The sequence below is a fragment of the Rattus norvegicus genome, chromosome 2 (genome assembly GCF_036323735.1).
Source record: "Rattus norvegicus strain BN/NHsdMcwi chromosome 2, GRCr8, whole genome shotgun sequence".
NCBI classification, from domain to species: domain Eukaryota; kingdom Metazoa; phylum Chordata; class Mammalia; order Rodentia; family Muridae; genus Rattus; species Rattus norvegicus.
Genome location: NC_086020.1, coordinates 135,671,772 through 135,743,860, shown reverse-complemented (window position 1 = coordinate 135,743,860; position 72,089 = coordinate 135,671,772). Strand labels below are relative to the sequence as shown.

Here is a 72,089-nt window from a genome sequence, read left to right as displayed (position 1 = left end):
AGAGCATTCAGACAAGTAAAGGAGGTCAAATGGACACAAATTGGAAAGAAGTCAAAATATCACTATTTGCAGATGATATGCTAGTATACTTAAGTGACACCCAAAAGTTCCCTGAGAGTTATGATAAATAACTTTAGGAAAGTGGCTGGGTATAAAATTAACTCAAATCAGAAGCCTTCTTCTACTCCAAAAATAAACAGGTTGAGAAAGAAATCAGGGAAATGACACCCTTCAAAATAGTCACAAATAACGTCATATACCTCAGAGTGAGTCTAAACTATCAAGTGTAAGATCTGTATGACAATATACTCAAGGCTCTGAAGAAAGAAAATGAAGTAGATCTATGAAGATGGAAAGATCTTCCATACCCTTGAATGGCCAGACTAATATAGTAAAAATGACCATTTTGTCAAAAGCAATCTATAGGTTCAATGCAATTCCCATCAAAATTCCTACTCATTTCTTCACAGAGTTAGAAAGAACAATTTGCAAATTCATTTGGAATAATGATAAACTCAGGTTAATGAAAACTATCCTCAACAATAAAGAACTCTGGGGGAATCACCATCGCAAACCTCAAACTATTTTACAAAGCAATAGTGATAAAAATGCAGGGTATTGGTAAAAAGACAGGCAGGTAGATCAATGGAAAAGAATTTAAGACCCAGAAATAAACCCATACAACCTATGGTCACCTGATATTTGCAAAGGAGCCAAAACCACCCTCTGGAAAAAAATAGATACCATTTTCAGCAAATGGTGCTGGTTCAATTGGAGGTCAGTGTGTAGATGAATGCAGATCGATCCATTCTTATCACCCTGTACAAAGCTTAAGTCCAAGTGGATCAAGGACATCCACATCAAAAAAGATACACTCAAACTAATAGATGAAACAGTGGGTAAGAGTCTCGAACACATGGACACTGAACAGAACACCAATGGCTTAGGTTCTAAGATCAAGAATGGACAAATGGGATCTCATCAAACTGCATAATTTTCATTAAGGTAAAGGACACTGAAATTAGGACAAAATGGCAAGCAACAGGTTGAGAAAAGTTGTTTATCAATCCTACATCTGATAGAGGGCTAATATCCAATATATACAAGAACTAAGGAAGTAAGACTCCAGAGTAAAATAACTCTACTAAAAAATGGGTACAGAGCTAGAGAAAGAATTCTCAGCTAAAGAATATCGAATGGCAGAGAAGTACCTAAAGAAATGCGCAACATCCATAGTCATCAGGGAAAACAAATCAAAACAACCCCAGTTGTTTGTGATTCCACCTCACCCCAGTCAGAATGGCTAAGATAAAAAACTCAGGCGACAACAGATTCTGCCAAGGATGTGGGGCAAGAGGAATACTCTTCCATTGCTGGTACAGCAATTCTGAAATCAGTCTCGAGGTTCTTCTGATAATTGGATATTCCACTACCTGAGCACCCAGGTATACCTCTCTTGGGCATATACCCAAAAGATGCCCCAACATATAACAAAGACACGTGCTACACTATGTTCATAGTAGCCTTATTTATAATTTATAATTTATAATAGCCAGAAGCTGGAAAGGACCAGATGCCTTCAACAGAGGAATGGATACAGAAAATGTGGTACATCTACACAATGGAGTAGTAAACAGCTATCAAAAAAATGACTTCATGAAATTCATAGGCAAATGGATGGAACTAAAAAATGTCATCCTGAGTGAGGGAACCCAATCACAAAACACACACACATAGTATCCATTCACAGATAAGTGGATATTATCCCAAAACTTGAATTTCCCAACATAAAATTCATAGACCACATGAAACTCAAGGAGGATGACGAACGTGCAAATGTTTCAGATATTCCTAAAAGGGGGAATAAAAATATTGATAGGAGCATATATAGAGGCAAAGTTTGGAGCAGAGACTGGAGGAATGACCATTCAGAGCCTGCCCCTCCTATCAGCCCATATACATGTATATATATATATATATATATATATATATATATATATATATATGTATATATATATATATATATATGAACAAGAATACAAACCAACCAGAGCTCCCAGAGACTAAACCACTACTCAAAGTGTACACATGGACAGCCACATGACTCCAGCTGCATATGTAGCAGAGGGTGGCCTTGTTGGCCACAAAAGAGAAGAAGCCCTTAGTTCTGCCAAGGCTGGACCCCTCCAACATAGGCAATTGTCAGGGCTGGGAGGTGAGTAGGGCATGGTTTGGGAGGAGGGGATACCTTACAGTAGGGGGAGGGTGATGGGATATGGAGCTTAAGGACAGCAAACCTTGAAAGGGAATAACATTTGAAATGTAAATAAGAAATATTCAATAAACATTATTATTAAAAGAAAAAAATTCTGAAAGATCATCATTGGTTATACAATTAAGAGGAAAATTTTTGTTAGATTTTGAGTTCAGATGATCAAGTGTTATCATCACAGTGCAATACTATATGAGAGGATGATTTTCAGTTTTCAAATTGTGATGACCAGCATGTGTTATATACTGTCCACTTCATTAATTTTGGTTGCCTTGACACAATCATGGTTGTACATATTTATAAGGATGCTTATGGAAAGGTACAACTAAAGAGAGAATATGACCGCTGAATGTGGTCACCATTCTACTGCACGTTCCCATGGGCTGACTAAAAAGTACCAGACAGGCAAAGCCATCTGAGCAGTAACATTCACATGTCTCTGATGGCTCAGAGAAGATGCAAGGGTAACAGCTTAATACTCAGGGTGATTGTGTTGGGAGGTATTAGAACTGATGCCTATTTTGCGGAAACTGGATAATTATGGATCTCCAATGGCAGGTTCTTTGGAACCCTCTTTTTCCCTTCTGATATTTGATCCTACACAATATATGGAATACTTTTTTCTCAGTTAGGTTTTACTACAATATACTCCTTACAGGTTTAAGAAAGTCGATTAATTTATAATGACACAGAAACTCAAATATTAACAGTCAAAATAACCATTTGTTCCCAATAGTGTTAAGTTTTGGTATTGTAGTATTTGAAATGCAGTGACCATGGAAAAGTGTACTCGATAATTTCTCTAAATCATCACCAGCATCAAGAAGCCAAAGGTCTATTTAAGAATATTAATCAGGAGTAATAATAACCATATCTGATAAAACAATCCAAATTATACAGTCTTTATTTGGTTGAGGACACCCCCTTCTACACTGATTACATCAGAATTCAGTCCTCATTGCTAAACCCAGTAACCAGAATTTATTTCTTTTATCATTTCACAGAATTTTCTTCTTGACACTTTAGTCTAAGAATATTCTAAATCACAATTGACAAAACACTGAGTCACGAGCTCAAATAACAATTTACATTTTGCTAATTTAAAATGCACCAATGATTCTTCCTCTCCAGAAAAACAGCAAAGGTGTATGTATTTTACAAAATGAACCAAAACCAAAACCAAAACCAAACAATCAACAATAATAAAATAGCCCAGACTCTCAGGACAACCCTGTTTTCCTGTCTCATTATCAAGGCTTATCAAACTAGTCATGGAGGTCTTATCTAGTTACCTTTTTGGCGATATCATTTGTCAATATGTTATTTCTGTAGCTAGGAAGCCATAAAATACATGGGGCTGTCTCAAGAGACAGACGGAATGATGACATATTATTGACAGAAGACTTTGTTTTTATTTGATGTAGTATTCTAAACAGTTGTCTGAGAAGATCAGCATTAGGTTTTGGAAGTTTTTCTAGAAGACTGAACAAAAAAACCCAGTTATTATAAACAAGTTTACTCTATTTGTAAATATGAAGAAAGGGGACAGAGTACTTGTATCTTATGAATGGGCATGTGTGAATAAAATGAAAATGTATATTCAAAATATTGCTTGAAATGTTTCCGCAGATTCGGGGTAAAGTGACAAATTTAACTGGAATACAAAGCTGAGATCAGAAGCATAGTCCACTGTGCCTCCCCTGTCACACTTCTGTTTGAAAATGTCTTCCAAGTGTGTAAACAATTGCAATCATTTCCTGTCACTCAGTATTTTTAATGAATATTTCTGTGATGTATAATCTCTAGTGTGTGCAAGCAAATATTACTTCTATTTTGTTGATGTTATTCATGTAAGTTGCCAACCATTACCTCTTCACTGCTGCTAATTTCTCTTTGTCATTCACCTTCTCGGGTACAATAAGCCACTGGTCGTATAATTTGGAAGTCAGTAAACTTCCTTTGATAGATTGAAGAAACTCCTTAGGAGAGAGAGAAAAGATATTTTGTAGAAAATTAAATTATGGAGATTATTCACAACGTATTCAACTCTAATGTTTAGGTTAGTTCTAACTTTCTTTACAACTCCCAAACTTCGCCCTAGTTAGAATATTGAGTGATATGTAGGTCCAGTAAGTTTTGTCCATCAACACTAGAAAACTGGGAGCAGATTTTCAGATGGGCTTGGAGTACAGAAAAATCTCTTCTTAGCTCAGCGTGCTTTTAGTGGATAACTGAGCACACAGAAGAGATCAGTACGTCAGATCATGAAGTATATTTTTATTAATAATACCATTTATTTTCATCTCAAATGGTGACACAATTCCAGGTTACCCCTCCACAAATCCCCTATCCAACATCTGCTCTCCCCAAATGACAGAAATATAAAATTCTGGTAACTAAACAAAAACAACAATAGTAAGTTACTACCTGATTTCTGAGGTGCAGAAATCATGTTTATTACTGGACACATGGGATCCCATGAGGTCATAGCTCTTACAAAAGGTTCTATCATGATTTCACCAAACACGCATGATTCCCAAATCTGTTCTGAGTATTTAAGCTAATATTTATAGATAATGTAGCCCTTACTCATATATCAAAGAATGCTATGGATGAAGAGTATTACAGAAAACCACAGCTATTCAAAGTACAGGGAAGAAAATATCTTTTGGCGCCAAGCCCCACTATGTACATACTACATACTAACTCCTGAACCTTGGACTCCAAACATGGTTCAAAGAGTCAAAATCTATAAATAAGAAAATCAAGAAATGTTTGGGAGACTTCACTTTTGATAGTCAAACAGTACAATACATTTGTCAAAACAATTTCTGAATAAAACATCATACATATTAATAACACTAACTGGGAATGAGTAAATATTGTGAAGATAAATTACTAGATGAAGAATTCCATGCACATAAATACTATAAAATGTGAGAAAATTAGTGTCTCCTAAAGGGAACGCCCTAATTTGTAAGCAAATCACAGTTGGTTTGCTCAGAAATAGTCCATGTACTTCCAAGTCCATAGACTTATCAGGTGGTTTTCACATATTTATGTACTCCTTTTTAACCGTATAATAATAAAGGCAATGGAAAATGGGCCATGTATTTTAGCAGAAGTCAGAGATCGACATGGAAAATAACTTAGAGCAAGGGAAAGGAAGGAGTGAAATGATGTAATTGAATGCTAATTTTAAATAAAGAGAAAATATCATCTTCTGGTGCTGAAGGAATAGCAGAGTGATTACGTATACCTGTTTCACAGCCATGAGGATCTGCATTCGATACCATTATTTCTTGAGATAAGGTCAAGCAGGGCATGAGAGCCTACTTGGTATGTGTAGCAAAGAGACACATGAGGGAATCCCATACTCTACATTGAGGAATGACAAAGCATGAAGAACACTGGTAGTCAAATGCATCTGACTACGCATGCATACCAGGTGACACTTGTATTCATGTATAAAGTCAGCCTCCATGTCCCCCATGAAAAAATTCAAATGAAAGAAATTAGTTACATTACTGCTCATTCTGATCAGATTTTGGGTTGAATCCCTATTCCTTATGTTTTGAAGAGCAGAAGAACTTTGAGCTTACCAGATTTTTCTCATATGTATCTAAGGTCACTGGAGGGAATGCGTGATGAAGGAAACCACTCATGTACACTCAGAGAAATCATGAGCTTGGGTGACAAAGGACTTTCCATACCTTTAAGATCCAGGCTACCACATGCACTGGTTGCTGATATATATCCACATTTTCCCCATTGTCCAATTTCTCCTTTATAGTTTTGCATAATGATCCATTGGGAGTTATTAAAAATATATCATCTGTTGTAGGTCCTTTATCTTTTATTCTGGACAGCATGTCCTGAGAGGAAGAAAGGGGAATGAATACCTGTCAGACATCATGCAGCACAAAGCACTACTGGCTCCTTGAGAACCAGAGCAATGGTGTGCACAGATACAGTGCAAATGCTAGCATGGACACGTAGGATCTCGAACAGGTTTTTATTTGTTTATTTGTTTGTTTTTGGTTTTTTTTGCCTCAATCTCTTGTTGTACACATCCCACCTTAATATTAAACTTGAAAGATCGGCAACACTTCCTTTTTAATTAGATTTTCCTTAGGAAATTCCCAAAAGGAATCATGTGAGACCTACCAGAATTATGGTGGGCAGTTTGCCATCCTGACAAATGGAGCTCAAATCTTGCCCAAAAAGTTTTCCTCTCTTATCATCTCTTGGGTCACTGCATTCTTGGTCATGGTGGGGCACACAGCCCCCATGGAAACATGATGTCATGCAAGATTTTCTACGTCTTTCCTTTGCATCTAAGGAGGAGATGACATCATCATTACCTGGAATAGTGTAGTTTATACTGCCCCTTTAGAAAACCAGATTTCAATTGCATAATGTCCCAGTTGGAATGGGGTAGTCATTCTTTAGTTTCTATATGTTTTTCTTCCCTATACTCTATACTGTTATTCATCTTAGAGATGTCTCTAAGACATGATCCAGTGAGAATTCTCACAAGATGCTGTCTAAGTTGTACTGCATCATAAGATACTTGGTATCTAATTGCACAAGTTCCCTGAACTATGTTCAGGTAGTGTCTTTAGTAGACATATTCGTTTTCATAGTCACCCTCAATTTTATTCACATCAATCTGTTTTCTATTCTCTTCAAATGTCATAGTGAAGATCTCCCCGTTTGTAGTTTTCTTGTTACACTCTGAGAAGAACCACTGTTAAATTTTTCTCCAAAGACCATACATGGACTGACCCTGGGATCCAACCTCACAGGTAGCAATGAATAGCCTAGTAAGAGCACCAGTGGAGGGGGAAGCCCTTGGTCCTGCCAAGACTGAACCCCTGGTGAACGTGATTGTTGGGGGAAGGGCGGTAATGGGGGAGGGTTTGGAGGGGAACACCCATATAGAAGGGGAGCAGTTAGGGGGATGTTGGCCCAGAAACCGGGAAAGGGAATAACAATTGAAATGTAAATAATAATACAAAAGTTAATAAAGATGGAGAAAAAAATTAATTTATCTCATTAGCACTTTGTCCCTTTAATGAGACCATATCCATGACTATCTTGTCAAACTCTGTACCCTGGTTCCAGTTGTGTAAGTTAAAATATGAGATCAAAGTTTCTTTTTCTCTTCCCAGACTTCTTTAGGAAAATCAGACCATTATGAAATCTTACATATGTTACTTAAAAAAAAGCATTAAAAGTAAAGAAAGGACTCTTGTAAGAAAGTATAAAATATTTTTTCTCCATGTAACATAGTGGCTATTTGTCTAAAACAAAAAAATTCAGGCCTGAAAACACAAGTAACACCATACAGACTGAACGAGTTGAATGAGTTGGTGTGTATATGCATGTTTTCATGTCCACATGTATTCTAGCATGTGTGTGCGACTGCACATATATACAGACAAACAATGTTTTTAGAAAAAAATGAACTTAAAAACAATAGAGGCATATGCAAGAGTAAAGGGAAAATAATGAAATTTTTTCATTATTTGAAAAAGATCCCAGAACTTAAGTATTAGTTCTGTTTGAAATCCAGATGCAGGTGTAAAAGACATAAAAATATGTCTGCTTTCATGGAACTGAAATGAGATTAGAGTCTCAACTCGGAGACTACGGTCACTTATACTCTAGTTGGAAACAGATTATTTTCAATTCTGTACATATGACTTTTCTGTGTCTTTTGTAATTTAATAGCTTAAATGCACTCTTTAGGTACTTTTCTGCTTTGGTCATGAAACACATGTAATCATATTCTAGTGGAACAAAAGATGTGTGCACACATATATGTCCATATTGTGCCTTAGCATACCAGCTTATTTTGACTATCTCTTTGGAACAAATGAAATGTTTTCCCTATAACCTTGATATCAGAATATAGAAATGTCAAACTGGACCTAGGACATATTGTTTTGTTTATGGTATGTTTTCTACGGTGCCCCTCCCATGAAAGAAATGACAACATGCATTGATATTTCATGTGCAATTGAAGTGGGAACCGCGATGGTAATGAAGGAAGGTGGAGGACTCACCTTGCTGCTGGCTTCCAGCTGAGTCTCTGGGCTTTAATATGAACTGCCCTCCTGTATCCCAGCTTTGGTTTTCCATAAACAGCCCAGGCAAGGGGGGGAAAGCCGTGAAAATTTTTGAGTTCGATTTACTGAGGTTATTTTGAACGTTGTTCATTATAATGTCATATGGATACTCGTGGCCTATGAGAAGAAAATAAGATGAGTGGAAACTGATAATAACGAGTGTAAGCAACCTTTCCAATGGGATTGGCAATCAATGCTCTATTTCAGGACTCATCCTCTTCTGGACACTAGAGACTGTGCATCCTAAGCATAGGGAGACTGACAGGGATATTGTGACAAAGTAAGTTTGTGTACGCTGACAACTCTGAAATTGAGGAGAAAAATGTCAATTTATCATTTCATTTAGATAATAGAGCGCTTTGTATGGTAGAGTTATGCTGTTTTCTACTCTGACTATACTAAGATCTACCAGTTGGAGTCTTGATATCTTTAAGATCTTTACATTGTAAGAAACTTACTTTACTTGACTAGATGTATATCAATCAATTTTACTATTTCTCACAACAATATACATATACATACACACATAATATATATTGCTATTTCTCACAATATACATATACATACACACACACATATATATTATATATATATATATATATATATATATATATATGTTCATATGGTTTGAGGACTAGTACTATATAAGTAATTCTATTAGCTATGTTAAGCACTTTTCTGTCCAAAATTTTAACTCTCTTGATGATGGCCACAATGATAAAGAGTCTGTTTCCATTCGTAATATGAGGCAAGGTATGTTGATATCAGTGAAATGAAATGGCCTCAGCTCACTTCAGTCACTGTTCTCCTTGACAACGGTCAGGTTGATGCTGTAGGCTATAAAAAACACATGAGGCCTTTTGGACCCTCAATAGTTCCTTCTGAGTACTGTATTTGGGGGCATGGACCTGAGAGAATGTGACCTGGTGATGAGGCAGGATGAAGTTGTATGCAATAGACAACTTTCCCAAGATATTTTATAATCTGTGGGTTAAGAAGAGTCACCAGAGGAAAGTATCCAATCACAAAACTGGATGAAACCAAACATATTTCTCCATAAAGGCATATGAACAACCATTGAAGTAAACTCTCCCCTATCTGCTGGACCTAGAAAGGCACCAAAACACATTCAAAGAACAATTCAGTGTCTTTAAGGAAACTGAGATCACAAAACGTGTGTGTGTGTGTGTGTGTGTGTGTGTGTGTGTGTGTGTGTGTGTGTATGCGTGTTTTTCACAAGCAGTAAGACTAATTCCTTTCTCGCAACACCATTTTTAGATTGTTTGGACAATACAAAATAGGAATTTAATCCAGGTGCTTAAGGTGCTCTCCCTGTTTTACGTTATTGACTCTCTACCGAAATATTAGAGCATATGTGCTGTGTTGTGGATATGGTTTCCTAGGATGTCTGAAAGCTTGGATTTGTCCATTTCTGATGTATCACCAATATGATTAAAGGCTTGGTTTCTCTTTTCTTTTGCCTCAGACACAATGTCAGTGCTAAAATCAGAGAAAGATTCACAGCAGCATTGAAATGAAAGGCCTCCAGATCCCTCCAAAGGATCAATATGGGAAAATCTAGACATGACTGATACATACTTGTGGATGGACTGTGGGTTGAAATACACATTCAAAATGATGTTCAGAAATGAAACAGGAAAGTTAAGTTCCTGAGATTTTCTGAAGCCTCATGATGTACAAAGCTCTTCCAAGTGTCAGAATTAAAATGTTATCAAGGTGATACTCAGTGAATTTACTGTACAATGTGCCACTCAGCATTTGTCTTTTCACTGACTTGAGTAGTGCTCTCGGGTCCACCTTATACAAAGTGAAAAGCTCGGATGATGCTGGCACACGTCTGTGTTTTCCATGTTCATTTACTTAGGACAGTGAGGGTGGAGCGTTGCTTACCAGCCTGGACTAAGAAGCAATACATTGTTGCATAAAGGGAAATAAAGTCCAGTGTGTGGGCTGCGTTTTCACTGCTTATTATCTAGTGTATTAAAACACTGAAAATAAATATTGAAGAAAAATAACAGGAGTCCAGTTTCAGTTTCCTTCAAATAAACAGAAATATCTCCACAGATTCTTTCATGATACATGAGAGCATTTTGAATAACAATGTTCTCTGGTCTCCAAAGATATTGTTACTGTCACTTCTCCGAATGTCATTTTATGCATTAGAACTTCACCTTTTCTTTAGCTTTTAAAAGATCACATCTGGAAATATACTTGATGATCTCAGAATTTTAAATCTTATCCAAATGGTTCTGTTCATATTATTAGTATTATTTATTTAGCAATAACTTAGTGAGAAGTAAAAAAAAAAGGCAGCATAAAAAGGAGCAGGTCAGCCAGGATATCTCCAACATTCTGAATACGATCTCTCATTCAGTGGGGATGGCTGGTCATAGGGAGATGGGAAATGCAGATTTCACATGGATTCAGGGATTTGTCTACATTCACCGTTTTCATTATGAAACAGAATCACAGTTTGGAATAAGCAGAATACTTTTAAAGTTGCCAAATTTCTTTTGCTTATGAGAAATCTTCACACACACAGACACACACACACACACACACACACACACACACACACGTTGTGAACGCAGTTTCCTTAGAAACACTGAATTGTTCTTTGAATGTGTTTGTTTTAATTTTAGACTCGTTCTTGTTTGTAGCTGTTTTGCACCAATGTATATCATGTACAATATTGAACCTGATTCTTGTGCAGGTCAGATTAGGTATGTGATCCCTGGACACTGGAGTGCTGGAGTGCAATGAGCTACCACATGGATACTGGGAATTAAGGAGATATTTCTTAGACTAGTAGCATTTTCTGTAATGATTACCAACCTTTTTTTTTCAGTTATTTTTTTCAGAAAAAATATATCAAAAAATTGTTTTTCTTTTTTCAAAACTTATGTTTCTCAAGTGAAAAGCACAGATGTTTCAGTTATTTTTTGTCAGATCTCTGTATCTTTCATCATGAGATGTTATAATGTGAGTGCTTGAAGGCTATGTTAAAGTTATTAATTAGGAATTTAATGAAAGAAATATTTAGTTATTTTGTTTTAATGTGTATTCAAATTTAAGGATAAATGATGAAAATATTGAGCTTTCAGGGTTAGACCACTGAACTCAGTTAGTCCTTCCTTAGATTTCCCTGTTACTTACCTTGGAGTGCTCTTGGAGCTTCCTTGTGGCCAGGACTGAACCAAAGTTGGTAATCTTCAATTTTCTGGGAGCGAAAAAGAACCAAATGTCACAAATAACCTGACAAAAGAGTCTTAAAGATTCTAGTGATTTTATTTACTTACAATTTCTAGCTGTCTAGCAAGGAAATCATTAGGACAAGTATTAATGATTTGTTTTCTGACCACCGGTTTGAGCCATCAGGACTGATTCAGGAAAAAAACCTTGGGTACTTACTTTTCCTACCTGAAGGACTACCCATGCTCTATTGATCCACAGTAGAATAAGAAATTGCATTCAGCCATCAACACTAACCAAGACCAATATTATTACCAAATTACTCACAATTCCACTCACAAAGAAATAAAAGATGCAATGGGAGTTGAGAGGAATTATATATCAAAAAAGAAATGCTATGAAATTTTAACAAAGAGAAAGAAGTAAAGAACAAAAGAAAGAAGAAAAGAAACAAAAATCTTATTACCTCTAAGATTGGCATCCTTTATATCAGATGTGTACATACGACCAATTAATCCCACTTTATTACATGTGTTTCTATGTCTTAATTGTCTAGTGATAGTAAAGTATAGCTCAATAGCATTGAAAAACACTTAGAAAAATTCAAGAAAAAAGACCCTCTCAAGTCTAATATTACATCTTAGATGCCTTTAGCTCCAAAACCATATTGTAAAATATGATATATAAATGTATCATGATTAAGTTTCCTTGGTATTATTCATATGCGTACACATTTGCACATATGTGGATCTCAAAAACAAAATTCAATTTTAACTCTAAATAACTTGAAAATAACTTACATGCACTCTTATCATTGGTAGTAACTTCTCCATTATATCATTCACAGTATCCATGTTTGTTGCTGTTACACATAAAGACTATGAAAAGTACAGAGAAGTATGGTGTCAAATAAAATGGAAATTCATGATTACAAATTTAGTTACTGTCTAAACAGTCCTTATAATCTACAGTCTGTAATAAATGCTCTAATATAGACTACACATCTTGATTTCTTCCCTTAAGATAACTCTAGAAGATTTTGTAACATATTTATCACAAAATTAACTCTGTGGGCAGTTGGTATTAAAACATAGCTGTGCCAGGTTGTATATGATAAAGGAAGACTGAGTAACCATGACTGCAGGAGCTCCACACCCTAATACTCTTATACTATGGCAGCGGACAAGGCAGAGGGCATTTAAGATAGAACACAACTCTTTTCTTCCACCAACATTTGTTAGACTTCCAACATTTTACAGCCTTACTTTCATGCACAGCATGTGTGCAGTTTTAGGAAAATCAGGACAAATAGAAGCAGCAAATAAAAAAATCAAAAGACAAAAACAAAAAATAAAAGAAAATGAAAACAAAACAAACAAAAGTTGATTTAGAACTCTCTTCATTTCATGCTTTGAATTTTGCTGGATGATATACAGATATATGGTACTGAAATATGTAATGGTGATAGAAGTAGAAACCAAAATGAATATTTGAGATATTCTCCATGACTTAATACTTCCAAGAACAAGCAAGGTGCTTATATTTTTAGCTCTCTACTGCCTCTCACATTTAGAATCATCTCCAGAGACCTAGGAAGACAGCAAGAAGAACCAAGCATGAAATCAAATCATAGCAATCTGATAGCACTGATATCCTAGAGTTCTGATACATTATCATAGTGTATGACAGTGAGTAGGTAGGTATATCTTTATGAAGACAGTGTTTATAGTATCAGCTATCTGCAATACATGTTGTGTCCAGGAAACAATCTCTTATATATAAAACAGACAAGTGCTCCCTCGCTATCCATAACAACCTTGAACCAAGACCAGATAAACACTTCATAAGCCATGTCTTTCACAGAGTTTTAATCTATTGTGTTCAATCCACTGGTCATAATATATTACCCTAAATATGTGTGTGTGTGTGTGTTCAAATATATGTCAGTAATGCTGATAATTTGCCATTCCTGAAATTAAGCAGCAGAGGCAAGAGAACATTTCCCTACAAGACTTTCGGCTTTTCAGCTCCTCCGTGTCCTGAGAACACATAAGGTTCAGCCAAGCTACTGAGTGTTCTTCTGACTTAGGTCACTGGCTAGAAATTGCTATATTTAATTACTGCTTTATTTAACCTAGAAAGTATGAAGATCTAATTGTGTGGAGATTATTTTATACAACTTGGTAAGTTTAACGCAATTTCAACAGTGAAATGTTAGAATATTGAACTCTAGGTACATTGTATACCCATTAGCATTTATGAAAGACAGAGACATGCTGATCCTCTGAGCCACAGTCTATTCTGCTTTACACTAGAAAATGTCTTCAATGCTCTCCATGCTACGTAACAGGTAGATTTGTAATCTGCACTAAACCCAATAATGAAAGTAGAACAATTATAAAAATAGGTCAAAATTGGACAATTATTTAATCGCTATGTGTGTAATGCAACAATAAAACTACTATTTAGTCTGTGTGAGGTCATGAGTTTTATCCTAAGCAGTGTACACACACACACACACACACACACACACACACACACACACACACACACAAATGGTAAGTAAATAAAAATTATTTCTAAACAGAAGTTATATGAAAAAATATGCCTATGCCTTGAACATTCAAATAAATATGAGATAAAGAGCCCTGATTATGTAGCGGGCCTTCCAAAGCAGGTATGAGGAGCAGAGAGAACAACAGAAAGGGCAGAGGACAGTGGTACAGAGATCAAATGTTACGACAATGTGCATGTGCAGAGCAAAATACTTCTTGATAATATTTGGCATTGTTTAAAATGTGTTTATGATTATCTTATATAATATGAACTATTTTGATTAGAAGAGTATTTTAAAATACATAATAATTGAGCAACAATATATGTTTAAATATAAGCAGTAAGAACTCAGGGGAAAAGCGATTTAATTCCAATATTATTACTTGCCCAGGAAATGTATGCTGTTGCAACTACCTCACTTAATTTTCAGGCATTTAAGAAAAATTATTTCCTATTTTTTCTTGCATTAGCACGTGGAACAATCTTCCTTCTTATTGCTTTTCATATACGTAAATGCTTACTATCTCTAACCTCCACCCACTTCTTACGTCTCCGTCTTCTATTACTCTACAAACTGCCTGCCTCACCGCTAGTCATGAACTTGAACTATCAGTTTTTGGTTCTGTATTCACGTACACTGTCACAGGTTTGGATATCCTCAGGGAATATGTGCAGTGGGAAAGTTTTCTTGATCCCCTTCTTGGCTTCACTGATGGATCTGCTCAAATGCAATAAAAACAAGCAACAAAGTAAAATTAAAAAGATTGTAGCTTATTTTAAGAAAATGACTGTTAATATTTTAACTGTTAAATACATTCTTAGTGTTAAATACAAGACAATGAGTTCAGCAATATGCATTATTGGATTAGGGAATATTTAAAAATGTTTCAGGAACAAAGACATGGTCAGCTTCATCTAGGAAGCACATTGATCTAGGAAGCAAAGCCACTCCTCAGGACATTTTGTTTGCAAAGTAGTTTTCAACTTGAGTACATGTGGAATGAACTACAATCCAGAAACAGAGGGCAAACCTGTGACCAAGATCTTGAGGCAAGACCACACAGGCTGCTAACTTGATCTTGACATGGAGATCTTGAGACACAGTGGCCATAAAGGACAACGCAAGGTAAAACACAGCCATGATTAATACCTAGAAATTAAGGCAAGTGGATCTGTATGTTCAAGGTCAGCCTGCCACAAAGCAAGGTTCTGTTCTAAGGGTGGTCGTACACACCTTTAATCTGAGTAAATCCTTCTGTTGGAGGCCTAAATAAGGACATTGAGAGAAGACTCGCTCTTCTTTGCCTGTTTATAATTAGTTGCCAACATATCTGTTGACATCTACTGCTTCAGGATTCCAGTTCATACAGAAGACCAGGTGAAATAAACTATCCTCACGGACTGAACAACTACTAGATTTCAATTCACAGCTGCTCACTGTTGGGTTAGTGGGACTATAGAAGAAGGTCATCACATGAGTCCTTTAATATGCACAGTCCTTAAATTCTGTGACTCTAGAGAATGTTCTGTGACAAATACACAAGGAAAAGCCTAAAATCTACTTTACCTAAAAGAGGGAATTAGCAGATGGTTTGAATGTACATGGTAGAGTAAGTTCTGTGGGGTTGAAATTAAAATAAGACTGAAGAGTACTGTTTACTCCAATATAAAGAGACAACATTGAAGCCAGAACATCCTCAAAATTAAATAAATGTGTGATAGATAGGAGAATCTAAAGCAATATTGAGTGACCACAATATTGAGTGACCATCTGGTCAACAAAGTAGTTGGAGACAACCTATCAAAAATATTTTTAAAAATGAAATGAAGCACAAACTCTAATTCCCTTGTCAGTATGGAATTAAAGTATAATCACACGTAAATTACCTGGTGAGGAAAGTATACCATTGCACTTTCTGTTCTTCTGAACTGTAATGTTAAAATGAAAAACAAGATTAGAGTCTTGACAATCTTAAGACTTTTAAGATTATTACACAGAAAAGTACTAAAAGACAATGGCTATCATGAGAGTGCAAGTGTAGATTGTATTCTTCATGCAACTGCCCTTCTGAATGACATGCTTAACTGGAACACTTGTATGACAGGAAGTAGAATCTAAGTGTGGAAACTAGTTGGGAGTATCAAGACATGACTCTGTTCCAAGAGCAGTGTGACCATGACTGGGCCAACAATTATTCCTAGTTTAGTTTCATCTGTATAAAAGGATAGTTAAGACAATGCCCTCTTAGTGTGAGGTCAGGTTCGCATAGGAAGGTTACATTATTCACATTATATGACAGATCAGGTCCAGAGAGAATGCCTATTAAGAAAAAAATATTATTAATTTCCTTGTGTGAATTACAGAATTGGTGACACAAGACAGGTGGTCCTTCATTTGTGTGAGTCATCACATTAACTCTCCTGGTACAAATTAATAATAAGCCCACAACTACGAAACTGTAGCATGTAATCCTCTAATTGAAGTTGGATTAAAAATGAACTCACAAGGCTAAAAGTTTAAAACTGCAAAGGACATGCTGAATGTGTTAGACCTCATTGATATTCAGTGTCTTACAGTCATCAACATTGTCCTGATGATCAAAGTTTTGCTTATCCAAACAGCAACCCCTTCCCTGTGCACTATTCCTCTTCCCCATGCTCACAACCCACTGTCAGGTATTGTTTTTCCTTCTGTATACATTGTTCCATTTTCTGAAAATGATTATCCATCCTGCAAAGATCTTTCATTCCCAGAATTTTCTTCTCCCTTTTAACATGGTTCTAACATTCATAACTCAAGCTAAATATTCATTTTGATAACCTTGGTAACTTCCTGTGGAACTATGGACTGATACTTGCAAAAAGATGGACACATTCATGTTTTTACTATTAACATTTCATCCAATGATAATGGCCAGTGTGCTTAGTGGAAGAGGCAGGTCTTCCAGTTTTACCACAGGAAGGCTACCAGATGTAGGGGAGGAGAAAAAAATTCACCATGCTACAGAGGGAGTCACCAGCCTTGTGAGATCTCAGATGGATTGGCCATTGGCTGTTTCCCCAATTGGCCTTGGAGAGCAGGCAGGACATCAGAAATATAATTAAGCTGAGGATAGATTTAGGGTGCTGAACTAGGACTATGGTAACTAAGCAAACAAAGTTGAGGGCATATTCTGAGGTGTTGGGCTGGGAGTGTGAAAAAGGGAATGGTAGTTGAGGAAGGCTTAGAAGAGCCTGGCCATAAAGTTAAAACATAGCAATATAAGGTAGTGTGTCTGTGTGCATGTGCGCATGCATGTACGTGTGCCTGCATGCCTGTGTGTGCCTGCATGTGTGTGTGTGTGTGTGTGTGTGTGTGTGTGTGTGTGTGATCTACCTGACCGATAGAACCATATTCCTTGACCTTTATACTTGTCTGTTGACCATTAGACATCAGTGATATTCTGCTACACAGACATTCAAATACTTGAGCGTTCAATAAAGAACTATTTTTATTTATTCAATTAAATATTATTTTAATGGAAATTAACTGGGAAGTATTGGAGATATTGGTCAAAATAATTATATTTTGCATTATTATTGGAGATAAATCAATTTATGCACTTTCAAATCCTAGATAATACCATGGGAAAAAGAATGTGGAGGCCATAGTAAGTGCTTGTTTTGTCCACATCCTTCTTCGAAGACAATGTACCTCCATTCTGCCCCAAGAATCTTGTGGATTCCTAGTGAAAAACCCAGATCAAAAGCTAAGGAATATGCTTACACATGAAATGTATGTTGTAGAAAATATAGACAAACTAGGATCATCATAGAAGAGGTTGAGTTAGCAACCTGTATACAATCAGACTTAAATGAATTCTTATTTTGCACAAATTCTGGTTAATTGGTTTAACCTATAAATTACAAAGCAATGCGCTGCCCACAGTTTCTATAGCTATCCTCTTGTGAATACAGGTCCTAACTGTAGGACTTACCGAAAGGTGGCCAAAGCATTCCCAGTGGCCCAGTAGAAGAAGATGGTCTTGCAAGTACAGGTTTTATTTGCCCTGACAAGTTCCTCATCATCCACCACCCACAGATAATTCAGTGGGATGATACATTTTATCTTAAACTTTTTCTTAGTCCTAGAAAGAGAATCAGGTATCTCTGTTAGTTTGATTTGTACTGTAGTTGGAATTGCTTGTAGAAATACCTAGTTCTTCCTGCTCCAGAGCAGAGGAGGACTCCTCCATTTTATCACTCAGGAACAGTTCAAGCCATGGTAGCCATGGTAGATGAAATTCAGTTAAGCATGTACTGAAAGAAGTCAGTGGACACAAGCTTCTCATTGGTCACAAATAGTCCTAGCTTGATTGTTTTCTGAATGGAGAGTGTTAGAATGAATATACTAGGTATATTATATATTGGACACTTTTAGAAAGCCATGTGTTTGAAGATTTTTCCCTTAATTTTGTTAATTTGGAAACATTTTGATTCATTTCCATAATATCAAAAAAAGTGATTAAAATTTTGTTTTCTAATTACATTTAATAATGTATGTGTGTGTGAATTTGGGTTTGTAATTCTGCGTTTGACACTTTTAACCAATTATGTTGGTCCAAAATTGAGGAAATTAACTCTGCCTCTCTCAGATTCAGGAGATAATATAACACAATTATAAACCCTGATTCAAAAATCCTATATAAACATATTGTAAACATCAAAATGTGTAAAATTTTGGAAACAGGATATTACAGGAATGATTTCCCACACTATCTAATGTATCAGGTAACAATCAAAATAGAAGCATATCATGTAAACATAAAAATAATAAATTACTTGCACACTCTCACACAAACATTAACACATGTCTCAATCATAACACATTTGTACTTATATTTTCTTTCAAACTCAAGACATCTAATTGTATATGTACATTTACATATATATGAGCATATATGTGAACCTAAAATCATTGATTCGAGTGTCTGATAAGAGATAATCTACCTTGAAAATGGAACTGACAATCATTTCCTATGAAATTAATAATGCTCGTTCGAAAATTTGAATGGCAATCTCACATTAGTTTTAATTATTATAATAATTCAGGTGAAATAGAACAAATATATGGTTTTTCAAGAACATTTTGTTTTCTTTACTCTCAAAAATCACACAAACTACAATTAAAAGGCACAGTATCGGTATATACATATTTTTAATTCAAATGAGTCAATTGCGGTCTTTTAAAAAGATGTATTTCCAACTGTGGACCAAAGGTGAGTTGATCAGAAATAACAAGAAGGATAGACATATTGATAGACAGCCAGGTCATTCATTTATTTTGATTCTGCATCAATCAGATACGAACTACCATTTTCTATGCAAGGAACTTACAATTACTAATGAGGGTTGAAAGCCAAATTTACCCAATTGGTTGAATCATTCAGAGTAATTCTCTTCTGAACAATTTATTTTCTCACATTTTGAAGTAGATCTTCAGGAATATTGTTTAAGGATGACCAAAAATTTTATACCCTAAACTGAATAAACTATACTATTGATGTCTGTGTTCCAAACCATATAGGAACTAAGGCGAACAAAAATTAAATTTTTTACTTGATAACGTCAATACCAGCTTCATAGATTCTAGAATAATATGAAGGCTATAATCATGGCCAGCAAAGATATGTGATGTGGTTCCAGAAAACACCACCATGATTATAAGTTACAATGCAACCATGTATACGGCCTCATTTAATCACAGCAGTTTTCGTTAGCATGTGAAGAATCACCAACCAGGAACTACTCGGTGCCTGCCGTTTCCCCTCATTAATAGCTGCTGTCAGTAGGGATAGGAGCTGCTTTTTGCCTCTTCATACTTATTTGGAATCTATGAGGTCAAGAGGCTTACATGTGTGGCCCCTTGTGTGCAACACTCATAATCTGGGACTTTCTCTTCTTGCTTCTATGTAAATCTGGAAACAACAAGCAAGAGGACACCTGCTTCTTGTATTTTGAATACTTTATTTTGGGAACATGTCTCCCTGTATAGTCCACATGTCCCGAAAAGCTTCAATACTCCTAAGTCAGTGTTAACAATGCTAGAATTACTACCATGTGCTTGTACATCTCTTCTTACTGTGATTCAAAGAGCAGGATAAATAATTCATTTTTTAAAAATGCCTAAAACTTTTTGCCAAACAATTTGTGAAATGAGTAGCCAAGTGTCCACCAAATTTCAACCATAGTAGAGGAAAAAGAAGTTGTGATAATGAAGTAATGAAGTAAGTATAATGTTTTATTTCAAACAAAATTTTAAAAATAATATTTTACTTTTGTACAAAAAAGGCTGATTAAAGTGTAGTCTCTCATAGTAAGGAACGCTTGTTGTATATACTCACAGGTTAGTAGACACAACCAAAACATCATCAAATAAGGAGAGATATCTTTTATTCCTTTTCCTGCCACTTGTGAGTTCCACAGGGCCTTGACAGAGCAAGGTTCGATGTATTTCCCCCATGTCTTCCTTCACAAGGGTTTCCACATAGAATAAAAACTAACAGTACTCCTGATACAGGTCTCCAACTAAAAGAACAAAAACACAGTGGGTAAGTTATTAGACCAATGTTCATACTAAATTTTAAAGTATTCATGATGTTAAAACACAGTAAATAATTCTGAAAGAGGAGCTCTGAGGAATAGCATAAAACATTTGTAATGCTAACAGTTAATATATGGTATATATGTATAAAATTAAAAAATAAATACAAATGTGACATTACAAGATAATTGTAACTCTTAACATAAATTATATGCTAATGAAAAAGATAGTAAGAAATTAAAAAAACAGACTTAATTTTATACTGCTTTTTATATGTGAACAGCCTGTATTGGCTTATATGTCTGCTTCCTTCAGAAATTTCTTTTTAATGTGATTGTCTCATCCCCACACTGTCTTGAATGGTGAAAACTTAGACATGAGCAGCTGGCATTTATTGTCTTCTGAAGATACAATTGTATTAATCTAAACAACTCAAGCCAAAGGCCTCTGCTTTCATGATCCTGAGGTTCAGCTAAGCTTTCAAAACTGTTATAATACATTAGATCACTGTCAAATCAGAAATATAATCAAATACTCCAGCATCCAAAAAATATTTCTCAATTGGTCTTTCCAGATAAAGTGTCATTTCCCTTCCCTCCTGCCTGTGTGTCCTACAAGGATAACAACATAGATTCTGTGAAGTGAAAATACTTGTACATTTTAAAGTCTCCACCTAGATTCCTGTATCTCTCCAAACATCTCTATCATGTGTGCTATGTGAACTATAGAACTCCTTTCCACCTTTAGGAATTTAAATTTTCTCCTACTCAAGTTATCCTCATGTTTAACTCATGATATTCTTCCTTCTCCGTTACCAAGCATTGTCCATACCAAATCTTTTACCTTTTTCTCACTACTCAGAACCTTCCAACCTCTCTGGCCATGTTTCCTCTTATCCATATTGAAATTCTTCCCTGTAATAATAGAGTGACTAACCTTCTGTGAAATGCTCATTCATTGGAATTTTTATGATATAAATTTACTTTAAGGGACTATAATTCTGCCCAAAAACTGTTCCAACTTTCTCCACCCCCCCTTTTTATTAAATTGTGTTTTTCTTATTTACATTTCAAATGATATTCCCTTTCCCAGATTCCAGGCTGACATTGCCCTAACCACTTCCCTTCACCTTCTATGTGGGTGTTCTCTCCATTCACCCCCATTACCTCCCTCCCCCCAACAATCCCATTCACTGGGGGTCCAACCTTGGCAGGAAAAGGGCTTCCCCTTCCATTGGTGCCCCCAGAGGCACCAAAAATTACATAGTAAGTATTTAGTATCTCTGAGAATCAAAGCATCAAAGGGATACAGAAGCCAATCTTTGTCTTCACACACTTCAAATAATAAAATAAAAATATGTTAAAAAATTATACAAACTCAAATTCCTGATAAGAGAAATATTTTCTGGGGACTAGTTTCTATTAAATCTGATTTAATGTTCGAATACCCAGAGACAGATGACAAAGAACACAATATGTGTTGGAAACTATAAAAATTTGAGGAAATCAGAGAGTCCTTGATCACTTTTTTAAATTTTGAAACATAATAATCACTCATCACTTGGGCATACTTTTTAAAAAAGATTTCTAGAAACCATTCTCCTACCTGATCAAAGCATATCACTCCTCACATAATAACATTGTTTCTAAAGAAGACTGGTACTGACATTGTTACAGTGAGTAACTTTTCAAAAGACCCCTGCTGAGTTGAGAGTTAGTTCATATTAAAGGGAGGACTGAGAAAACACCTCCTGATTCTACTAGTCTATCATGAGAATCAAATTAGTTATAAAAATACCTTTTCAGTGGAGCCTGGAAGGGAGAACCTTTGAATAGACTTGAAATTTTATTTCGCCTTCCTACTCTTGAACACCAAACTGGTGACTGCAGTTAGCAGGAAAACCACTGAAGTCTGAGACCCGGTGTTGTCAAGGTGAAGGTGTACTGTGATGTCATCACTCTAAGGTTCCTGACAACTCCCACAGTTCCACATGCTTTGCCTTTCCTTATAACTAGTGCCTTTCAAAGATTACATTTTTAATAATTATTGAACAGTAAGAGTTTGTAGGGAATAACATAGTTTCACAACTAAGCATAGGTATATGAGAATTACATTATATAGTTGAAAGATAGAATATAGAGACAGATGCATGCTCTGTCTCTAAAGCTAAAATTGATAGCTATTGTTTGGCTTGTTTCATTACTCTGCTCATACAATTTGGATATTAAAACATATTAAGTGAATATCATTCTGTCAGAAACATGATATAACTTTCTATGAGTATGTAGAGAATAGCTTTTACTCATAAAGCATTTAACACCCAAGAGATACAGAGTCACGAGGAACAGCCGCCATTGGTTGTCATCAAATTCTTCAAAGAAAAATATCAAGATAGGTTCACAATACCAATTCAATTTTGTGATAAATAATGAAAATAAATGCATATGTCAGGGAAGTAGTTCATGTATAATCTGAATTAATATTCAAATACTCAAAAATAGATTTCAAAGTACACAGCATGTGTTAGAAACTAGAAAAAATGAACCAAAAGAGAGTTAAAATTTTGTCACTTAAAAATGTCTGACAAGTTACCCGGAACTGAACTGAACTGAACTGACCCACAAGTTCCCTGCACCCAAATACCATGGTGGAGAGAACTAAACACACAGAATTTCAGACAGTTCTGAGACCGCCACTTCTGCCCAACTCTCCCACATCCCTGGCCCAGGAGGAAACTGCATGTTGCCTCTGGATACAGGAATATAGAAGCAGTCAATTGCAGGAAACTGCTGGTCAGGCCTGTGCCTGGTTACACAGCTACCTGCATCCAAATCCCATGGTGGAGAGAGCTAGACCCTCACAAGTTCAGACACTCCTGAGAACTCAGAGGAGACTACTCTCTGCCCACATTCCCAACCCAAGAAGAAATTACCTGGTGTCATCTGTGCCCCCCCGGGCACAGGGATCTAGGAGCAGTCAGGGGCAGGACCCTTCAGGTTTCTGCCTGTGTTGAGAGCTGAAATCCAGTCACCAGGAGCACCTACACACCTGAGAGTAGAACTCTCTGTTCTGAGATCCAGCTTAATGAAAATAGGTCTAATGAGTGCTGATACACAGGCCTACAGGAGGGTCAAGCTACTGTCAGAGATAGCAAGTCTAGCTAACAGCAGAGACAACCTCCTGGGTAGAGGCAAGCACAGTAAATGGAGTAACAAAATCCAAGACCACTTGGCATCATCAGAGCACAGTTCTCACACCAAAGCAAATGCTGGATATTCAAACACCGGAAAAGCAAGATATGGGTTTAAAATTCACACTTTATGATGATGATGAAGGACTTTATCTATTCGTGTTCATGGCCATCTAGCCATCTCTCCTGAACTTGCCTCCCCTGGCCCTAAACCCCATTTTCTCCCTCCCTATGTCCTTCCCTCCCACTTCCCCCTCCATCTGCCTCTCATGACCACTTTATTCCCCTTCTAAGTGAGGTAAAAGCTTGGGCTTTCTGCTTGTTTAGCTTCTTTGGGTCTTGGGAGAGTACAATGGTATGCACATTTTATAGCTAATGTCCACTTGTATGTGAGTCCCTACCATGCATATCATTTTGAAATTTGGTTACCTCCCTCAGGATGATATTCTCAAGTTTGATCCATCTCCCTGCAAAATTCATGATATCTTTGTCTTTAATATCTGAATAGTATTCTTTAGATGTACACTTTTTGTTTGTTTGTATTATTTTTTGTTTGTTTCCTTTATCCATTCTTCAGTTGAGGGACATATATTTTTTTGGTTTTCAGTTTCTGGTTATTGAAAATAAAGCTGCTGTGAACATAGCTGAACAAGTATCTTTCTGGAATGTTGGATCACCTTTTGGGTCTATACAAATATATAGAACTGTCCAGTGGTTTCTAAGAAAACTACAATTTACACTCCCAACAACAACGAAGAAGTGTTCCCCTCTCCACATTCCCATCTGCATGCACTGTTCCTTGAGTTTTTAATCTAAGCCTTTCTGATAGGTGTAGCATTGAACCTCATAGTTTTGATTTGCTTTTCCCTGATATCTAAGGACTTTGAACATTTCTTTCAGTGCTTCTCTGTCACTCAAGACTCCTTTGTTGAGAATACTCTGCTTAGTTCTGCAACTCATTTGTAAATTGGGTTATTTGCATTGTTGTTGCTTAACATCTTGAGTTGTGTTGGAAATTTTGGAAATTAGTACTCTGTCAGAAACAGGGCTCCTAAGGATATTTTCCATATCGGTAGGCTGCTGATATGTCCTACTGACCATGTACTTTGCCTTAAGAAAGATTTGCAATTTCATGAGGTCAAATTTATCAAGTATTGGTCTTAGACCCAGAGCCATTGGTCTTCTGTTCTGAAAATTATCTTCTGTACCAATTCTTTTAAAGAGACTTTCTTAATTACTCTTCTATAAGGATGAGTGGATCTCATTAAGTCCTTGAGCCATTTGGACTTGAGTTTTATGCACAGTGATAAGTATGGCTCAATTTTCATTCTTCTACATGGAGACATCTATTTAGTCAGGCACCATTTGTTGATGTTTTTATTTTTCCATTGTATGGTTTTGTCTTCTTCATCAAAACTCAAGTTTCCATAAGTGTATGGATTTATTTTTTTGCCATGATTCAAATCTACTGATCACCTTGTTTATTTCTGGACCAATACCATTCATTTTTAAATCATTATTGCTCTGTGATGTCAGGGATGATGATGCCTTCTAAAGTTTATTTATTTATTTATTGGTTTGTTTATTTTTTCAGAGAGCAATCCTTTTTATAAAAAATATTTATTTAATTTCAAATATTATCCCCCTTCTAGGTTTCCCTCCAAAAATTCCCTATCCTACTCTCTTTCTCCTGCTTCTAGGAAGGTACTCCCCTTCCCACCCACTCACTCTTGCCTCACTGTCATAGCATTCCCCTATGACAAAGCATCCAGCCTTCACAGTACCAGGGGCTTTACCTCCCATTTATGCCAGTTAAGGCCATTCTTTGCTACATATACGGCTGGAACCATGGGACCCTCCATGTATACTTTTTGATTAGTGGTTTAGTCCCTGGGAGCTCTGAGAGGTCCTGTTGGTTGGAATTGTTTTTCTTACTATGTGGTGGCAAACCCTTTCAGCCCTTTATTCTTTCCTCTTACTCCTTCATTGTTTCCTCAGGCTCAGTCTGATGGTTGATTGTGAGCATTCACATCTGTATTGGTGTTGGAGACTCCCATATTAATGTGTGGTGTTCAATGTACAATTTGAGCTTTAGCAATGTTTCTTTTGCAGATGTTGGTGACCATTTGTTTGGGGTACAGGTATTCAGAATTAAGATCATATCTTGCTAGATGTTTTTCCCTTGATGAATATGAGATGTCCTTCCTTGTCCCTTTTGATTAATTTTGGCTGAAAGTCTACTGCATTATGTAACGAAATGGCTACACAAGCTTGTTTCTTGTGTCTATTTGCTTGAAAAAGGTTTCAAAACTTTATTCTGAGCTAAATTGTATCTTTATTGCTGAGGTATATTTCTTGTATGCAGCAGAATGTTGGATTATGCTGTTGACTCCATTCTGTTAGCATGTGTCTTATTATTTGGGAATTCAGTCCATTGATATTCAGAGATATTAATGACCATTGATTATGTCCTGTTATTTTGATATTTTTGTTGTTAGTGTGTGTGTGTGTGTATGTGTGTGTGTGAGAGAGAGAGAGAGAGAGAGAGAGAGAGAGAGAGAGAGAGAGAGAGAGAGAGACTGTGTGTGCTTTTCTTGTTTTTTTTTTCTAGTATGGTGTTACTTATTTTTTTGTGTTTTTTGGATGGAGTTATCATCTTTGGGTTGAAATTTCCTTCTGTTATTTTATTAAAGTGTTGGATTTGTTGGTAGATAGTGTTTGAATTATGATTTGTCTTGAAATAGTTTGTTTTCTCCATCTGTACTGATTGGGAGGTTTGCCTAGTGTAGTAAACTAGGACCCACATGTGGGTTTTTTAGAGATTTCAAGATAACTGACAAGGTTCTTGTAGCTTTGAGAGTCTCTGTTGACAAGTCTGGTGCAATTCTGATGGGTCTGCCCTGTATATTATCTGCTCTTTTCTCTTTGCTTCTTTTAATATGATTTCTTTTTCCTATAACTTTTGTGATTTGATTATTATATGGTGAGAGAATTTCCTTCTCTTGTTCAGTATAATTGGATTTCTATAAGCTTTTTATATGTTTATAGTTATTCCTTTCTTTAGGTTGGATTTTTTATGATTTTGTTGAGAATTTCTTTCTGACCCTAGGAGATTGGACTCTTCACTTTCTTCTATACCTATTATTCTTAGGTTAGGTCTTGCATAGTATTCCAGTTTTCCTGGATGTTTTGTGTAGAATGTCTTAGATTTAACATGTCTTTGACTGCTATATCAATTTCTTCTATTGTGTCTTCTATGCCTGAGAATCTCCTGCATTCTGTGTGTGATGCTTATATCTGTGATTTCTGTTCTTCCCTAAGTTTTCCATATCCAGGATTCCCTCAGTTTGTGTTTTCTTTATCACTTCTATTTGTACATTCATGTCTTGTATAATTTTATTTCCTTCATCAGTGTAATTGTATTTTCCTGTGTATCTTTAAAGGATTTATTTGTTTCTTCTTTAAAGATTTCCAGAACTTTGATTGTATTTTCCTCTATTCCTTTAATGGATGTATCCATTTGCTATTTAAAGGCCTCTATTATCTCTATAAAATTGGATTTTAGTTCTCTCTCTCTCTCTCTCTCTCTCTCTCTCTCTCTCTCTCTCTCTCTGTGTGTGTGTGTGTGTGTGTGTGTGTGTGTGTGTGTGTGTGTGTGTGTGTGTGTGTTGGTTATGGTAGGATGTCCAGGGCTAGCTGTAGTGGGGTAACTGTGTCTTGGAGGTGTCATATTACCCTGGATTTAGTTGATGGGTTCATTTGAGATCCTTTAGTCATCTGGATAGTCTTGGTCCCTCAATGTTACTGTTGTCTTATAAGTATCTGAATGGGGGTTAACTTCAAAGGTCCTGGTGAGGCAGGCTTCTCACAGGTATTCTAGTGCTGCATGGTACAGGATCAGCAGCTCTGTATCATTCAAAATCCACAGGTGTTTATGGGTCAAGAGCTGTAGGCCTGATGATGGATGATAGAGAGGTGATGGAGAGTGGAAGTCCAGGGGATATAATATGCTGTTTAGGGCAGTTTGTTGCGCCATGGAGAACTCAGTGAGCAGGGAAGATGGATAAGGAAAGTGAAGCTAACCTGTATGGTTGAGGATCTTTAGGTCTGATGAAGGAAGTAGGAGGGGCATAGGGAGGTGCTAAGGGGATAGCAGGTTGATTAAGGCAGCTTGGATTGTGCCTGAGGCCTCACTGAAGAGGGAAGATGGGTGTGGGAAGGGAAACCTACCTGTGTGGTTCAAAATCATCAGGTCTGATGAAGGTGGGCAGAAGTGTCAGGAGAATGCTATTGAAATTTCTGAAGTTTAAATGTCTTGCTTACACACTTGGCAAGTAGTCTAACAATAGTCTCCATCTAGTCATATTATGTTGTGGTTTGCCCTGGACTTGTCTGTATTTTGATGCTAATTCCAGTGCCCTAAGTACAGCTGCCTAATCACATGCTCAGGACTCAGGTCACTTCACCAGGACCTTCACTCCATTTAAAGTGTAAAACACAGGTAAGGACAGGAACAGGAGAGAAGGTGGATTGTCATTTGATGAAAAGAAAGGATGGGTGGGAGAAGAGTTTGAGGGAAGAGGAGGAGACAGAAATGGAAAGGAGGAAAACAGGAGAGATAGGGAGAGAAGACATGACAGGTGATGTTAAGATTCAGCTCTGTGTATTTGCAGGTTGTTATTCATGTTTTTAAGGTATGGATGATACTGGGCTTTGTATGTTTAGGTGGGCAATTATATTTTACTAATTGGGTCAAAGATCATTGTGTTGCGTGATCTTTCATGTGTAGATTTAAGTGTAATGGAGTGTGGGGTCTGGGCTGCCATGAAGTTGGCACGTGTTTCCACCAAGATATCTAGCAGATATCTTGGGGCACCTTAGTGTCAGACCTAGCGAGGTAGAAGACAACAATACTTTATTTTTTTATATTTTTACAACAACATTATCAATATCAGCATGTGCTAGTGCTGTTTCTTGATTTTTTGCTCTTGTAATTTTATCAGCTTTTCTGTTTATTTGTACTTATTGTCATCGAATATTGCTTATTTTCTTCTTAGTTTTATATTTATTTACAATCCTCTCATTGGCCCTACTCCTTATCCTCCCTCCCACATTTTATTCCATTCCTCCTTCACCTGTCTCTGAGAGGATGCTCCATGACACCAGACCTCTCACTTCCCTGAAGCCTTAAGTTTCTTGAGGATTGGGTGTGTCTTTTCCCACTGAGGCCAGACAAGGCAATGCTTGGTTATGTATGTGCCCAGAACCTCAGACCAGCTACTGTATGCTGCCTGGTTGGTGCTCAGCGGCTGGGAGCTCCTAGGGTTCCAGGTTAGCTGAGACTGCTGGTCATCCTTTGGGGTTGCCCTTCTCTTCAGCTTTTTCCATCCTGCCCATTCACCTGTAAGAGCTCCTGACTTCAGTTCAATAGTTCTGTGTAATTATCTGTTCCTGTCTCAGTCAGCTGCTGGTTGGGTCTTTCAGAACACAGCCCTAGTAGGCAACTGTAGGCTAGTATAGCATAGCATCAGTAATAGTATCAAGCCTTGGTGCCAGCCATGAAATGGATCCCAAGTTGGGCTAGTCACTGAACCACCTTTTCCTTAGCCTCTTCTCCATTTTTGTGCCCGTAGTTATTTTAGAAAAGAACAATTTGGGTCAGAAATTTTGGCTGTGGTTTGTTAACCCCATCCCTCTACTTTAGGTCCTGTCTATCTACTGGAGGTAGACTCTTCAACTTTCCTCTCTCCACTGTTGGACATTATATCTAAGATCACTCCCATTGAGTCCTGAGAGGGTCTCACCTACGAGGTCTCTGGTACTTTCTAGACAGCCCTCCGACCTCGCACCCTCCCAGGGTAGATATTTCTATCCATTCTATTGTCCCTCTGGGCTTTTCTCCTGCCACCCTCCCTGTTCTGTTCCCCCTTTCCCCTTTCCATTCCCTTTCCCATCCAGTTTCCTCACTTCCTCTGTCTCCCATGATTATTTTCTTCCACAATCTAAGTGGGATTGAAACATCCTTTCTTGGACATTCCTGCTTGTTAAACTTCCTAATCTCTGAGGGATATAGCCTAAGTATTCTCTACTTTTTGACTAATATCCACTTTTTAGTGAGTAGATACAATGCATGTTCTGTTGGGTCTGGGTTAATTCACTCCAGATGATAATATTTAGTTTCATTCAATTGCCTGCAAAACTGATGTTGTCCTCATTCGTAATAGCTGAATAGTATTTCATAGTACATATGAACCACATTGTCTATATGCAGTCTTTGTTTGAGAAACCTTTGAATTGTTCCTATCTTCTGCCCATTACAAATAAGGCCACTATGAATATTGTGGAGCATGTGTCCTTGTTAAGTTTTGTAGCAACTTTTGGTTATTCGCCCAGAAGTGGTATAGCTGGGTCCTCATGTAGTACTATGTCCAATTATCTGAAGAACCTCCAGACTGATTTCCAGATTGGTTGTACCAGCTTGCAATCCCACCAACAATGCAGGAGCATGTGCTGTCATCTGAGTTTTTGGTCTTAGCAATTCTGATAAATGTATAATGGAAACTCTGGGACATTCTGATTTGCATTTTCCTGATAACTAAAATCTTTGAACATTTCTCTAAATGCTTTTGCGTCATTCAAGTTTTCTCTGTTGTGAATTCTTTGTTCAGCTGTGTACCTCCTTTTTAAATTGGGTATTTGGTTTTTTTGGAGGTTTGCTTCTTGAGCTCATTATGTATTTGGGATATCAGCCCTCTATCCGATGTAGGGTTACTGAAGGTTTTTTCCCAGTCTTTAGGTGATAGCTATGAATTAGTTAAACTACTTTGCTCCCAATGTTCACATATTGCATCTGTCCAAGAGCTCTCTGGGTTCTTGAATGAAAGACATGCAAGCCAACTAATTTTGATATGACTTGACTAGGTTAACCTCCCTGCAGTTTGCAAACACTTCTTTCTGGTGTTCCTGAGTTAACATCCTTTAAAACCTACATTTCATCTCTAAGACCCCATTCACAAACAACATCTACTTCCCTGTCATGGCGATTCTTTTTTCTCTCCCCTCTCAGTATCTTGCCTAATATAAAAACACTGCCCCATATCTCTGCCCAGCCATTGATTGTGTGACAATTTTTTACCACCACCCAAAGCCAGCTGGATACAGGTTTTCTCAGGTCTGAACACGTGCTTTTAGCAGCTGAAATAAGCCAAAGCCTTAGAACCAATTCCCAAGACTAGGTTGACTATTTTCCTATTGAGGAAGTCTTTTGCCTTACAGAAGCTTTTCAGTTTCATGATGTCCCATTTATGAATTGGTACTAAGCCTGAGCTCTTGGAGTCCACTGGGCCCATTGGGGGTCTCAGCTGCTGCTGTTATTTAGATGGGTGTCTTACATATTGCCCTGGCTGTAGTAGAACTCTTGGGAGACTTGCCACCTGTGGAGTGTTGAGAGGGGCAAACATTAAGTTCTGCCCAAGGAAGAGGAGCAGACAGAAAGGGAGTTCAAATTACTCATTTTAATTTCTTAAAATGTAATCAATCTTTCAGAATTTGGTCATTGCAATGTAAGAATTTTTGATTTCTTTTTGAATGCTACTAATACTTTAGAGACATGAATCATTTCAAATGTGCTCTTTAATTTCTGGATGTTTGAGTTTGTTTTTCAAAAGGCCTTTTTATACATCTTATATTGTTTTTGCTCTCATCAGAGATCATCCATAAATAATGCTTGATGTTCAGATAAAGTTCTTAGTTATGAAGAGAGATGCTACAACAAGCATCCTCTATCTCGATATGTTTGAGTGTATGCAGTGCATGTGCAAATGTGCATGATCTTTGTGTGTGTGTGTGTGTGTGTGTGTGTGTGTATGTGTGTATAAAGATATGCATATCACTGGCAATATAGTGCTTTGAGCCTATTTGTAAGAGCACAGATTCAAGTCCTGGTCTTTTCCAGTCTCTTTTTGACACAGGATCTATTTGCTCACTACTGAACAATATGCCAGGAATATCTGAACAAATTGCTCCTTTTAATTCTGTTCTCCAAATCCTATCTCTACGCAGAAGCTTGTAAAGATGCTTGTGCTATAGTACCCAGTTTTGTTTGTTTTTTAATGTACACTTTGGTGACCCAAATTCATGTCATAAAACCTGTATCTCAATTGCTTTACACTGAACCATCATATCAGGTCATTTTTTATATTATTAAAACTGTGATCCTCTTCTAATATCATCATGAGTGATGATTAATTTTAATCATTAATGGAATTTTATTTAGATCTATGACAAAAAAATTTGGTCACAACTCTGAAGGAATATTCAATGTCATTAGTTTCTGTTTTTGTTTACATAAATGATGTACTATAACTGGGCTGTACTATTTTTTAGGCATAGTTCATAGAATGAATAAAAAGAAGAAACTCACTGAATATGAACATTCGTCATACTCTGCTTCTCAGCAAGGTGAACAACTTCACTAGCTGCAGCATCCTGCCATCAGACATGAAGAATGATGATTCCCTGAGCCAAGTAATGATCTATTTTTCCTAATGCCCTTCCTGTCTAGAGTACCTTTTCATAGAAATGGGAATATAATTTCTTTTAAAAAAGAGTGTTACTCAGTGAACTAGTCTATGGGGGGAGGGCGGCAATGGGGGGAGGGTTGGGAGGGGAACACCCATAAGGAAGGGGAGGGGGGAGGGGGATGTTTGCCCGGAAACCGGGAAAGGGAATAACACTCGAAATGTATATAAGAAATACTCAAGTTAATAAAAAAAAAAAAAAAAAAGAGTGTTACTAAAACTCACAGGAGAGTCCAATGTTATTGTACTACTAAGTAGTTGATTCTTAGCCATGGGGACTGTTGTTTTGTGAGAATCTGGAAGAATTCGGCCAGATAAAGCCCCACCTTTCATTTGTTGAGCAGTACTCAGAATGTCATCTTCATTGTAGTTTTGAAGAAAGTATGAATAAAGTGATTCTAGTGGGTCTGTCACATGAGTACAGATTTGAGTAACAGAAGTAGAGGAGAGTACTGAACATGCCATTTTCCTAAGACTGTGGAGAATCATAAATCAGCCACATTGGAGTCTAACAAATAATATAATTCAATAGTATTTATTATAATAGAGAATAATATATAATACATAATATAAAGTACATATAGTGAGTAAAACAATTATAGCAAACAATATGGTTAAATATAAAACTGAAGTTGTTTCTTGTAATAATCTCTTCCGCTATGGTTAGTGGGAGGTAGAAGAGAACATTAAAATACAATGACCGGAAACTTCTTCAGTCATGAAGAATTTTCTCTTGTGGAACATTATATTTTGAAGTTGTTCCGTTGTGGCCTGTTAAATGAAACATAAAATGTCATCATTAGACAAACATTCTCAGAAAACAGATTCGTACAACTTCAGATACGATTAATTTTTCAGTATATTTTTTTACTCTAAACTAAGAATTACTTCAGTTAACAATATATCTGATTTTGAATGTTGTTACTTGTTAAATCAGGCATGTTTTAGCCTCTTTATTATTCTTCACATATGTGGTTGTAGTGGATCTTGGGCAACATAATATTCATACCAAGTGATAACCATTTGGCAAGATTATATCTCAAAAAAAAATTAAACAAGGTTTTTGTCCAAAGATAGAAAAGCTTGTTAGAGCATGGTATAACCTTGTAGTATGTTTAGTGGATTTTTTAAATCAAATAATAGTTTCTACGTTATCTTTTCAAAAATAATTTCATATCTAAGACATTCTATAATACTTATGGATCATGGGAAGAAGTGAGAGTAATATCGCATCTAAGAATCTGGAATTCTTATAGGAGATAATTATGGAATCCCCTATTATACGAACATATGTACACACATACACACATATTCACATATAATTTCATTAAAGTGTTGTTTAGAAACATTTCCCATACTCTAATATCATTATGTGCCCCAATGCTGCTCTGATATTTAAAACTTACGAAGTCAGAGAATGCTATCAACCTTCCATTCATTTGAATACTAATTAAAACTTCTCCTACCTGTAGGACCTCCCTCATGAGGAACAGCAGACGACATCTCTAATTCTTTAGTATTAGCCTTTGAGGTCTTCACATCGTGGTCATCTATGGTTTCAATCATAAGAGTTGCTTTGCCAGAAGTATTTAATGTATCAGAAGATAGGTTGATGTCATAAGACTTCTGATTATCTTCACAAAATATATTATCATTTTCTCCAAATAATTCTTGACAGTTGTCAATCATGAATTGTATAATGGACAACTGTAACAACACAAGGCAAAAACAAGATCCTCTCATTTCACATTGTTTACCAAATTGAAATCAATAAAATTTGAAATCCAAAATGATGAGGAAAAGAGCAGTTACTATCAACAGATATGAACCTGAGAAATGAAGTCTGTGTCTGAAATGGAGACTGTAATTTCTTTGCGACTTACTAAACATAGTAAAAATTTCATACATATTGCAAACAATGAAGGAACTACTAAAGCAAAGTAATATTTCAGAGCTGATGAGCTGCCAGAATAAATATGAATGAATCAAATTAATGACTTCAAAGGTTTCTTTAATTGTTGATGTTCTGCTGGGGTGTGGGGAGAAGGTGGAGTTTCATTGTGAACGTTTGAATGGGTTGACTGTCTAATTCTGAGCACCCTAATATATGATCCCATCTTTGTTACAATTTTCATGTGGTTTACATGGCTTGGCTTTCCTGGAGGAAGTATGTCATTGCTTAGAATTTAAGTTGACAGAAGCTAGTTGCCATTTGCAGTGTGCCCTGTGTGCTTCATGTTTGCTTCCTAGGATGAAAGCCCTAAGGTCTCTGCTTCCTGTTTGGTTGTCCTTCCTTCCTTCCTGTAGCCAAGCTCCTCTGTGATGCCATTGAAGAACTGTAATCTCTCTACAACTCTCAGTTCCAAATAAACACTTACTTCAATAAGTTGCATTGGTCCTTGTGTTTCTTTAAAGCAATAGAAAAATGACTGAGAGAAGAAGTTGGTGAGAAGGGGTATCTTAGTTGATACAATGCCCCCATCCGATTTGCCTATTATTGTAGGGAAGTCTAAGGTATATTGATTAATAATGAAATTTGGAAGGCCCATATCTCCACAATTGTGCCACCCTTGAGCTATTTGTCAAAGAAAGATATAAGGTGCAGGGCAATTGGCAGAACACCTACCCAGCTCCTGCTTCTCTTCTTGCCTCCAGGTTCCTGCCCTCCTTTGGTTTGTGCCATGACATTTCTCAGTATTTAACTGGTAACTAGAAGTATATCATCAAGAGTAACCTGTCCTCCATAAGTTGCTTTTCATAAGTGTTTTATCACAGCGATGATGGTAAATTAAGACACTTTCTAAAAGGAAATAGCTTTTCCCTAGGCTATCCTATGCCATTGTGTGTGATATCACATGACTTCCTTCCTGTGGAGCTTTTTTTCTGGAAACTCTTCGGTAAAATATACACTTTGCTTTCCTCTTTGTTGTTGTTGTTGTTATTTTTTGTGTTTTTTTGTCAATTTTTCCTTTTCAAAATGCATGTTCTTCACTGATTCTCTGTGAATTTCTCATCATGAAACTCATTAACACTCATTTTCCTATCTTTCCGCCTGCCTTCTTCTGTGGAAACATCCCACCAAAATTTAAAAATTTAATAAATTTTTAAATTATTATTAAACTGAGGGAAGAGGGGCTTTTGAGGATGGGACTTGGAGGAAGGTACTCAAGGCAATAAGGATATAAGGTAATAAAATAATAAAATATTAATGCATATGGGTATAATAAACTTAAGAGCTAAAGAATACCTGAGGTCATAAGATAGCACCTAAAACATTGGAAACATACACTATTCTTTTTCTTAGAAGTAGGAGTTAGTGCTAAATATTACAAAGCGCATGACATAATATACACTAGACTTTTATCATTATTCTTTACATCACATTCTGTAAATATATTCAATTATATAATTATATACACCTATATAATTATATGCAATGTGCTTTTATATGACAAGCAGTACAGTTGAGGGGTGAATATATCTAAATTATAATAATCTCACCACTAATGAATGCTGAAAGGGACCGGGTATAGATCTCTCCTGAGAGATACATCTAGAGCATGTCCAATACAGAGATCAATGCTAGCAGCAAACCATCAAACTGAGAACAGGACCCCCTTGGGGGAAATTAGAGGAAGTATTGAAAGTGTTGAAGGAGTTTGCAACATAATTAAAACAACAATGCCAACCAACCAGAGCTTCCAGGGACTAAACCACTTCTGAAAAACTATAAATGGACTGACGCAGGGTTCCAACTGCATATGTAAGAAGATAATAGCCTTGTTGGGGCACCAGTGGAAGGGGAAGCCCTTGGTCCTGCCAAGGTTGGATACCCCAGTGCAGGGGAATATGGGGGAGCAGTCAGGGGGAATTATAGGGGGAATATCCATATGGGGGAGGAGGAGAGGAGGGAATGGGACCTATGGACAGGAACCTGGGAAGGGGAATAACATTGAAATTTAAGTAAAAAAATATATCCAATAAAAAAATTTTAAAAAATACAAATCCTAAAAAAAGGAACAGAAAAGAAACACAAGTATCATGTGCTCCAAAGTATGTCTACAATAGAAAACAAATAAAATACTAGGTAATCAGGATATTTTTTCAACTTCACTGTAGTCTCCTTGAACTACCACTATACAAGCCAGGATGTTACTGGTTAAAACATCGATATCTAAAATTAATAACTTTAAAGAAAAAAGAGAAAAAAGGAAAGAACCAAAAAGAAATGATTCAATTACATCAAACTACATTAAAAATTCCCTTTCCCAATCCTTCCTGAAATAGAACAGTATATCTCCCACACCAGAAGAATGCAATTCTCCTGTGTCCCCTAATATCTGTAATCTTTCTGAGGTATTCCAAATTCCTGAAGTACAGTGAGTACTTTGTTCCCACAGGGAAAATCAGACCCCTTACCTTCTTTGAGAGATCCCTCCCATAAAACATCTTACAAGTCGGATTCCATAAAACATGAGGTGCTATGCGAACAGACAAGTCAAAGGTGTCTAATTGGTTCGTAGAAGCAGCTTTAATTTTTTGTAGAACACAGATGAGTTGCTTAAGCAAAACGTAGTTTGGCTTTGGCATCTTCAAAAGGATACTATACAAATAAATAGGAGAAATTTACTGACGGTCCTACAAGTAATGTCACTTACAAAACTCTAAATTTAAAGAAAAATCGGTGTAAATGTTTTGTAGACCAGCTCACTGGATAGTCAGAATTCAAAATGAATAAGAATATACAGTCAAAGTATTGCCTCAAGTTTTTTTCTGGAAATCACTTCTCCCTATAGAATTATGGGAAAAATACAAATTTTCTATGAATTTCTGTGTGCTACAAGTATAGCTGTTACCCACAGAACCCAGAGGAAGGTATCAGGATCCCTAGTATTAGAGAGAATGAAGATTGAGGCAGGCCATGTCTGTTCTGTGTATGGAAACATCCAGTGTTGTTAAACAGTGAAACATCTTTCCAGCCACCATCTAAACACATTACATATCGAATACAGTATGAATTCATGTAACACTCTCATGACACTGTAGAACATAAGGACCAGGGGTTGGGGATTTAGCTTAGCAGTAGAGCACCTGCCTAGCAAGTGAAAGGCCCTGGGTTCGGTCCCCAGCTCTGGAAAAACAAAACAAAACAAAACAAAAACAAAAAAACAAAAAAAGAACATAAGGACCAAAAAGCACACTAGTGACTCTATACAATGCAATTATAAAAAGCTTCTGCTGTAGGCAAGGCAGAGATTTTGGGTTCTTGGGTAACAATGTGAGCTCAAAGCTTCTGCCACTTAGGAAATATTTCAGTGAAGTATCATACCGAAAAATGATTCAAAGAAGTCAAAGCTATTCCTAACCCAGACTTCTCTAGGAAGTTGTATTGAGAAAGACAAACTTAGTGATAGCTTCAATCAGTGATATATATTTAACATGTGAAATACACACAATACCATGATAAGAGAATGCAAATAATCCACACGCATTACACACATATATTTATTTTGTTTCACACAGGAAATCAAAGCAACAGTCTAGGCTGACCTGCACACAACATGTTGCATAGGCTCTCTTGTAACCCATGACACTTATAAGGTAGAAGACTCTCAAGTTGTGGGATTACAGGCATGATTCAACACTCTAGCTTGAGGAATGCACATGTTTATAAAGTGAATATACATGTCTGAGCAAAGGAAACCTCTTGGAATGGGACATCATTCCAGTTTTCAATCTATAAACAAAAGCCTTTGTACCTTAAAAAAAGTACTGTTTCTATATTAGTGCATTTCCTCACGTGCTTACTTTTGGATGGATGCAATTTTTCCAAGGAGTGGTCCTTCATCTGGGATGCTAAGCCAATTTTCATATAAATCACAGGAAAGTAAACTTCCTTCGATATTTTTGATAAAGTCCTTTTTTTTTAATGAAAAGAAAACAAAAAAGTAATGGTCAATGTATATTGTAGGATGTACTTGAGAAATATTTTTGTTTAAAATTTAGCCGTTTAGACCCATGATTCTCAATTTGTGTGTCATGATCTTTTGGGGGATCACATATTATATATCCTGCACATCAGATATTCCATAAATTACACATTATAATTCATAACAGTAGCAAAATTTCAGTTATCAAATAACAGCCAAATGATGTCATGTTTAGGCGGGACTACAGCATCATGTACTATATTAGAGTTACAGGATTAGGGACGCTGACAACCACTGATTGAGACCCTACTTCCTCAAGAGGTTTTCTACCTGTCAACTACCCAGAACCTTGGCTCAAAAGTAGAACCTCTAGGCAAGAACTTATGTGTTCTTACCTAGAACTACAAACAAAGAAGCAGATTTCTGGCTACAGTATCATTGAAATAAACCTACTCTGTTCAAATTGCCTTTCCTGGCTTGCAGTTTACTCAACTACCTGCAAGCAGAGATCTGTACTCCACTTCACAGCCTGACGTGTGGGACATCCAGACAGGAGTCTATCATAACTGCTCTCTGTGTGGCTTCACCCAGCAGCCAACTGAACCAGATAAGGACAGATAAGGAAACCCACAGACATACATAGAATAAAGCTCAGTGGCTCACAGGGAAGAGTTGGGGAAAGAAATCATGGTCCTGAGAAGACAGGTATTCCACAGGAAGACCCACAGAGTCAGTGAAAATGGAACACTGGGAGCTATGAAGGACTGACCACCAACGCAATAGCATGTAGAAGGTGCATCATGACTTAGGGCACACGTGTGGGAAGTGTGCAGCTCGGTCTCCATGTGATCTTCATGTAGAGTGGGGTTCCATAAATCTGTCGAGTGTCTGTGGAAATCGTTCACTCACTGGCCTCAGTGGAATTGATGTACTAATTCTGAAGGGAGTTCATGTGCCAGGATGTGAGCATAAATCAGGGGGCCCTAACCAGCTCAGAGGAAAAGGGAAGAGACTCTGAAGAGTGATGAGGTAGGGGCAGCACTCAAGATTTAGAAAGAGTAAATAAACAAATTATTAAATAAATAAGTAAATAAATAAATAGAAAACAATAATCAAATTACAGGAAAAAGAAAAAAGAAAAAGAAAAAAGTGCAGTAACCATTAAAAAAAATTAACAAAATTAACAAATACCTAAGTACTCTTCGAGAAAAAAAGCAACCATCAAAAAATGGCAGCGTCTGTAAATATCTCATTCTGATTGTATAATCTGGTGAATCTGTACTTCCTTTCATATAATATACAAGGGCACCTCTGCCTACAGGTCCACTTGAAATAGTTGTGATCTTTCTTGAGCATCCTGTTTTACAAGTCAGAAGATCTCCCAGTTTTATATCCATTCCTTTTAATATGTAAATATGCAACTATTTAAATAAATTGTAAGCAGTAGCCTGGTTGAAGCACAGAAAAGTGTCTTTCTTCATGAGGTACCACAATAAAGTTTCATGTTTTATCAAGGACTGCAAATCACAAAAAGGGAAGATTGTCTGTTTTTTGTGAATACACAAATTGCTATGAATACACATGGACTCCTTCAGTTACTGATCTTCATATTCCTCTCCATGAGGTGTCCAGATTTCTGGCAATGAGTGCCAGATGCCCAGGTCAGGCTCTCTGGCCAAAGAGGGACAATTCAGTAATTTTGCCTAATGTTATTAAGCATGCCTACTCTCACAGCACTATCTTTTCTCTTGAGGTCTGGGCCATAGCTCCACAGTCTACTGAGAGGAAAACTCAGATCATGGCCCAAATAAAAATAAAGCAATGATATTTGCTCCAGAGCTACTGCTGCTCACTGGTAAGTTAAGCATAAAAGACTATTTTGAAAAAGGTTAGGCTAATTTTTCATTATTTGAGAATTAGGATGGTGATATTTGGCAAAAGTGAGGGTGCAGTTTTATTTATTTATTTTTAGTAGAGATGGAAAACAATTTCGTGTATTTACTAGACAGAGTGCAACATCCAACTCTCTCATAACCTATTAAAATCTGTCATGGACTAGCTCTTTTGTACTGTTGTTATTTATGAGGAATACTTTTGGTCAGTATGATTTGAGATATGTGTTTTTAAACGCACATGTCCCAGTATTATTACTTGCCCTGCTATTACTCACATGGTACAGTCAGAGGTGACGTCAGTGGGGACATTTGTATCGCCAAACCAAATTCCATCCGATATTTGAGGAAGTTAACTTCTAACAGATGATGTTCACCTGTGACTTTGTGATGAATCTTTGAGATTCTCAGACTTTTACCTACCTTGCCTCTTACCAAGAGGTCATGTGTCTATAGTTCAAGGAAACTGTCATCATCATGAAATCTCAAGGACAGAAACCAGAGGGATGCTGAATGTTGGTGATGCAAAAACATTACTTACCTTTACGACAGAAGCGACAGTGAGCACGGATTCTTCTTTCAAGTTAACATGTTTTCCGGTGTTAACCTTTTCCTTAAGGGACCAGTGTGATTTTTCTGATTGCATTCTGAATATGTCATCAGAACATTGTCCTTTTTCCGCAATTACAGACAACATATCCTGTGTAGGATAAGGATAATCTTGGATTATTAGGGATCCACACACCTGAAGCACAAATATGTCTTTTATTGTGAACCTGAGCAAAGGCAATTTTGGAATGTTGAGCTACAACTATGAAGAATGAAGGAGACTTTGAACTTTTTTGTTTTAGCCTCCAAATATATTTTCTTCCCTAATCCATTTTCCCCAATTTGAGGCATGAGTGTTTTGTTGGACTCAGATAATCCTCAGCATTTAATCACAGTTCTGATCCAAAGCATTGTGGTGAATGGTCCTCTCTCATTTTTCTTTTCTTATCTGAATATCTTCCTAAAGCATGCCATTCTAAGTTACCATTGGAATATTTCTCTTTCAGAGATCACATTGCTATTTTACTTCCTGTTTTACCTGGCCTCTCTTATGAATCGGAACATCCTAAACTTTTGAGACTTTTATTTCCTTCTTGTGTGACTTCTTATTTCCAGCTATCTATGCCTAAAGCTGCTGTCCCATTTAAAAACCCGGGTAAATTTCAATCATTCTTCCCTTGTTTTACAATGTAAATATGATGACCATAAATATATTTAGTCCCTATTTTCAATTGGTTACATGTTTATAATCATTGTTAACAGAAAATTCTACTGAAAACTTGCTCACACACAGCATAAATTCCTGGCAGAGACATAGGGCTAAAATAGATGCTGGATAGTAAATGAAAATAGTAGCTGGAAATCTAGTAGCTTACTTAAAACTGACTAAATCATATTATGTGGAATTTGCATATAGTCCATTAGGATAAAAAGATTAGTATATAGCAAAGAACAATGTGAATATTTCATTCATTGATAATATCAAACAAAGGTCTACAGATATTTTTAATTATAATATTGAGCAACCTCGGGCAATGATTTTAAGTAGAGTCTAGAGTAATATGGAGGTGTAATGCGGTAGAAATAATTGATAGTTGGGGAATCAGTGGGTACTTCCATAAGTCCATTTCATTGAACAAGCTTGTTAATTTGGGTCTTTGCTGAAATCAGTGCAGAGCATAGGAATACAAGTTCTTTTCTTTTTTTTCATTTTTATTTAAATGATATGACTGAAAAATCATTGGTATTTATTTCTATTTTCATGAATAGCTTATCGATACATTCATCCAGTTGATGTAATAATTTACTTAAAACAAAGCTTCAGAAAAAATTATGTGAAATAGGAGAGCTGTAAAAATCCAAAATGAAACTCACAAGTATCACAGCAGGCACATTAACATCTTTGAGAATATTGGGGGAACAATTCCCCAATTCTTTTTTGGTTTGTGGTGTTGGTGAATTTTGAACAGGTTCTGGTTGGGTTGTGGACTCATTTCCTTCACCTTTCTCTGAGGCTACGAAAGAAGGGAAATCATTTGCTGTAATTGAAGTCACTTAGCCCTTGAATGCCCTTTTCATTTTATAGCCTGCATGTCTTGTACATCATCACAAATACACAGAAAATAACTAATCAGTATCATAACATTTAATAATAAGATTGCTTTATAAGGCACTGTATATATAGTTGCATATGGGCCAAATTTCTGGTATAAAAATTAAAGTCTTCTGTTTGCCTTGAAAGCTATGCATATAGGTATTAGAATACAGCATTAATATATTACCAATCTTTGACTCCCCTGTGTGACTTTTTTGACTGAACAGCCATGGACAACTGTAAACTAACAGTAAAATAACTTGCCTGATTTCATTTATATTATAGCCCTTCAGTTTCCTGTCCTGAACTGTTAGCTCAAATCTGATGTCATTCAGTCTATGTTGCCAATATGGGTATATTATGCTATACTCTAGGACTTGCATATGAGAAAAGCATGGTGGCACATTCCTTTGTTCCAAGATTATTCCAAGAAGCAGAGCCTAGGCGATCTTTGTGAGTGTGAGATCAGCCAGGTCTACAAGGTAAGTTTGAAGACAGCCAAAGCTTTTACATAGAGAAAACCCAATTTGGAATTGAATTGCTCTCCTACTATGAGAATCTATATTAATAATCTATCACTGTAAGTATCATTTCTTTACATATCCTTAATTACTAATCTCATTTCTGGTATTAACCTCTAAGATAAACTCAGGACAAGAGACAAATGTACCAAACTTTGGAGGCAAATTTGAACACAAGGGTAATACATGCCCAGGTGAAGTTTGCCTTAATGTGATTTAGTAAATTCTTCATTGCTGTTTGTTGCAGTTCATGTTTTCTGTGCTTAAAGATTCTAAGTTTTAGTTATGTCAGTAGAACAACTATACACACCTAGAAGGCCCTCATATGGAATTGAAGCAGCTGCACCACTTCTCGGCAGTTCATCAAAATCAGGGGTGCATGTCCTCTCACCGGGGCAGCTGCTGAGTCCATGTTCCGTTTCCTCCATGATCCCATTGCTAGATGGAGGATTCTGGGAACATGGGTACTTCAGTCCGGGAGGATGGTACAGTGATGTTTCATACCAAACTGCCACAATGTCCTCTCCAAACAGTTCTGGAGAATTGTCGATCATAAATGTTACCAGAGAAATCTGTGACAAATGGAGCAAACAGAGAGGGTCTTTGTCATTTTGCACGGTTACAAATCACATTTTACTTATGATTCTTAGTGGTTAAAAGTAGGCAACATCAAACTCAATAGAGAGAACCTTGAAGCAATCCCAGGAAAATCAGGTACTAGACAAGGGTGCCCATTCTCTCCTTAGTTATTCAATATAGTACTTGAAGTCCTAGCCAGAGCAATCAGACAAGTAAAGGAGGTCAAATGGACACAAATTGGAAAGAAGTCAAAATATCACTATTTGCAGATGATATGCTAGTATACTTAAGTAACAACCAAAAGTTCCCTGAGAGTTATGATAAATAACTTTAGGAAAGTGGCTGGGTATAAAATTAACTCAAATCAGAAGCCTTCTTCTACTCCAAAAATAAACAGGCTGAGAAAGAAATCAGGGAAATGACACCCTTCAAAATAGTCACAAATAACATCATATACCTCAGAGTGAGTCTAAACAATCAAGTGAAAGATCTGTATGACAATATACTCAAGGCTCTGAAGAAAAAAATGAAGTAGATCTATGAAGATGGAAAGATCTCCCATACCCTTGAATTGGCCAGACTAACATAGTAAAAATGACCATTTTGTCAAAAGCAATCTACAGGTTCAATGCAATTCCCATCAAAATTCCAACGCATTCCTTCACAGAGTTAGAAAGAACAATTTGCAAATTCATTTGGAATAATGAAAAACTCAGGTTAATGAAAACTATCCTCAACAATAATGAACTCTGGGGGAATCACCATCGCAAACCTCAAACTATTTTACAAAGCAATAGTGATAAAAATGCAGGGTATCGGTAAAAAGACAGGCAGGTAGATCAATGGAAAAGAATTTAAGACCCAGAAATAAACCCATACAACCTATGGTCACCTGATATTTGCAAAGGAGCCAAAACCACCCTCTGGAAAAAAATAGATACCATTTTCAGCAAATGGTGCTGGTTCAATTGGAGGTCAGTGTGTAGATGAATGCAGATCGATCCATTCTTATCACCCTGTACAAAGCTTAAGTCCAAGTGGATCAAGGACATCCACATCAAAAAAGACACACTCAAACTAATAGATGAAACAGTGGGTAAGAGTCTCGAACACATGGACACTAAACAGAACACCAGTGGCTTAGGTTCTAAGATCAAGAATGGACAAATGGGACCTCATCAAACTGCATAATTTTCATTAAGGTAAAGGACACTGAAATTAGGACAAAATGACAAGCAACAGGTTGAGAAAAGATGTTTATCAATCCTACATCTGATAGAGGGCTAATATCCAATATATACAAGAACTAAGGAAGTTAGACTCCAGAGTAAAATAACTCTACTAAAAAATGGGTACAGAGCTAGAGAAAGAATTCTCAGCTAAAGAATATCGAATGGCAGAGAAGTACCTAAAGAAATGCGCAACATCCATAGTCATCAGGGAAAGCAAATCAAAACAACCCCAGTTGTTTTGTGATTCCACCTCACCCCAGTCAGAATGGCTAAGATAAAAAACTCAGGCGACAACAGATTCTGCCAAGGATGTGGGGCAAGAGGAATACTCTTCCATTGCTGGTACAGCAATTCTGAAATCAGTCTCGAGGTTCTTCTGATAATTGGATATTCCACTACCTGAGCACCCAGGTATACCTCTCTTGGGCATATACCCAAAAGATGCCCCAACATATAACAAAGACACGTGCTACACTATGTTCATAGCAGCCTTATTTATAATTTATAATTTATAATAGCCAGAAGCTGGAAAGGACCAGATGCCTTCAACAGAGGAATGGATACAGAAAATGTGGTACATCTACACAATGGAGTAGTAAACAGCTATCAAAAAAATGACTTCATGAAATTCATAGGCAAATGGATGGAACTAAAAAATGTCATCCTGAGTGAGGGAACCCAATCACAAAACACACACACATAGTATCCATTCACAGATAAGTGGATATTATCCCAAAACTTGAATTTCCCAACATAAAATTCATAGACCACATGAAACTCAAGGAGGATGACGAACGTGCAAATGTTTCAGATATTCCTAAAAGGGGGAATAAAAATATTGATAGGAGCATATATAGAGGCAAAGTTTGGAGCAGAGACTGGAGGAATGACCATTCAGAGCCTGCCCCTCCTATCAGCCCATATACATGTATATATATATATATATATATATATATATATATATATATATATATATGAACAAGAATACAAACCAACCAGAGCTCCCAGAGACTAAACCACTACTCAAAGAGTACACATGGACAGCCACATGACTCCAGCTGCATATGTAGCAGAGGTTGGCCTTGTTGGCCACAAAAGAGAAGAAGCCCTTAGTTCTGCCAAGGCTGGACCCCCTCCAACATAGGCTATTGTCAGGGCTGGGAGGTGAGTATGGCATGGTTTGGGAGGAGGGGATACCTTACAGTAGGGGGAGGGTGATGGGATATGGACCTTAAGGACAGCAAACCTTGAAAGGGAATAATATTTGAAATGTAAATAAGAAATATTCAATAAAACATTATTATTAAAAGAAAAAAGGAAAATTCTGAAAGATCATCATTGGTTATACAATTAAGAGGAAAATTTTTGTTAGATTTTGAGTTCAGATGATCAAGTGTTATCATCACAGTGCAATACTATATGAGAGGATGATTTTCAGTTTTCAAATTGTGATGACCAGCATGTGTTATATACTGTTCACTTCATTAATTTTGGTTGCCTTGACACAATCATGGTTGTACATATTTATAAGGATGCTTATGGAAAGGTACAACTAAAGAGAGAATATGACCGCTGAATGTGGTCACCATTCTACTGCACGTTCCCATGGGCTGACTAAAAAGTACCAGACAGGCAAAGCCATCTGAGCAGTAACATTCACATGTCTCTGATGGCTCAGAGAAGATGCAAGGGTAACAGCTTAATACTCAGGGTGATTGTGTTGGGAGGTATTAGAACTGATGCCTATTTTGCGGAAACTGGATAATTATGGATCTCCAATGGCAGGTTCTTTGGAACCCTCTTTTTCCCTTCTGATATTTGATCCTACACAATATATGGAATACTTTTTTCTCAGTTAGGTTTTACTACAATATACTCCTTACAGGTTTAAGAAAGTCGATCAATTTATAATGACTCAGAAACTCAAATATTAACAGTCAAAATAACCATTTGTTCCCAATAGTGATAAGTTTTGGTATTGTAGTATTTGAAATGCAGTGACCATGGAAAAGTGTACTCGATAATTTCTCTAAATCATCACCAGCATCAAGAAGCCAAAGGTCTATTTAAGAATATTAATCAGGAGTAATAATAACCATATCTGATAAAACAATCCAAATTATACAGTCTTTATTTGATTGAGGACACCCCCTTCTACACTGATTACATCAGAATTCAGTCCTCATTGCTAAACCCAGTAACCAGAATTTATTTCTTTTATCATTTCACAGAATTTTCTTCTTGACACTTTAGTCTAAGAATATTCTAAATCACAATTGACAAAACACTGAGTCACGAGCTCAAATAACAATTTACATTTTGCTAATTTAAAATGCACCAATGATTCTTCCTCTCCAGAAAAACAGCAAAGGTGTATGTATTTTACAAAATGAACCAAAACCAAAACCAAAACCAAACAATCAACAATAATAAAATAGCCCAGACTCTCAGGACAACCCTGTTTTCCTGTCTCATTATCAAGGCTTATCAAACTAGTCATGGAGGTCTTATCTAGTTACCTTTTTGGCGATATCATTTGTCAATATGTTATTTTTGTAGCTAGGAAGCCATAAAATACATGGGGCTGTCTCAAGAGACAGACGGAATGATGACATATTATTGACAGAAGACTTTGTTTTTATTTGATGTAGTATTCTAAACAGTTGTCTGAGAAGATCAGCATTAGGTTTTGGAAGTTTTTCTAGAAGACTGAACAAAAAAACCCAGTTATTATAAACAAGTTTACTCTATTTGTAAATATGAAGAAAGGGGACAGAGTACTTGTATCTTATGAATGGGCATGTGTGAATAAAATGAAAATGTATATTCAAAATATTGCTTGAAATGTTTCCGCAGATTCGGGGTAAAGTGACAAATTTAACTGGAATACAAAGCTGAGATCAGAAGCATAGTCCACCGTGACTCCCCTGTCACACTTCTGTTTGAAAATGTCTTCCAAGTGTGTAAACAATTGCAATCATTTCCTGTCACTCAGTATTTTTAGTGAATATTTCTGTGATGTATAATCTCTAGTGTGTGCAAGCAAATATTACTTCTATTTTGTTGATGTTGTTCATGTAAGTTGCCAACCATTACCTCTTCACTGCTGCTAATTTCTCTTTGTCATTCACCTTCTCCGGTACAATAAGCCACTGGTCGTATAATTTGGAAGTCAGTAAACTTCCTTTGATAGATTGAAGAAACTCCTTAGGAGAGAGAGAAAAAGATATTTTGTAGAAAATTAAATATGGAGATTATTCACAACGTATTCAACTCTAATGTTTAGGTTAGTTCTAACTTTCTTTACAACTCCCAAACTTCGCCCTAGTTAGAATGTTGAGTGATATGTAGGTCCAGTAAGTTTTGTCCATCAACACTGGAAAACTGGGAGCAGATTTTCAGATGGGCTTGGAGTACAGAAAAATCTCTTCTTAGCTCAGCGTGCTTTTAGTGGACAACTGAGCACACAGAAGAGATCAATACGTCAGATCATGAAGTATATTTTTATTAATCATACCATTTATTTGCATCTCAAATGGTGACACAATTCCAGGTTACCCCTCCACTAATCCCCTATCCAACATCTGCTCTCCCCAAATGCCAGAAATATAAAATTTTTGTAACTAAACAAAAACAACAATAGTAAGTTACTACCTGATTTCTGAGGTGCAGAAATCATGTTTATTACTGGACGCATGGGATCACATGAGGTCATAGCTCTTACAAAAGGTTTTATCATGATTTCACCAAACATGCATGATTCCCAAATTTGTTCTGAATATTTAAGCTAATATTTATAGATAATGTAGCCCTTACTCATATATCAAAGAATGCTATGGATGAAGAGTATTACAGAAAACCACAGCTATTCAAAGTACATGGAAGAAAATATCTTTTGGCGCCAAGCCCCACTATGTACATACTACATACTAACTCCTGAACCTTGGACTCCAAACATGGTTCAAAGAGTCAAAGAGTATGCATCAGAAAATCAAGAAATGTTTGGGAGACTTCACTTTTGATAGTCAAACAGTACAATACATTTGTCAAAACAATTTCTGAATAAAACATCATACATATTAAGAACACTAACTGGGAATGAGTAAATATTGTGAAGATAAATTACTAGATGAAGAATAAATACTACATAAATACTACAAAATGTGAGAAAATTAGTGTCTCCTAAAGGGAACGCCCTAATTTGTAAGCAAATCACAGTTGGTTTGCTCAGAAATAGTCCATGTACTTCCAAGTCCATAGACTTATCAGGTGGTTTTCACATATTTATGTACTCCTTTTTAACCATATAATAATAAAGGCAAAGGAAAATGGGCCATGTATTTTAGCAGAAGTCGGAGATCGACATGGAAAATAACTTAGAGCAAGGGAAAGGAAGGAGTGAAATGACGTAATTGAATGCTAATTTTAAATAAAGAGAAAATATCATCTTCTGGTGCTGAAGAAATAGCAGAGTGATTACGTATGCCTGTTTCACAGCCATGAGGATCTGCATTCGATACCATTATTTCTTGAGATAAGGTCAAGCAGGGCATGAGAGCCTACTTGGTATGTGTAGCAAAGAGACACATGAGGGAATCCCATACTCTACATTGAGGAATGACAAAGCATGAAGAACACTGGTAGTCAAATGCATCTGACTAAGCATGCATACCAGGTGACACTTGTATTCATGTATAAAGTCAGCCTCCATGTCCCCCATGAAAAAATTCAAATGAAAGAAATTAGTTACATTACTGCTCATTCTGACCAGATTTTGGGTTGAATCCCTATTCCTTATGTTTTGAAGAGCAGAAGAACTTTGAGCTTACCAGATTTTTCTCATATGTATCTAAGGTCACTTGAGGGAATGCGTGATGAAGGAAACCACTCATGTACACTCAGAGAAGTCATGAGCTTGGGTGACAAAGGACTTTCCATACCTTTAAGATCCAGGCTACCACATGCACTGGTTGCTGATATATATCCACATTTTCCCCATTGTCCAATTTCTCCTTTATAGTTTTGCATAATGATCCATTGGGAGTTATTAAAAATATATCGTCTGTTGTAGGTCCTTTATCTTTTATTCTGGACAGCATGTCCTGAAAGGAAGAAAGGGGAATGAATACCTGTCAGACATCATGCAGCACAAAGCACTACTGGCTCCTTGAGAACCAGAGCAACCGTGTGCACAGATACTGTGCAAATGCTAGCACGTAGGATCTCGAACAGGTTTTTATATGTTTATTTGTTTGTTTTTGGTTTTTTTTGCCTCAATCTCTTGTTGTACACATCCCACCTTAATATTAAACTTGAAAGATCGGCAACACTTCCTTTTTAATTAGATTTTCCTTAGGAAATTCCCAAAAGGAATCATGTGAGACCTACCAGAATTATGGTGGGCAGTTTGCCATCCTGACAAATGGAGCTCAAATCTTGCCCAAAAAGTTTTCCTCTCTTATCATCTCTCGGGTCACTGCATTCTTGGTCATGGTGGGGCACAGAGCCCCCATGGAAACATGATGTCATGCAAAATTTTCTAGGTCTTTCCTTTGCATCTAAGGAGGAGATGAGATGATCATTACCTGGAATAGTGTAGTTTATAGTGGCCCTTTAGAAAAACAAATCCCAATTGGATAATGTCCCAGTTGGAATTGGTTAGTCATCCTGTAGAGTCTATATATTTTTCTTCCCTATACTCTATACAGTTATTCATCTTAGAGATATCTCAAAGACATGATCCAGTGGGAATTCTCACATGATGCTGTCTAAGTTGTACTGCATTATAAGATACTTGGTATCTAATTGCACAAGTTCCCTGAACTATGTTCAGGTAGTGTCTTTAGTAGACATATTCGTTTTCATAGTCACCCTCAATTTTATTCACATCAATCTGTTTTCTATTCTCTTCAAATGTCATAGTGAAGATATTCCCATTTGTAGTTTTCTTGTTAAGCTCTGAGAAGAACCACTGTTAAATTTTTCTCCAAAGACCACACATGGACTGACCCTGGGATCCAACCTCACAGGTAGCAATGAATAGCCTAGTAAGAGCACCAGTGGAGGGGGAAGCCTTTGGTCCTCCCAAGACTGAACCCCTGGTGAACGTGATTGTTGGGGGAAGGGTGGTAATGGGTGAGGGTGTGGAGGGGAATACCCATAAAGAAGGGGAGCAGTTAGGGGGATGTTGGCCCAGAAACCGGGAAAGGGTATAACAATTGAAATGTAAATAATAATACAAAAGTTAATAAAGATGGAGAAAAAAATTAATTTATCTCATTAGCACTTTGTCCCTTTAATGAGACCATATCCATGACTATCTTGTCAAACTCTGTACCCTGGTTCCAGTTGTGTAAGTTAAAATATGAGATCAAAGTTTCTTTTTCTCTTCCCAGACTTCTTTAGGAAAATCAGACCATTATGAAATCTTACATATGTTACTTAAAAAAAAGTATTAAAAGTAAAGAAAGGACTCTTGTAACAAAGTATAAAATATTTTTTCTCCATGTAACATAGTGGCTATTTGTCTAAAACAAAAAAATTCAGGCCTGAAAACACAAGTAACACCATACAGACTGAACGAGTTGAATGAGTTGGTGTGTATATGCATGTTTTCACGTCCACATGTATTCTAGCATGTGTGTGCGACTGCACATATATACATACAAACAATGTTTTTAGAAAAAAATGAACTTAAAAACAATAGAGGCATATGCAAGAGTAAAGGGAAAATAATGAAATTTTTTCATTATTTGAAAGGGATCCCAGAACTTAAGTATTAGTTCTGTTTGAAATCCAGATGCAGGTGTAAAAGACATAAAAGTATGTCTGCTTTCATGGGACTGAAATCAGATTAGAGTCTCAACTCGGAGACTACGGTTACTTATACTCTAGTTGGAAACAGATTATTTTCAATTCTGTACATATGACTTTTCTGTGTCTTGTGTAATTTAATAGCTTAATTGCACTCTTTAGGTACTTTTCTGCTTTGGTCATGAAACACATGTAATCATATTCTAGTGGAACAAAAGATGTGTGCACACATTTATGTCCATATTGTGCCTTAGCATACCAGCTTATTTTGACTATATCTTGGGAACAAATGAAATGTTTTCCCTATAACCTTGATATCAGAATATAGAAATGTCAAACTGGACCTAGGACATATTGTTTTGTTTATGGTATGTTTTCTACAGTGCCCCTCCCATGAAAGAAATGACAACGTGCATTGATATTTCATGTGAAATTGAAGTGGGAACCGCGATGGTAATGAAGGAAGGTGGAGGACTCACCTTGCTGCTGGCTTCCAGCTGAGTCTCTGGGCTTTAATATGAACTGCCCTCCTGTATCCCAGCTTTGGTTTTCCATAAACAGCCCAGGCAAGGGGGGGAAAGCCGTGAAAATTTTTGAGTTCGATTTACTGAGGTTATTTTGAACGTTGTTCATTATAATGTCATATGGATACTCGTGGCCTATGAGAAGAAAATAAGATGAGTGGAAACTGATAATAACGAGTGTAAGCAACCTTTCCAATGGGATTAGTAAGCAATGCTCTATTTCAGGACTCATCCTCTTCTGGACACTAGAGACTGTGCATCCTAAGCATAGGGAGACTGACAGGGATATTGTGACAAAGTAAGTTTGTGTACGCTGACAACTCTGAAATCAAGGAGAAAAATGTCAATTTATCATTTCATTTAGATAATAGAGCGCTTTGTATGGCAGAGTTATGCTGTTTTCTACTCTGACTATACTAAGATCTACCAGTTGGAGTCTTGATATCATTAAGATCTTTACATCATAAGAAACTTACTTTACTTGACAAGATGTATATCAATCAATTTTACTATTTCTCACAACAATATACATATACATACACACATAATATATATTGCTATTTCTCACAATATACATATACATACACACACACACACATATATATAAATATATATATATCTTCATATGGTTTGAGGACTAGTACTATATAAGTAATTCTATTAGCTATGTTAAGCACTTTTCTGTCCAAAATTTTAACTCTCTTGATGATGGCCACAATGATAAAGAGTCTGTTTCCATTCGTAATATGAGGCCAAGTTATGTTGATATCAGTGAAATGTAATGGCCTCAGCTCACTTCAGTCACTGTTCTCCTTGACAACGGTCAGGTTGATGCTGTAGGCTATAAAAAACACATGAGGCCTTTTGGACCCTCAATAGTTCCTTCTGAGTACTGTATTTGGGGGCATGGACCTGAGAGAATGTGTCCTGGTGATGAGGCAGGATGAAGTTGTATGCAATAGACAACTTTCCCAAGATATTTTATAATCTGTGGGTTAAGAAGAGTCACCAGAGGAAAGTATCCAATCACAAAACTGGATGAAACCAAACATATTTCTCCATAAAGGCATATGAACAACCATTGAAGTAAACTCTCCCCTATCTGCTGGACCTAGAAAGGCACCAAAACACATTCAAAGAACAATTCAGTGTCTTTAAGGAAACTGAGATCACAAAACGTGTGTGTGTGTGTGTGTGTGTGTGTGTGTGTGTGTGTGTATGCGTGTTTTTCACAAGCAGTAAGACTAATTCCTTTCTCAAAACACCATTTTTAGATTGTTTGGACAATACAAAATAGGAATTAAATCCAGGTGCTTAAGGTGCTCTCCCTGTTTTATGTTATTGACTCTACCGAAATATTAGAGCATATGTGCTGTGTTGTGGATATGGTTTCCTAGGATGTCTGAAACCTTGGATTTGTCCATTTCTGATGTATCACCAATATGATTAAAGGCTTGGTTTCCCGTTTCTTTTGCCTCAGACACAATGTCAGTGCTAAAATCAGAGAAAGATTCACAGCAGCATTGAAATGAAAGGCCTCCAGATCCCTCCAAAGGATCAATATGGGAAAATCTAGACATGACTGATACATACTTGTGGATGGACTGTGGGTTGAAATACACATTCAAAATGATGTTCAGAAATGAAACAGGAAAGTTAAGTTCCTGAGATTTTCTGAAGCCTCATGATGTACAAAGCTCTTCCAAGTGTCAGAATTAAAATGTTATCAAGGTGATACTCAGTGAATTTACTGTACAATGTGCCACTCAGCATTTGTCTTTTCACTGACTTGAGTAGTGCTCTCGGGTCCACCTTATACAAAGTGAAAAGCTCGGATGATGCTGGCACACGTCTGTGTTTTCCATGTTCATTTACTTAGGACAGTGAGGGTGGAGCGTTGCTTACCAGCCTGGACTAAGAAGCAATACATTGTTGCATAAAGGGAAATAAAGTCCAGTGTGTGGGCTGCGTTTTCACTGCTTATTATCTAGTGTATTAAAACACTGAAAATAAATATTGAAGAAAAATAACAGGAGTCCAGTTTCAGTTTCCTTCAAATAAACAGAAATATCTCCACAGATTCTTTCATGATACATGAGAGCATTTTGAATAACAATGTTCTCTGATCTCCAAAGATATTGTTACTGTCACTTCTCCGAATGTCATTTTATGCATTAGAACTTCACCTTTTCTTTAGCTTTTAAAAGATCACATCTGGAAATATACTTGATGATCTCAGAATTTTAAATCTTATCCAAATTGTTCTGATCATATTATTAGTATTATTTATTTAGCAATAACTTAGTGAGAAGTAAAAAAAAAAGGCAGCAGAAAAAGGAGCAGGTCAGCCAGGAAATCTCCAACATTCTGAATACGATCTCTCATTCAGTGGGGATGGCTGGTCATAGGGAGATGGGAAATGCAGATTTCACATGGATTCAGGGATTTGTCTACATTCACCGTTTTCATTATGAAACAGAATCACAGTTTGGAATAAGCAGAATACTTTTAAAGTTGCCAAATTTCTTTTGCTTATGAGAAATCTTCACACACACAGACACACACACACACACACACACACACACACACACACACACACACACACACGTTGTGAACGCAGTTTCCTTAGAAACACTGAATTGTTCTTTGAATGTGTTTGTTTTAATTTTAGACTCGTTCTTGTTTGTAGCTGTTTTGCACCAATGTATATCATGTACAATGTTGAACCTGATTCTTGTGCAGGTCGGATTAGGTATGTGATCCCTGGACACTGGAGTGCTGGAGTGCAATGAGCTACCACATGGATACTGGGAATTAAGGAGATATTTCTTAGACTAGTAGCATTTTCTGTAATGATTACCAACCTTTTTTTTTTCAGTTATTTTTTTCAGAAAAAATATATCAAAAAATTGTTTTTCTTTTTTCAAAACTTATGTTTCTCAAGTGAAAAGCACAGATGTTTCAGTTATTTTTTGTCAGATCTCTGTATCTTTCATCATGAGATGTTATAATGTGCGTGCTTGAAGGCTATGTTAAAGTTATTAATTAGGAATTTAATGAAAGAAATATTTAGTTATTTTGTTTTAATGTGTATTCAAATTTAAGGATAAATGATGAAAATATTGAGCTTTCAGGGTTAGACCACTGAACTCAGTTAGTCCTTCCTTAGATTTCCCTGTTACTTACCTTGGAGTGCTCTTGGAGCTTCCTTGTGGCCAGGACTGAACCAAAGTTGGTAATCTTCAATGTTCTGGGAGTGAAAAAGAACCAAATGTCACAAATAACCTGACAAAAGAGTCTTAAAGATTCTAGTGATTTTATTTACTTACAATTTCTAGCTGTCTAGCAAGGAAATCATTAGGACAAGTATTAATGATTTGTTTTCTGACCACCGGTTTGAGCCATCAGGACTGATTCAGGAAAAAAACCTTGGGTACTTACTTTTCCTACCTAAAGGACTACCCATGCTCTATTGATCCACAGTAGAATAAGAAATTGCATTCAGCCATCAACACTAACCAAGACCAATATTATTACCAAATTACTCACAATTCCACTCACAAAGAAAAAGATGCAATGGGAGTTGAGAGGAATTATATATCAAAAAAGAAATGCTATGAAATTTTAACAAAGAGGAAGAAGTAAAGAACAAAAGAAAGAAGAAAAGAAACAAAAATCTTATTGCCTCTAAGATTGGCATCCTTTATATCAGATGTGTACATACGACCAATTAATCCCACTTTATTACATGTGTTTCAATGTCTTAATTGTCTAGTGATAGTAAAGTATAGCTCAATAGCATTGAAAAACACTTAGAAAAATTCAAGAAAAAAGACCCTCTCAAGTCTAATATTACATCTTAGATGCCTTTAGCTCCAAAACCATATTGTAAAATATGATATATAAATGTATCATGATTAAGTTTCCATGGTATTATTCATATACGTACACATTTGCACATATGTGGATCTCAAAAACAAAATTCAATTTTAACTCAAAATAACTTGAAAATAACTTACATGCACTCTTATCATTGGTAGTAACTTCTCCATTATATCATTCACAGTATCCATGTTTGTTGCTGTTACACATAAAGACTATGAAAAGTACAGAGAAGTATGGTGTCAAATAAAATGGAAATTCATGATTACAAATTTAGTTACTGTCTAAACAGTCCTTATAATCTACAGTCTGTAATAAATGCTCTAATATAGACTACACATCTTGATTTCTTCCCTTAAGATAACTCTAGAAGATTTTGTAACATATTTATCACAAAATTAACTCTGTGGGCAGTTGGTATTAAAACATAGCTGTGCCAGGTTGTATATGATAAAGGAAGACTGAGTAGCCATGACTGCAGGAGCTCCACACCCTAATACTCTTATACTATGGCAGCGGACAAGGCAGAGGGCATTTAAGATAGAACACAACTCTTTTCTTCCACCAACATTTGTTAGACTTCCAACATTTTACAGCCTTACTTTCATGCACAGCATGTGCGCAGTTTTAGGAAAATCAGGACAAATAGAAGCAGCAAATAAAAAAATCAAAAGACAAAAACAAAAAATAAAAGAAAATGAAAACAAAACAAACAAAAGTTGATTTAGAACTCTCTTCATTTCATGCTTTGAATTTTGCTGGATGATATACAGATATATGGTACTGAAATATGTAATGGTGATAGAAGTAGAAACCAAAATGAATATTTGAGATATTCTCCATGACTTAATACTTCCAAGAACAAGCAAGGTGCTTATATTTTTAGCTCTCTACTGCCTCTCACATTTAGAATCTTCTCCAGAGACCTAGGAAGACAGCAAGAAGAACCAAGCATGAAATCAAATCATAGCAATCTGATAGCACTGATATCCTAGAGTTCTGATACATTATCATAGTGTATGACAGTGAGTAGGTAGGTATATCTTTATGAAGACAGTGTTTATAGTATCAGCTATCTGCAATACATGTTGTGTCCAGGAAACAATCTCTTATATATAAAACAGACAAGTGCCCCCTCGCTATCCATAACAACCTTGAACCAAGACCAGATAAACACTTCATAAGCCATGTCTTTCACAGAGTTTTAATCTATTGTGTTCAATCCACTGGCCATAATATATTACCCTAAATATGTGTGTGTGTGTGTGTTCAAATATATGTCAGTAATGCTGATAATTTGCCATTCCTGAAATTAAGCAGCAGAGGCAAGAGAACATTTCCCTACAAGACTTTCGGCTTTTCAGCTCCTCCGTGTCCTGAGAACACATAAGGTTCAGCCAAGCTACTGAGTGTTCTTCTGACTTAGGTCACTGGCTACAAATTGCTATATTTAATTACTGCTTTATTTAACCTAGAAAGTATGAAGATCTAATTGTGTGGAGATTATTTTATACAACTTGGTAAGTTTAACGCAATTTTAACAGTGAAATGTTAGAATATTGAACACTAGGTACATTGTATACCCATTAGCATTTATGAAAGACAGAGACATGCTGATCCTCTGATCCACAGTCTATTCTTCTTTACACTAGAAAATGTCTTCAATGCTCTCCATGCTACGTAACAGGTAGATTTGTAATCTGCACTAAACCCAATAGTGAAAGTAGAACAATTATAAAAATAGGTCAAAATTGGACAATTATTTAATCGCTATGTGTGTAATGCAACAATAAAACTACTATTTAGTCTGTGTGAGGTCATGAGTTTTATCCTAAGCAGTGTACACACACACACACACACACACACACACACACACACACACAAATGGTAAGTAAATAAAAATTATTTCTAAACAGAAGTTATATGAAAAAATATGCCTATGCCTAGAACATTCAAATAAATATGAGATAAAGAGCCCTGATTATGTAGCAGGCCTTCCAAAGCAGGTATGAGGAGCAGAGAGAACGAAAGAAAGGGCAGAGGACAGTGGTACAGAGATCAAATGTTACAACAATGTGAATGTGCAGAGCAAAATACTTCTTGATAATATTTGGCATTTTTTAAAAGGTGTTTATGATTATCTTATATAATATGAACTATTTTGATTAGAAAAGTATTTTAAAATACATAATAATTAAACTATGAAGGCCAGAAGATCCTGGACTGATGTCATACAGACCCTAAGAGAACACAAATGCCAGCACAGGTTACTGTATCCAGCAAAACTCTCAATTAACATTGATGGAGAAACCAAGATATTCCATGACAAAACCAAATTTACACAATATCTTTCTACAAATCCAGCACTACAAAGGATAATAAATGGTAAAGCCCAACATAAGGAGGCAAGCTATACCCTAGAAGAAGCAAGAAACTAATCGTCTTGGCAACAAAACAAAGAGAATGAAAGCACACAAACATAACCTCACATCCAAATATGAATATAAAGGGAAACAATAATCACTATTCCTTAAAATCTCTCAATATTAATGGCCTCAACTCCCCAATAAAAAGACATAGATTAACAAACTGGATACGCAATGAGGACCCTGCATTCTGCTGCCTACAGGAAACACACCTCAGAGACAAAGACAGACATTACCTCAGAGTGAAAGGCTGGAAAACAACTTTCCAAGCAAATGGTCAGAAGAAGCAAGCTGGAGTAGCCATTCTAATATCAAATAAAATCAATTTCCAACTAAAAGTCATCAAAAAAGATAAGGAAGGACACTTCATATTCATCAAAGGAAAAATCCACCAAGATGAACTCTCAATCCTAAATATCTATGCCCCAAATACAAGGGCACCTACATACGTAAAAGAAACCTTACTAAAGCTCAAAACACACATTGCACCTCACACAATAATAGTGGGAGATTTCAACACCCCACTCTCATCAATGGACAGATCATGGAAACAGAAATTAAACAGTGATGTCGACAGACTAAGAGAAGTCATGAGCCAAATGGACTTAACGGATATTTATAGAACATTCTATCCTAAAGCAAAAGGATATACCTTCTTCTCAGCTCCTCATGGTACTTTCTCCAAAATTGACCATATAATTGGTCAAAAAACGGGCCTCAACAGGTACAGAAAGATAGAAATAATCCCATGCGTGCTATCGGACCACCACGGCCTAAAACTGGTCTTCAATAACAGTAAGGGAAGAATGCCCACATATACGTGGAAATTGAACAATGCTCTACTCAATGATAACCTGGTCAAGGAAGAAATAAAGAAAGAAATTAAAAACTTTTTAGAATTTAATGAAAATGAAGATACAACATACTCAAACTTATGGGACACAATGAAAGCTGTGCTAAGAGGAAAACTCATAGTGCTGAGTGCCTGCAGAAAGAAACAGGAAAGAGCATATGTCAGCAGCTCGACAGCACACCTAAAAGCTCTAGAACAAAAAGAAGCAAATACACCCAGGAGGAGTAGAAGTCAGGAAATAATCAAACTCAGAGCTGAAATCAACCAAGTAGAAACAAAAAGGACCATAGAAAGAATCAACAGAACCAAAAGTTGGTTCTTTGAGAAAATCAACAAGATAGATAAACCCTTAGCCAGACTAACGAGAGGACACAGAGAGTGCGTGCAAATTAACAAAATCAGAAACAAAAAGGGAGACATAACTACAGATTCAGAGGAAATTCAAAAAATCATCAGATCTTACTATAAAAACCTATATTCAACAAAACTTGAAAATCTTCAGGAAATGGACAATTTCCTAGACAGATACCAGGTATCGAAGTTAAATCAGGAACAGATAAACCAGTTAAACAACCCCATAACTCCTAAGGAAATAGAAGCAGTCATTAAAGGTCTCCCAACCAAAAAGAGCCCAGGTCCAGACGGGTTTAGTGCAGAATTCTATCAAACCTTCATAGAAGACCTCATACCAATATTATCCAAACTATTCCACAAAATTGAAACAGATGGAGCCCTACCGAATTCCTTCTACGAAGCCACAATTACTCTTATACCTAAACCACACAAAGACACAACAAAGAAAGAGAACTTCAGACCAATTTCCCTTATGAATATCGACGCAAAAATACTCCATAAAATTCTGGCAAACCGAATTGAAGAGCACATCAAAACAATCATCCACCATGATCAAGTAGGCTTCATCCCAGGCATGCAGGGATGGTTTAATATACGGAAAACCATCAACGTGATCCATTATATAAACAAACTGAAAGAACAGAACCACATGATCATTTCATTAGATGCTGAGAAAGCATTTGACAAAATTCAACACCCCTTCATGATAAAAGTCCTGGAAAGAATAGGAATTCAAGGCCCATACCTAAACATAGTAAAAGCCATATACAGCAAACCAGTTGCTAACATTAAACTAAATGGAGAGAAACTTGAAGCAATCCCACTAAAATCAGGGACTAGACAAGGCTGCCCACTCTCTCCCTACTTATTCAATATAGTTCTTGAAGTTCTAGCCAGAGCAATCAGACAACAAAAGGAGATCAAAGGGATACAGATCGGAAAAGAAGAGGTCAAAATATCACTATTTGCAGATGACATGATAGTATATTTAAGTGATCCCAAAAGTTCCACCAGAGAACTACTAAAGCTGATAAACAACTTCCGCAAAGTGGCTGGGTATAAAATTAACTCAAATAAATCAGTTGCCTTCCTCTATACAAAAGAGAAACAAGCCGAGAAAGAAATTAGGGAAACGACACCCTTCATAATAGACCCAAATAATATAAAGTACCTCGGTGTGACTATAACCAAGCAAGTAAAAGATCTGTACAATAAGAACTTCAAGACACTGAGGAAAGAAATTGAAGAAGACCTCAGAAGATGGAAAGATCTCCCATGCTCATGGATTGGCAGGATTAATATGGTAAAAATGGCCATTTTACCAAAAGCAATCTACAGATTCAATGCAATCCCCATCAAAATACCAATCCAATTCTTCAAAGAGTTAGACAGAACAATTTGCAAATTCATCTGGAATAACAAAAAACCCAGGATAGCTAAAGCTATCCTCAACAATAAAAGGACTTCAGGGGGAATCACTATCCCTGAACTCAAGCAGTATTACAGAGCAATAGTGATAAAAACTGCATGGTATTGGTACAGAGACAGACAGATAGACCAATGGAATAGAATTGAAGACCCAGAAATGAACCCACACACCTATGGTCACTTGATTTTTGACAAAGGAGCCAAAACCATCCAATGGAAAAAAGATAGCATTTTCAGCAAATGGTGCTGGTTCAACTGGAGGGCAACATGTAGAAGAATGCAGATCGATCCATGCTTATCACCCTGTACAAAGCTTAAGTCCAAGTGGATCAAGGACCTCCACATCAAACCGGACACACTCAAACTAATAGAAGAAAAACTAGGGAAGCATCTGGAACACATGGGCACTGGAAAAAATTTCCTGAACAAAACACCAATGGCTTATGCTCTAAGATCAAGAATCGACAAATGGGATCTCATAAAACTGCAAAGCTTCTGTAAGGCAAAGGACACTGTGGTTAGGACAAAACGGCAACCAACAGATTGGGAAAAGATCTTTACCAATCCTACAACAGATAGAGGCCTTATATCCAAAATATACAAAGAACTCAAGAAGTTAGACTGCAGGGAAACAAATAACCCTATTAAAAAATGGGGTTCAGAGCTAAACAAAGAATTCACAGCTGAGGAATGCCGAATGGCTGAGAAACACCTAAAGAAATGTTCAACATCTTTAGTCATAAGGGAAATGCAAATCAAAACAACCCTGAGATTTCACCTCACACCAGTGAGAATGGCTAAGATCAAAAACTCAGGTGACAGCAGATGCTGGCGAGGATGTGGAGAAAGAGGAACACTCCTCCATTGTTGGTGGGATTGCAGACTGGTAAAACCATTCTGGAAATCAGTCTGGAGGTTCCTCAGAAAATTGGACATTGAACTGCCTGAGGATCCAGCTATACCTCTCTTGGGCATATACCCAAAAGATGCCTCAACATATAAAAGAGACACGTGCTCCACTATGTTCATCGCAGCCTTATTTATAATAGCCAGAAAATGGAAAGAACCCAGATGCCCTTCAACAGAGGAATGGATACAGAAAATGTGGTACATCTACACAATGGAATATTACTCAGCTATCAAAAACAACGAGTTTATGAAATTCGTAGGCAAATGGTTGGAACTGGAAAATATCATCCTGAGTGAGCTAACCCAATCACAGAAAGACATACATGGTATGCACTCATTGATAAGTGGCTATTAGCCCAAATGCTTGAATTACCCTAGATCCCTAGAACAAACGAAACTCAAGACAGATGATCAAAATGTGAATGCTTCACTCCTTCTTTAAATGAGGAAAAAGAATACCCTTGGCAGGGAAGGGAGAGGCAAAGATTAAAACAGAGAATGAAGGAACACCCATTCAGAGCCTGCCCCACATTTGGCCCATACATATACAGCCACCCAATTAGACAAGATAGATGAAGCAAAGAAGTGCAGACCGACAGGAGCCGGATGTAGATCGCTCCTGAGAGACACAGCCAGAATACAGCAAATACAGAGGCGAATGCCAGCAGCAAACCACTGAACTGAGAATAGGTCCCCTATTGAAGGAATCAGAGAAAGAACTGGAAGAGCTTGAAGGGGCTCGAGACCCCAAAAGTACAACAATGCCAAGCAACCAGAGCTTCCAGGGACTAAGCCACTACCTAAAGACTATACATGTACTGACCCTGGACTCTGATCCCATAGGTAGCAATGAATATCCTAGTAAGAGCGCCAGTGGAAGGGGAAGCCCTGGGTCCTGCTAAGACTGAACCCCCAGTGAACTAGTCTATGGGGGGAGGGCGGCAATGGGTGGAGGGGGGAGGGGGATGTTTGCCCGGAAAGCGGGAAAGGGAATAACACTCGAAATGTATATAAGAAATACTCAAGTTAATAAAAAAAAAAACAAAAAAAAACAAAAAAAAGAAAAAAAAAGAATAAGATGATTTCCCAAGATATTTGATTAAAGGTGAAATTTCATGAAAAAAAAAAAACAAAAAAATGTACATAATAATTGAGCAACAATATATGTTTAAATATAAGCAGTAAGAACTCAGGGGAAAAGCAATTTAATTCCAATATTATTACTTGCCCAGGAAATGTATGCTGTTGCAACTACCTCACTTAATTTTCAGGCATTTAAGAAAAATTATTTCCTCTTTTTTCTTGCATTAGCACGTGGAACAATCTTCCTTCTTATGGCTTTCCATATACGTAAATGCTTACTATCTCTAACCTCCACCCACTTCTTACGTCTCTGTCTTCTATAACTCTACAAACTGCCTGCCTCACCGCTAGTCATGAACTTGAAGTATCAGTTTTGGTTTTGTATTCACATACACTGTCACAGGTTTGGATATCCTCAGGGAATATGTGCAGTGGGAAAGTTTTCTTGATCCCCTTCTTGGCTTCACTGATGGACCTGCTCAAATGCAATAAAAACAAACAATAAAGTAAAATTAAAAAGATTGTAGCTTATTTTAAGAAAATGACTGTTAATATTTTAACTGTTAAATACATTCTTAGTGTTAAATACAAGACAATCAGTTCAGCAATATGCATTATTGGATTAGGGAATATTTAAAATGTTTCAGGAACAAAGACATGGTCAGCTTCATCTAGGAAGCACATTGATCTAGGAAGAAAAGCCATTCCTCAGGACATTTTGTTTGCAAAGTAGTTGTCAACTTGAGTACATGTGGAATGAACTACAATCCAGAAACAGAGGGCACACCTGTGACCAAGATCTTGAGGCAAGACCACACAGGCTGCTAACTTGATCTTGACATGGAGATCTTGAGACACAGTGGCCATAAAGGACAAGGCAAGGTAAAACACAGCCACGATTAATACCTAGAAATTAAGGCAAGTGGATCTGTATGTTCAAGGTCAGCCTGCCACAAAGCAAGGTTCTGTTCTAAGGATGGTCGTACACACCTTAAATCTGAGTAAATCCTTCTGTTGGAGGCCTAAATAAGGACATTGAGAGAAGACTCGCTCTTCTTTGCCTGTTTATAATTAGTTGCCAACATATCTGTTGACATCTACTGCTTCAGGATTCCAGTTCATACAGAAGACCAGGTGAAATAAACTATCCTCACGGACTGAACAACTACTAGATTTCAATTCACAGCTGCTCACTGTTGGGTTAGTGGGACTATAGAAGAAGGTCATCACATGAGTTTCCTTTAATATGCACAGTGCTTAAATTCTGTGACTCTAGAGAATGTTCTGTGACAAATACACAAGGAAAAGCCTAAAATCTACTTTACCTAAAAGAGGGAATTAGCAGATGGTTTGAATGTACATGGTAGAGTAAGTTCTGTGGGGTTGAAATTAAAATAAGACTGAAGAGTACTGTTTACTCCAATATAAAGAGACAACATTGAAGGCAGAACATCCTCAAAATTAAATAAATGTGTGATAGATAGGAGAATCTAAAGCAATATTGAGTGGCCATATTATTGAGTGACCATCTGGTCAACAAAGTAGTTGGAGACAGCCCACCAAAAATATTTTTAAAAATGAAATGAAGCACAAACTGTAATTCCCTTGTCAGTATGGAATTAATGTATAATCACAAGTAAATTACCTGGTGAGGAAAGTATACCATTGCACTTTCTGTTCTTCTGAACTGTAATGTTAAAATGAAAACAAGATTAGAGTCTTGACAATCTTAAGACTTTTAAGATTATTACACAGAAAAGTACTAAAAGACAATGGCTATCATGAGGGTGCAAGTGTAGATTGTATTCTTCATGCAACTGCCCTTCTGAATGACATGCTTAACTGGAACACTTGTATGACAGGAAGTTGAATCTAAGTGTGGAAACTAGTTGGGAATATCAAGACATGACTCTGTTCCAAGAGCAGTGTGACCATGACTTGGCCAACAATTATTCCTAGTTTAGTTTCATCTGTATAAAAGGATAGTTAAGACAGTGCCCTCTTAGTGTGAGGTCAGGTTCGCATAGGAAGGTTACATTATTCACATTATATGACAGATCAGGTCCAGGGAGAATGCCTATTAAGAAAAAAATATTATTAATTTCCTTGTGTGAATTACAGAATTGGTGACACAAGACAGGTGGTCCTTCATTTGTGTGAGTCCTCACATTAACTCTCCTGGTACAAATTAATAATAAGCCCACAACTATGAAAATGTAGCATGTAATCCTCTAATTGAAGATGGATTAAAAATGAACTCACAAGGCTAACAGTTTAAAACTGCAAAGGACATGCTGAATGTGTTAGACCTCATTGATGTTCAGTGTCTTACAGTCATCAACATTGTCCTGATGATCAAAGTTTTGCTTATCCAAACAGCAACCCCTTCCCTGTGCACTATTCCTCTTCCCCATGCTCACAACCCACTGTCAGGTATTGTTTTTCCTTCTGTATACATTGTTCCATTTTCTGAAAATGATTATCCATCCTGCAAAGATCTTTCATTCCCAGAATTTTCTTCTCCCTTTTAACATGGTTCTAACATTCATAACTCAAGCTAAATAGTCATTTTGATAACCTTGGTAACTTCCTGTGGAACTATGGACTGATACTTGCAAAAAGATGGACACATTCATGTTTTTACTATTAACATTTCATCCAATGATAATGGCCAGTGTGCTTAGTGGAATAGGCAGGTCTTCCAGTTTTACCACAGGAAGGCTACCAGATGTAGGGGAGGAGAAAAAAATTCACCATGCTACAGAGGGAGTCACCAGCCTTTTGAGATCTGAGATGGATTGGCCATTGGCTGGTTCCCCAATTGGCCTTGGAGAGCAGGCAGGATATCAGAAATATAATTAAGCTGAGGATAGATTTAGGGTGCTGAACTAGGACTATGGTAACTAAGCAAACAAAGTTGAGGGCATATTCTGAGGTGTGGGGCTGGGAGTGTGAAAAAGGGAATGGTAGTTGAGGAAGGCTTAGAAGAGCCTGGCCATAGAGTTAAAACATAGCAATATAAGGTAGTGTGTCTGTGTGCATGTGCGCATGCATGTACGTGTGCCTGCATGCCTGTGTGTGTGTGTATGTGTGTGTGTGTGTGTGTGTGTGATCTACCTGTATGATAGAACCATATTCCTTGACCTTTATACTTGTCTGTTGACAATTAGACATCAGTGATATTCTGCTACACAGACATTCAAATACTTGAGCATTCAATAAAGAACTATTTTTATTTATTCAATTAAATATTATTTTAATGGAAATTAACTGGGAAGAATTGGAGATATTGGTCAAAATAATTATATTTTGCAGTATTATTGGAGATAAATCAATTTATGCACTTTCAAATCCTAGATAATACCATGGGAAAAAGAATGTGGAGGCCATAGTAAGTGCTTGTTTTGTCCACATCCTTCTTCGAAGACAATGTACCTCCATTCTGCCCCAAGAATCTTGTGGATTCCTAGTGAAAAACCCAGATCAAAAGCTAAGGAATATGCTTACACATGAAATGTATGTTGTAGAAAATATAGACAAACTAGGATCATCATAGAAGAGGTTGAGTTAGCAACCTGTATACAATCAGACTTAAATGAATTCTTATTTTGCACAAATTCTGGTTAATTGGTTTAACCTATAAATTACAAAGCAATGCGCTGCCCACAGTTTCTATAGCTATCCTCTTGTGAATACAGGTCCTAATTGTAGGACTTACCGAAAGGTGGCCAAAGCATTCCCAGTGGCCCAGTAGAAGAAGATGGTCTTGCAAGTACAGGTTTGATTTGCCCTGACAAGTTCCACATCATCCACCACCCACAGATAATTCAGTGGGATGATACATTTTATCTTAAACTTTTTCTTAGTCCTAGAAAGAGAATCAGGTATCTCTGTTAGTTTGGTTTGTACTGTAGTTGGAATTGCTTGTAGAAATACCTAGTTCTTCCTGCTCCAGAGCAGAGGAGGACTCCTCCATTTTATCACTCAGGAACAGTTCAAGCCATGGTAGCCATGGTAGATGAAATTCAGTTAAGCATGTACTGAAAGAAGTCAGTGGACACAAGCTTCTCATTGGTCACAAATAGTCCTAGCTTGATTGTTTTCTGAATGGAGAGTGTTAGAATGAATATACTAGGTATATTATATATTGGACACTTTTAGAAAGCCATGTGTTTGAAGATTTTTCCCTTAATTTTGTTAATTTGGAAACATTTTGATTCAATTCCATAATATCAAAAAAAGTGGTTAAAATTTTGTTTTTTAATTACATTTAATAATGTATATGTGTGTGAATTTGGGTTTGTAATTCTGCGTTTGACACTATTAACCAATTATGTTGGTCCAAAATTGAGGAAATTAACTCTGCCTCTCTCAGATTCAGGAGATAATATAACACAATTATAAACCCTGATTCAAAAATCCTATATAAACATATTGTAAACATCAAAATGTGTAAAATTTTGGAAACAGGATATTACAGGAATGATTTCCCACAGTATCTAATGTATCAGGTAACAATCAAAATAGAAGCATATCATGTAAACATAAAAATAATAAATTACTTGCACACTCTCACACAAACATTAACACATGTCTCAATCATAACACATTTGTACTTATATTTTCTTTCAAACTCAAGACATCTAATTGTATATGTACATTTACATATATATGAGCATATATGTGAACCTAAAATCATTGATTCGAGTGTCTGATAAGAGATAATCTACCTTGAAAATGGAACTGACAATCATTTCCTATGAAATTAATAATGCTCGTTCGAAAATTTGAATGGCAATCTCACATTAGTTTTAATTATTATAATAATTCAGGTGAAATAGAACAAATATATGGTTTTTCAAGAACATTTTGTTTTCTTTACTCTCAAAAATCACACAAACTACAATTAAAAGGCACAGTATCGGTATATACATATTTTTAATTCAAATGAGTCAATTGCGGTCTTTTAAAAAGATGTATTTCCAACTGTGGACCAAAGGTGAGTTGATCAGAAATAACAAGAAGGATAGACATATTGATAGACAGCCAGGTCATTCATTTATTTTGATTCTGCATCAATCAGATACGAACTACCATTTTCTATGCAAGGAACTTACAATTACTAATGAGGGTTGAAAGCCAAATTTACCCAATTGGTTGAATCATTCAGAGTAATTCTCTTCTGAACAATTTATTTTCTCACATTTTGAAGTAGATCTTCAGGAATATTGTTTAAGGATGACCAAAAATTTTATACCCTAAACTGAATAAACTATACTATTGATGTCTGTGTTCCAAACCATATAGGAACTAAGGCGAACAAAAATTAAATTTTTTACTTGATAACGTCAATACCAGCTTCATAGATTCTAGAATAATATGAAGGCTATAATCATGGCCAGCAAAGATATGTGATGTGGTTCCAGAAAACACCACCATGATTATAAGTTACAATGCAACCATGTATACGGCCTCATTTAATCACAGCAGTTTTCGTTAGCATGTGAAGAATCACCAACCAGGAACTACTCGGTGCCTGCCGTTTCCCCTCATTAATAGCTGCTGTCAGTAGGGATAGGAGCTGCTTTTTGCCTCTTCATACTTATTTGGAATCTATGAGGTCAAGAGGCTTACATGTGTTGCCCCTTGTGTGCAACACTCATAATCTGGGACTTTCTCTTCTTGCTTCTATGTAAATCTGGAAACAACAAGCAAGAGGACACCTGCTTCTTGTATTTTGAATACTTTATTTTGGGAACATGTCTCCCTGTATAGTCCACATGTCCCGAAAAGCTTCAATACTCCTAAGTCAGTGTTAACAATGCTAGAATTACTACCATGTGCTTGTACATCTCTTCTTACTGTGATTCAAAGAGCAGGATAAATAATTCATTTTTTAAAAATGCCTAAAACTTTTTGCCAAACAATTTGTGAAATGAGTAGCCAAGTGTCCACCAAATTTCAACCATAGTAGAGGAAAAAGAAGTTGTGATAATGAAGTAATGAAGTAAGTATAATGTTTTATTTCAAACAAAATTTTAAAAATAATATTTTACTTTTGTACAAAAAAGGCTGATTAAAGTGTAGTCTCTCATAGTAAGGAACGCTTGTTGTATATACTCACAGGTTAGTAGACACAACCAAAACATCATCAAATAAGGAGAGATATCTTTTATTCCTTTTCCTGCCACTTGTGAGTTCCACAGGGCCTTGACAGAGCAAGGTTCGATGTATTTCCCCCATGTCTTCCTTCACAAGGGTTTCCAAATAGAATAAAAACTAACAGTACTCCTGATACAGGTCTCCAACTAAAAGAACAAAAACACAGTGGGTAAGTTATTAGACCAATGTTCATACTAAATTTTAAAGTATTCATGATGTTAAAACACAGTAAATAATTCTGAAAGAGGAGCTCTGAGGAATAGCATAAAAACATTTGTAATGCTAACAGTTAATATATGGTATATATGTATAAAATTAAAAAATAAATACAAATGTGACATTACAAGATAATTGTAACTCTTAACATAAATTATATGCTAATGAAAAAGATAGTAAGAAATTGAAAAAACAGACTTAATAATTTTATACTGCTTTCTATATGTGAACAGCCTGTATTGGCTTATATGTCTGCTTCCTTCAGAAATTTCTTTTTAATGTGATTGTCTCATCCCCACACTGTCTTGAATGGTGAAAACTTAGACATGAGCAGCTGGCATTTATTGTCTTCTGAAGATACAATTGTATTAATCTAAACAACTCAAGCCAAAGGCCTCTGCTTTCATGATCCTGAGGTTCAGCTAAGCTTTCAAAACTGTTATAATACATTAGATCAGTGTCAAATCAGAAATATAATCAAATACTCCAGCATCCAAAAAATATTTCTCAATTGGTCTTGTCCAGATAAAGTGTCATTTCCCTTCCCTCCTTCCTGTGTGTCCTACAAGGATAACAACATAGATTCTGTGAAGTGAAAATACTTGTACATTTTAAAGTCTCCACCTAGATTCCTGTATCTCTCCAAACATCTCTATCATGTGTGCTATGTGAACTATAGAACCCCTTTCCACCTTTAGGAATTTAAATTTTCTCCTACTCAAGTTATCCTCATGTTTCACTCCTGATATTCTTCATTCTCCGTTACCAAGCATTGTCCATACCAAATCTTTTACCTTTTTCTCACTACTCAGAACCTTCCAACCTCTCTGGCCATGTTTCCTCTTATCCATATTGAAATTCTTCCCTGTAATAATAGAGTGACTAACCTTCTGTGAAATGCTCATTTATTGGAATTTTTATGATATAAATTTACTTTAAGGGACTATAATTCTGCCCAAAAACTGTTCCAACTTTCTCCACCCCCCCCTTTTTATTAAATTGTGTTTTTCTTATTTACATTTCAAATGATATTCCCTTTCCCAGATTCCAGGCTGACATTGCCCTAACCACTTCCCTTCCCCTTTTATGTGGGTGTTCTCTCCATTCACCCCCATTACCTCCCTCCCCCCAACAATCCCATTCACTGGGGGTCCAACCTTGGCAGGAAAAGGGCTTCCCCTTCCATTGGTGCCCCCAGAGGCACCAAAATTTACATAGTAAGTATTTAGTATCTCTGAGAATCAAAGCATCAAAGGGATACAGAAGCCAATCTTTGTCATCACACACTTCAAATAATAAAATAAAAATATGTTAAAAAATTATACAAACTCAAATTCCTGATAAGAGAAATATTTTCCGGGGACTGGTTTCTTTTAAATCTGATTTAATGTTCGAATACCCAGAGACAGATGACAAAGAACACAATATGTGTTGGAAACTCTAAAAATTTGAGGAAATCAGAGAGTCCTTGATCACTTTTTTAAATTTTGAAACATAATAATCACTCATCACTTGGGCATACATTTTTAAAAAGATTTCTAGAAACCATTCTCCTACCTGATCAAAGCATATCACTCCTCACATAATAACATTGTTTCTAAAGAAGACTGGTACTGACATTGTTACAGTGAGTAACTTTTCAAAAGACCCCTGCTGAGTTGAGAGTTAGTTCATATTAAAGGGAGGACTGAGAAAACACCTCCTGATTCTACTAGTCTATCATGAGAATCAAATTAGTTATAAAAATACCTTTTCAGTGGAGCCTGGAAGGGAGAACCTTTGAATAGACTTGAAATTTTATTTCGCCTTCCTACTCTTGAACACCAAACTGGTGACTGCAGTTAGCAGGAAAACCACTGAAGTCTGAGACCCGGTGTTGTCAAGGTGAAGGTGTACTGTGATGTCATCACTCTAAGGTTCCTGACAACTCCCACAGTTCCACATGCTTTGCCTTTCCTTATAACTAGTGCCTTTCAAAGATTACATTTTTAATAATTATTGAACAGTAAGACTTTGTAGGGAATAACATAGTTTCACAACTAAGTATAGGTATATCAGAATTACATTATATAGTTGAAAGATAGAATATAGACAGATGCATGCTAGGTCAACAGAAAAATTGATAGCAATTGTTTGGCTTGTTTCATTACTCTGCTCATACAATTTGGATATTAAAACATATTAAGTGAATATCATTCTGTCAGAAACATGATATAACTTTCTATGAGTATGTAGAGAATAGCTTTTACTCATAAAGCATTTAACACCCAAGAGATACAGAGTCACGAGGAACAGCCGCCATTGGTTGTCATCAAATTCTTCAAAGAAAAATATCAAGATAGGTTCACAATACCAATTCAATTTCATGATAAATAATGAAAATAAATGCATATGTCAGGGAAGTAGTTCATGTATAATCTGAATTAAAATTCAAATACTCAAAAATAGATTTCAAAGTACCCAGCATGTGTTAGAAACTAGAAAAAATGAACCAAAAGAGAGTTAAAATTTTGTCACTTAAAAATATCTGACAAGTTGCCCGGAACTGAACTGAACTGACCCACAAGTTCCCTGCACCCAAATACCATGGTGGAGAGAACTAAACACACAGAACT

General features: G+C 36.5%; 2 protein-coding genes across 3 annotated transcripts in view; both read right to left on the bottom strand.

Moving 5' to 3' along the window:
• The window catches only part of LOC120093152 (rho GTPase-activating protein 20-like), a 33,417-nt gene extending 10,726 nt beyond the window's left edge, over window positions 1-22,691 (bottom strand). For both annotated transcript variants that reach the window (XM_039103671.2, XM_039103672.2), the window contains exons 1-12: window positions 22,556-22,691; window positions 20,559-20,742; window positions 18,153-18,302; window positions 16,063-16,104; window positions 14,812-14,893; window positions 12,420-12,497; window positions 11,584-11,647; window positions 8,344-8,523; window positions 6,440-6,609; window positions 5,986-6,147; window positions 4,142-4,251; window positions 3,565-3,754 (exon numbers count right to left, since the gene is read on the bottom strand). In XM_039103671.2, the coding sequence (XP_038959599.1) occupies window positions 3,565-3,754; window positions 4,142-4,251; window positions 5,986-6,147; window positions 6,440-6,609; window positions 8,344-8,523; window positions 11,584-11,647; window positions 12,420-12,497; window positions 14,812-14,893; window positions 16,063-16,104; window positions 18,153-18,302; window positions 20,559-20,677 (1,347 nt within the window). In that variant the 5' untranslated portion in view covers window positions 20,678-20,742; window positions 22,556-22,691. The remainder of the gene's footprint in view (window positions 1-3,564; window positions 3,755-4,141; window positions 4,252-5,985; window positions 6,148-6,439; window positions 6,610-8,343; window positions 8,524-11,583; window positions 11,648-12,419; window positions 12,498-14,811; window positions 14,894-16,062; window positions 16,105-18,152; window positions 18,303-20,558; window positions 20,743-22,555) is intronic.
• A 10,418-nt stretch (window positions 22,692-33,109) lies between these two features.
• On the bottom strand, window positions 33,110-71,344 carry LOC120100815 (rho GTPase-activating protein 20-like). The gene is made up of 19 exons (XM_063282889.1): window positions 71,224-71,344; window positions 69,221-69,404; window positions 66,815-66,964; window positions 64,742-64,783; window positions 63,490-63,571; window positions 56,181-56,258; window positions 55,348-55,411; window positions 52,117-52,296; window positions 50,213-50,382; window positions 49,765-49,926; window positions 47,921-48,030; window positions 47,344-47,533; window positions 43,324-43,585; window positions 42,273-42,412; window positions 40,891-41,049; window positions 38,336-38,445; window positions 36,947-37,130; window positions 33,994-34,234; window positions 33,110-33,298 (listed from the first exon to the last, which is right to left on the bottom strand). The coding sequence occupies exons 2-19, from the start codon at window positions 69,337-69,339 to the stop codon at window positions 33,240-33,242; spliced, it is 2,502 nt and encodes an 833-aa protein (XP_063138959.1). The 5' UTR covers window positions 69,340-69,404; window positions 71,224-71,344; the 3' UTR covers window positions 33,110-33,239.
• Between the last annotated feature and the right edge of the window lie 745 nt (window positions 71,345-72,089).

What these genes read in the sequence shown, in the direction of transcription:
- LOC120100815 (XM_063282889.1), bottom strand. Translation starts at nt 69,339, where the DNA reads ATGGGGGAAATACATCGAACCTTGCTCTGTCAAGGCCCTGTGGAACTC. An exon ending in ATATCCAAACCTGTGACAGT is followed by an intron (nt 56,259 to 63,489) that starts GTATGTGAATAC and finishes TACTTTTCATAG; the next exon opens with TCTTTATGTGTAACAGCAAC. An exon ending in TGGTAGCCTGGATCTTAAAG is followed by an intron (nt 48,031 to 49,764) that starts GTATGGAAAGTC and finishes CTCTCTCCTAAG; the next exon opens with GAGTTTCTTCAATCTATCAA.